At 51.6% G+C, this 60,948-nt stretch overlaps 2 long non-coding RNA genes across 2 annotated transcripts; both read right to left on the bottom strand.

Annotated features, from left to right (window-relative positions):
* Positions 1-23,093: 23,093 nt before the first annotated feature.
* On the bottom strand, positions 23,094-36,234 carry LOC141576290 (uncharacterized). Its single transcript, XR_012504609.1, has 2 exons — positions 35,947-36,234; positions 23,094-24,467 (listed from the first exon to the last, which is right to left on the bottom strand). It is a non-coding gene; the product is annotated as an uncharacterized LOC141576290 (long non-coding RNA).
* Positions 36,235-46,433: 10,199 nt separating this feature from the next.
* LOC141576307 (uncharacterized) lies at positions 46,434-60,673 on the bottom strand. Its single transcript, XR_012504646.1, has 2 exons — positions 59,279-60,673; positions 46,434-47,807 (listed from the first exon to the last, which is right to left on the bottom strand). It is a non-coding gene; the product is annotated as an uncharacterized LOC141576307 (long non-coding RNA).
* Positions 60,674-60,948: the final 275 nt, after the last annotated feature.

Genomic DNA, 60,948 nt, shown 5'->3' on the forward strand with positions numbered 1-60,948 from the left:
TATAAGTATGTTCACGTATGACTGAAGCACTGTGCTGCACACCAGAAATTGACACAACATTGTAAACTGACTATAACTCAATTAAAAAAAAGAAGAAAAAATAGGAGCCATCGTATGGGTATGCGCAATTCCTTTTTACTCTTACTTTTTCTCATCTAGAACTTTACCCTGCATTGCCTGTACACCTAGGATCTGCTCCGACCAGGAGTCCACATCGCTACCATCTTTGGTTTCTTCTCCTACCATCGTGGTCCGTATGGCTGTTAACCCCCAGGTTATACAGAACACCCAGGTCTCTCACAGGAGGAGGGTAAAATTACTATTGATAAGCATTTGTTTTGGTGTTTGACTGGGGTCAGCAGATCTGAGGGTTTGGGGCAGAGACAGCGGTACCCACTGGTCCCTGAATCTGGCGCCCACATTTCCCAGCATGCCTTGTGGGACACGTCCAGTGTCACCGTGCAAACGTGAGGGGCGTGCCGCCCACATCAGCGTCTGTGTCCTCCTGTGTTAACTGAGAAGGTCAGAGTTTACAGTGAAGGCATCGTCAGCTCAGACATCTGCATTCCCACCGGGAACACAGCGAGGACAGATCAGTCTTCGGGGGTGGGGGGCACAAAGTGTGTGAGATTCTAGGGTTGCAGTACAACCTAGGCTCCCCTGAGCAGTGTCTAAGTGAGGAAGACAGAGCTCTGGTTACTTTGTTTCACACGTAGACCCCTTGCAGAACAAGCAGATAGTGTCAGCCTTATGGAACGGGGTTGGGGGAGGGGAGAACCACGCCTGCGAGCTCAAATTTAGGTTCTCCCCAAATCAATCCTGCCGACGGGATGGTTCCTGACAGCCAGCCAGAGGGAGGAGCCCAGAGACCTGCCACCTGATTCTCCAAAGAAGATGAATTCCTTGTGGTGCTCTTTCTAAAGCAGAGTAAATCGGAGCGGATTTGAACATCAAGACGGTTGAGGCTCTTTGGGATTTTCCATCTGGGTGGCGCGTCCAGGAAAGAGGCAGTCTGTGGAGTTTGGAACGTTCCGGCCTGATTCTTCCTCTGTCCTAGGACTCGATAATTCATATCCAGCCACAGCGGATGTTTCCTGAATGGAAGCACGTTTGGGGTTATCACAGCAAAACAGGGCTCACGACACCTTGGGGTTTTCATACCGAGTTATCAAATATGGTTGGGAAGTAACCAAAAAAGGTCTCATAAAAGTAATTCTAGTTAAATCTGATTTTCAATAAAACGTGCCTGCTTTCCATGCTGGAAACACGTTCTTTTGTTTACCTCTGCTGACACTTTAAGATTTTATAAATTTCCTTTCTCTTACTCACACGTCCGTATTTATCTTGGGCAGTCCTTTTCTTGAAGTTCAAAACCAAAGTCGAAGAAAATTGGTTCCGGGAGAGGACACCTGGAGGACATGTCTGCATTCCGACATCCGCCTCTCTCACCCAAAGGAAGCAGCACGGCCAGCCTGATTTGTTACCACCTGCAAATCAGAAATTCCAATATTGCTAAGCAAACTGGAACAGATGAGCTTGGCTCCATAGGCCAAAACCATAAAAAGTCCAAGCATTTATTAAAGCTGAAAGACCCAGTCAGAATCTCCCAAGAGTGGCTCTTGTGTCAGTTAAAATGCAGAGTTCGAGATCTTTAAGCTCAAATTTTTGGTTCAAAAAAAAAAAAAAATACATGCACTTCATGTTCATAGCAGCATTATTAAAACCACCAAGACATGGAAGCAACTTAAATGTCCATCAGCAGAAGAATGAAGAAAGGAGATGTGGTGTATGTATACAATGGAATACTACTCAACCATGAAAAGGGATAAAAGAATGCCATTTGCAGCAACATGGATGGACCTGGAGGGGGCATTATGCTGAGTGATATAAATCAGACAGAGAAATACAAATACTGTGTGGTATCACTTATATGTGAAATCTAAAAAGATACAACAAACGAGTGAATATAACAAAACAGAAGCAGACTCACAGATGCAGAGAACAAGTTGGTGGGGACCAGTGGGGGCAGGGAAGGGGGGAAGGACAATGACGGTAGGGGAGTCAGAGGGACAAACTATGTACAGAATAAATAAGCTGGCAGGATACATTGTACAACACGGGGAACACAGCCAATATTTTATAATAACTATAAATGGAGTATAACCTTTAAGAAGAAATTGTGAATCACTATGCTGTACACCTGAAACTAATATGATGCTGTAAATCAACACTATCTCAATCAAAAAGTAAATAAATAAAACTTCTGAAAGAGTGACCTTTTCCTTTCCCAAACAGACAGCTGCTGATGGAACGTTCCGGGAGTTGTGCTCCGATATGCCAGGTGAACAGGGGAACCCCCGGCCGGCGTGATGACAAGTCAGAACCAAGATGAAGTTTCCAGCGTCAATTAGGTACCGGGCTTTTCTGCACGGGTTTAACTACCTGGAAAGATGCCTCATCTCCTTGTTTTCCTGTCGTGCCCAGATTCATGCGGGCCCTCAGTGGGGACCTTCTCATTCCCATGATATCATGAGGAAGGAGGTGTCTGCTTGGGGCGCTTCGGTTCCGTCCTGGGTGCCTGCAAACTCGGAGCCATTCGCAGCACAGCTCCGGGGAAAGGAACGCGGCGTCTGCCCCACCTCATTTGCAACCAAAACAAGGCCCCAAATTGCCTACTGGAAGTTCCCCGAGTGTCAGTTTGGTGCAGGCGTGTACTTGTTTGGAGAATTCTAAAGGAAATTAGTTGAAAGACGGAAAGAAAAGAAGAAAAAAAAAAAAAAAAAAAACCCTTAAGATCCCCCAGACGGCTCTCTGAAACACAGAATCTGATTTGCAAGGGTTGGGGATCTGCTCAGGGCAGCGAGGAGGCCGGATTCGATAGTGCTGAATATTATGTGGGCAAAAAAGAATATTTAAATTTACCAGATAGGAGCGCACGTGTGAAGGGTACTCCGGGGAATTAATGAAACCCAACCGACCAGGTCAAAAGAAAAAAAAAAAAAATCAACCACTTTCCTAGAGACTCTGTGTACTCCGAGGGAAGCAGGAATCTCGGGGGAGGGCAGAGCTCGGTGTTGGAGCACATGCTTAGCGTGCACCAGGTCCTGGGTTCGAGCCAGTACCTCGGTGACAGTAAATAAATAACCCTAATTACCACCACCTCCCACCCCACCAGCAAAAGCAAACAAACCAACAAACATTTAGGGAATTAGAAATCTCGTAAAAATACGGCTTGCATCATTCAGTAAGAAGAAATATTGCGTCACTTTGTTTCCATAATTCAGACAAATGGGGCTGCATTTGGGCACAGAAACCAGAAATTTCAGAACTCCTGCCCTAAAGCGAAAACTCCCAACTGACACAGTAAACAATCTTCTGGTTCCTGGGAGAAAAGAGGTGGGAAGGGGGAAGTTTGGGAGTTTTAGATTTGCTAATGTTAACTACTATATATAAAAACAGATTAAAAAAAAACTTCTTCTGTACAGCACAGAGAAGTATATTCAGTATCTTGTAATAACCTTTAATGAAAACGAATATGAAAATATGAAAATCAGTATCTGCACGTATGTGCGTGACTGGGGACAGTGTGCACCAGGAAGCGACACGTTGTAAGTGACGGTAGTTCAATAAAAACAACAAAAAACTGCCTACACACCTTGGTTACTCATTTCTAGAGTCTGCCTTGCCCAAACTGTCTATACACTCGGGTACACGGCTTGCCAAGTTTCTCGAAAACCATGCAGGGATCTGCGTTCGTGTCAGGAGACCACTATCCCCTTGAGCACGGCGCCCCCCGGCTCCCTCCCAGGATGTCGCAAAGTCTGTTTCTATTTGGGAGCCACGCTCACCGCCAAGGCAGCGCTAACCTGCAATGAAGCCGGAGTCCGGTCCCACGGCCCCGGCGGCGGCCCGGGGCGCTCCGTGCCCCCCACAGACGCTCCTGACCCAGCGCTGGGGCCCAGCGCGGTGCTGCGGGTCGGAGGACGCGGCCATGGCCGTGGGCGAGGGGAGGGGGAGGGCGGGGCGAGGAGGCGGGGGTGCTGACTGGCCGGGCCCGGCCCTGACCCCACGCCCGGCCCCGCCCTGCCCTGACCCTACGCCAGGCTCCACACGGCCCTGACCCCACGCCCCAGCACGCCCAGTCGTGACCCCACGCCTGACTCCTCTCAGCCGTGACCCGACCCCCGGGCCTGCCCAGCCCTAACCCCACGCCCCGCCCAACCCTGACCCCACGCCGGATCATGACCCAACAACCGGGCCCGCCCAGCCCTGACCCCACGCCCAGCCTCCCTTGAACCCACGCCCGCCCCGCCCAGCCGTCACCCTATATCATGCCCTGACCCCACGCACGGCCCTGACCCCACGCCCGACCCCGCCCATTCGTGACCCCACGCTTGGTCATGACCCCACGCCCGGCCCCGCCCAGCCCTGACCCCACGCCTGGTCATGACCCCACGTCCGGTCCCGCCCAGCCCTGACCCCACGCCCAGGAAGGACATGACCCCACGCCCGGCCCCGCCCAGCCTTGACCCCACGACCGGCTCTGAACCCGTACGCACGGCCCTGCCCAGCCGTGACCCCAAGCCAGGACCCACCCAGCCCTAACACCATGCCCTGCTCTGACCCCACGCCCGGTCCTCCCCAACCATGACACACGCCAGGTCCCACGCAGCCCTGACCACACGCCCGGCCCCGCCCAGCCGTGACCCCACGCCAGGTCCTGACCCCACGCCAGGCCCTGACCTCACGCCGGCCCCGCCCATCCGTGACCCCAAGACCGGCCCCGCCCATCTCTGACCTCACGCCCGGTCCTGACCCTACGCACGCACCTGCCCAGCCGTGACCCCACGCCAGGCCCTGACCCCAGGCCCCGCCCTGACCCCAGGCCCCGCCCTGACCACACGCCCGGCCCGATGGTGCGTCTCACAGGCACAGCTGGGCTCGGGCGGCCCGGAGCCACGCGGCCCCGGCCGGGGGCAGGGTCGCTAGAGGCCGGACACCTGTGTGGCGCGGACCCCGGGGGCCTCCCTGTGGGCGGCGGCGCACCCGGGCCTGCAGCCGGGCCCCACGGCCGCGCGTGCGCGCGCCTGTCGCCGGGCGTGAGGACGACAAAGCCGAGGCGCTGGGAGCAGGGTGGAGGGGATGTCGGGGGAACCCTGGGGAGGAGCAGGTGTGCTGGTGACGCGCGGAGGCTCAGGTGTGCTCAGCGGTGCGCCAGCCCCTTCCCTCCCAAGCCCCGTTTCTCCTCAAGCTGCTCTTTCCTAGGGATGTTAGTGTCTTACTGTGAAGACGCCAGGTTGCTCCTGGTAACACGTCCTGATGCACGAGTCTCTCTGTCCTCCTCTTTCCCCCTCTCTTGTCTCTCAATCAACAACCCCCACCCCAGACATACAGACAGACACACAGGGGTGCACCCAGACTGCTGTATCTTACTGATTCCTGTTTCTTTTCTTTTCTTTTCTTTTAACGCTAACATGCCTCACTCCTGGAGCCTCTCCATAAGCAGGCTCTCCGTGAATATTTGCTGAATGATCGCATCAATGTGTGATTGACACGGTCACCTCTGTAGCTCAGAAGACCTGGCTGACGATCCTTGTGCATTTCGGGCTGTCTCCCAAACACGAAGAGGAAGAAGAATGTGGATAAGCCAGTGCCCCCCCATCCCGGGGAGAAAATGGCCCGGAGGAGTCTTATTTCAGCATATAAATGGAATGGGACTCACGCAGGCGAGTGACCCCCCTGGACGCCAGCCCGAGGGGACATCCTGCCCTGCGTTCACGCCAGTGGGGTGGTCGAGGGTTGAGTTTGCACTCAGCTCCACGGGAGAGCGGGGCAGGAAAATAAGAGCGAAAAGAAACCTCTGGGTTCCGCCCTGCAGCGCGTGGTGTCAGAGCCGCGGCGGGCAGGGCGGGAACCGAGACTGGGCCTCCTGCTGCAGCAGACAGCAGCCTTGTCCCACCCGTGTTCATGGGCCCCCTCCATCCACGTGTCCAAATGCACACCCGCTGGCCTGAAAATGCGTGGGTTTTACCGCCCCCCTCCCTCCCCGGGGGAAGGACAGCTGTCAGGAGTCCCCTCCTGCCACCCCAGCCCTGTGACTTCCCGCCCGTCCATCCGCGGGCACCAGACCCTCGCCTCAGGCTTCGCTCCAGAGGGTCCTCGCCACACACAGGTGCCCAGACAGGGAGGCGTTCTCTCTCACCGCCGGGAGCAGAGGTCGGCCTGAGGAAGCCGCGTCCCCGGAGAAGCGGGTCCCCCCAGGCTCGAGGATGGTGGCGCACTCTGTCAGCGCGCAGTCTCGGAGCCGTAAAATCGCCACGCCGCCCACCCAGGTCGCACACACCTGTCCCAGGTGACAGACACAGAGCAGGTCGCCCTGCCCGTAAGGCTGATGACGGACATGGTCAGCGGTTGCCGGGAGGGAGGGACACGTGGAGCACAGAGGAATTTTCTTATTTTTAAAGGCTTAATATATATATATATTTGTAGATTAGCCAGTTTTCTTTCTTTTTTTCATTATTCAGTTAGGTAGAATTGTTACAATTTGCACATAATACAACATATTGCATGTAAATACGCACACACAATATACTGCAATACACATTTTTTTAGTTTACATGTAGGTACGGCTCATTATCTCTAAGAACATTGTAGAGTATTCGCTTTTTAAACGTACAGAGTTATCAAAGGAATCAAGCCAACCACAAAGTAAGAATCAACAGAACGCGGTAATCCAGTCAGAAAGGACAGTCACTTTCTTTTTTAAAGAGCAGTTTCAGGGTCACAGCCGAACTGAAGGGAGGGTACAGAGATGCCCCGCATATCCCCTGCCCCCCACTTGCACAGACTCAATATCCGCCCCCACTAGAGCTAATCGTTGTAATTGATGAACCTAAATTGACACATTGTAATCACCCAACGTCCACTTTACTCGAATTAGGGTTCCCTCCTGGATTTGCACAGTTCATGGGTTTGGATACACGTCACGTATCATTATCGCATCCTACAAAGAGGGCAGTGAAGCCGTTCCGTATGCCACGAACACGGTGGATACACGTCATCATCCACGAGTCCAAACCCGCGGCCCGCACAACACCAAGATGAGCCCCAAGGGAACAGTGGACATCCGTGAATACTAGTGTGTCGATTTTGTCTCAGCAGTGGTAACAAATGTACCCGATACAGTGCAGGTAACACGGGGAGCTGCAGTGAACTCTGCACTGCTCGGTTTTTCTGTAAACTTGAAACTGCCCAGTGTGTTCATGATATTAAAAAATAAAAAGCAAAACACAGTCATTGCTAGGCTCTGTGAGCTCCATGAAGGACAGGAACGGGGGGGCTTCGCTGGGACGGAGTCCCGGGCAGATGGACGTAAAGTCTCAAGGAGGAATCAGGCGTCCACAAGGGGCAGGAGGGCTGGGAGGGGAGTTCGAGGCCGGGACCCTGAACCCCGTGCAGACACGCAGACACGGGGGTTTCCGGGAGCCGGGCCCCAGGAGGCGCAGCTGTGAATCCCACCCTGTGAGCTGCCTCGCCCGTCACCTCTTGGCCCCCTTCCCTCACCCGTAAGGACGCAGGAGACAAACGGCAAACGGGCTGCCTCCCTGGGCAGAGAGCGCTGTGTTTGTACAGAAGGATTGTGAATTAGCCTCCAGCCTCAGCGGAGGTGACACTGAGGTCAAGCTCCCGTCCGGGGGGCCCTCTGGTCCCTAAACAACATGACTACACACGCTGAAGCCAGGTCACCGATCGATTTTCCCCACCACGAGCTTGCACCGACGGAATTTAACTAACTGAACGGCAAAACAAAAGAAAAAGCTCATCGCCAACCCAGGTCGCCCCGGAAATTACATGGATGTGAAGTGACACCTCCGTGACTTTTCAAATGAGACAAGGGGTGGCTTCTGGGTGGAGGAGACGGGGAACGCTTTGCCCCCAATATTGAACGTTCATAACCAGGAGTTAGATTTTAAATGAAACCACGGGAGAGCTCGGTGACTCAGGAGACGTGGGTTTCGAGGTCCTGGTGAAGATGTAATTACAGCCAGCGTCTCCAGATGCTGGGGACAAGTGACATCCATTAATTCATCTTTGTCGGCGTCGGGGTTCCTGGGGGTGGCCCCAATTTCTGGACGGAGGACGCGTAGAGGAGGAGAGGTCATGGAATCGCTATGATTTAAGGCCCCCGCCCTCCCCTCCAGGGCTCCGACAGTCACGTCCTCATCTCTGTGACCCCGCGGGGAGGAAGAAACGAAGGCTGCCCGCCCGCCAGGGATGTGGGAGCCCAAGGGATTGCCCGAGTTCCCCGCTGGGCCCTTTCCTCTGTGCCATGGTGACTTCTCAGAACCTGCCCGGATGGGTGGGCATTGGGGAAGGGACAGGACGGATTACAGGGGACAGCGGCCCCTGGCATTTTGGAGGTGGTCGCGGCTCAGGATGGGGTACCTCGAAGATAGGAAGGTGCGTGTGGGTGGGGATGCAGGCGGGGGGCGAGGGGCACGGCTCCAAGGAATCTGGGGCAGGGATTCAGGCCCAAAAGCCATCCAGCAGCCCATCCCCAGGAGCACGTGGCTGGGGAACACCCCGAGGTAGCCCCGGGGAGCACTGGGCCCCCTCAGAGAACGGGGGAGCCCTGGGGACACGGATAGACTCTGAAAAGGCAACAGCATGGAATAAGGCTGTGGCAAGTAAGTTACGGTGGCGCGGGAGGGTCAGGGATGGTTTGACCTTGACCTCAGGGTCCGCTGGCTTAGCCGGGCTGCACCGCCACGACCGGACGGAGCTGGGGCAACTGGTTGTTTGGGTCACTTTTACTTCTTTTTCCTCTTCCTTTTTTGAACATGTATTTTTTTTTCTTTTGCACAATTTGGTTGTTTTTGTTTGTTTGTTTTTGTTTTTTTACAGTGGGTACCAATCCATAAAAAGGTGTTTTGGCCCCGGATCAGTAAAACACAAGCTTCTTCAGGAGGGCTTGATGTTTCGAGGCTGCAGCTGACGATCTGAGCATTTCTCAAGGATTTAGTCAGTTTTTACTTTTGCTTGATCACGAGTCACGCTCATCCCAGCTGCAGGGACTCCGTGCACCAGAACGCACACAGCGATCCCCGCGTGCCGAGCCGGGGGAAACTTCACGGTCCATCTCCCGGCTGCCGCCGCCGTTCTGTTACCCGCGAAACGCAGACACGAGACTCATGTGTCTAGTTTGTCTGAGACCCCACATTCTGTTCTTCCTTCCCTCCCTCCTCTTCCCTGCCTCCTCTTCTCTCCTTTTTTTTTTCCCCTCCCTGATAAACGACACTGCATTTCTGTTAAGTCGCTGCTGGCCTGCACGTATCTTCTGTCATTTCTATAATTAGTGCTTGTGACCCATCCCTGCCGTATTCCTTTGTAGGAAACCCTGTTTCTCACAAGTGGGCTTTGGCGAATCTTCTCAGTGTTTCTAAACTAATGTATTTGTTTTCCCTTAAGCTCACTAAAGTTTGGTTTCTCACAGCACAGAGGGCCTGCATCAGTACTTGAACTCAGCAGTTCTGTTTCTCTCTTTTGTGCAGACCATTAAAAAAGTTTTTGTGTACATATAATGTATTTTTCTTGAAGTCTAGTCAGTTTACAAGGCTGTGTCAATTTCTGGTGTCCAGCATAATGCTTCCGTCATAAATGAACATCCAAATATTTCTTTTTACATTTTGTTATCATAAGTTATTACAATATATTGAATATAGTTCCCTGTGCTCTACAGTAGGACCTTGTTGTTTATCTGCTTTATATACAGTAGTGTGTATCTTCTAATCCCAAACTCCTAATTTATCCTTCCCTCCTCCCCCCTCCGGTAACTATGTTTTCTGTCTGTGAGTCTGTTTCTGTTTTGTAAATAAGTTCATTTCTATCGTATTTTACATTCCACATATAAGTGATATCATATGATATTTGTCTTTCTCTGTCTGACTTCACTTTGTGTGATAATCTCCAAGTCCATCCATGTGGCTGCAAATGGCAATATTTTATCATTTCTCATGGCTGAGTAGTATTCCGTTGTATGAATGTACCACTTCTGCTTTATCCAGTCATCTGCTGATACGCACTTAGATTGCTTCCATGCTTTGTCTACTGTACACAGTGCTGCTGTGAACATGGGGGTGAAGACCCCGCTCTCAGTTCTTCTGCATACACACCCGGAATTGGGACTGCTGGATCACGAGGTGATTCTATGTTTAATTTTTGACGCCTGTTTCCTGTAGCAGCTGCACCATTTACATTCCCACCAACAGGGCACAGGGGTGCTGGTTGCCCCACATCCTCGCTAACACTTGTTCTTCTCCACGTTTTAAAAATAGTAGCCAAAATTAAACTTACAAGCTTTTTCACAGCAAAGGGAACAGTAAGCAAAACAAAATGATAACTTATAGAATGGGAGAAAATATTTGCAAAAGATGCAACTGACAAGGGCTTCAGCTCCAGCATATATAAACAATTCTTACAGCTTAATAAGAAAAAAACAAACCCAATCCAAAAATGGGCAGAAGACCTAAACAAGCAATTTTCCAATGAAGATATACAAATGATCAATAAACACATGAAAAAAATGCTCAATATCACTAAATATCAGACAAATGCAAATCAAAGCTACCATAAGGTCTCATCTCATACCAGTCAGAATGGCCATCATTTCAAAGTCCACAAATGGCAAATGCTGCAGAGGCTGTGGAGACAAGGGGACCCTCCTACACTGCTGGCGGGAATGCAGTTTGGTGGAGCCACTGTGGTAAACACTATTGAGATTCCTCAAAAGCCTAGGAATAGACTTACCATATAGACTAGGAATAGACTTACCATATGACTGAGGAATCCTGCTCCTGGGCACATATCCAGAAGGAACCCTACTTCAAAATGACACCTGCACCCCAGTGTTCATAGCAGCACTATTTACAACAGCGAAGACATGGAAGCAGCCTAAATGTCCATCAACAGATGACTGGATGAAGACGATGTGGTATGTTTATACAATGGAATACTACTCAGCCATAAAAAATAAAATGCCATTTGCTGCAACACGGATGGAAGGGTAGAATGTCATTCTAAGTGAAGCAAGCCAGAAAGAGAAAGAAAATGACCATATGAGATCGCTCCCATGTGGAATCTAAAAAGAAAACATCCATAAATACGAAACAGAAACAGACTCATAGACATAGAAAACAAACTTGTGGTCGCCAAGGGGGCGGGGGCTGGGAAGGCACAGACTGGGATTCCAAAATGTAGAACAGATAAACAAGATTATACTGTATAGCACAGGGAAATATGTTCAAGATCTTGTATTAGGTCACAGTGAAAAACAATGTGAAATGGAATATAAGTATGTTCACGTATGACTGAAGCACTGTGCTGCACACCAGAAATTGACACAACATTGTAAACTGACTATAACTCAATTAAAAAAAAGAAGAAAAAATAGGAGCCATCGTATGGGTATGCGCAATTCCTTTTTACTCTTACTTTTTCTCATCTAGAACTTTACCCTGCATTGCCTGTACACCTAGGATCTGCTCCGACCAGGAGTCCACATCGCTACCATCTTTGGTTTCTTCTCCTACCATCGTGGTCCGTATGGCTGTTAACCCCCAGGTTATACAGAACACCCAGGTCTCTCACAGGAGGAGGGTAAAATTACTATTGATAAGCATTTGTTTTGGTGTTTGACTGGGGTCAGCAGATCTGAGGGTTTGGGGCAGAGACAGCGGTACCCACTGGTCCCTGAATCTGGCGCCCACATTTCCCAGCATGCCTTGTGGGACACGTCCAGTGTCACCGTGCAAACGTGAGGGGCGTGCCGCCCACATCAGCGTCTGTGTCCTCCTGTGTTAACTGAGAAGGTCAGAGTTTACAGTGAAGGCATCGTCAGCTCAGACATCTGCATTCCCACCGGGAACACAGCGAGGACAGATCAGTCTTCGGGGGTGGGGGGCACAAAGTGTGTGAGATTCTAGGGTTGCAGTACAACCTAGGCTCCCCTGAGCAGTGTCTAAGTGAGGAAGACAGAGCTCTGGTTACTTTGTTTCACACGTAGACCCCTTGCAGAACAAGCAGATAGTGTCAGCCTTATGGAACGGGGTTGGGGGAGGGGAGAACCACGCCTGCGAGCTCAAATTTAGGTTCTCCCCAAATCAATCCTGCCGACGGGATGGTTCCTGACAGCCAGCCAGAGGGAGGAGCCCAGAGACCTGCCACCTGATTCTCCAAAGAAGATGAATTCCTTGTGGTGCTCTTTCTAAAGCAGAGTAAATCGGAGCGGATTTGAACATCAAGACGGTTGAGGCTCTTTGGGATTTTCCATCTGGGTGGCGCGTCCAGGAAAGAGGCAGTCTGTGGAGTTTGGAACGTTCCGGCCTGATTCTTCCTCTGTCCTAGGACTCGATAATTCATATCCAGCCACAGCGGATGTTTCCTGAATGGAAGCACGTTTGGGGTTATCACAGCAAAACAGGGCTCACGACACCTTGGGGTTTTCATACCGAGTTATCAAATATGGTTGGGAAGTAACCAAAAAAGGTCTCATAAAAGTAATTCTAGTTAAATCTGATTTTCAATAAAACGTGCCTGCTTTCCATGCTGGAAACACGTTCTTTTGTTTACCTCTGCTGACACTTTAAGATTTTATAAATTTCCTTTCTCTTACTCACACGTCCGTATTTATCTTGGGCAGTCCTTTTCTTGAAGTTCAAAACCAAAGTCGAAGAAAATTGGTTCCGGGAGAGGACACCTGGAGGACATGTCTGCATTCCGACATCCGCCTCTCTCACCCAAAGGAAGCAGCACGGCCAGCCTGATTTGTTACCACCTGCAAATCAGAAATTCCAATATTGCTAAGCAAACTGGAACAGATGAGCTTGGCTCCATAGGCCAAAACCATAAAAAGTCCAAGCATTTATTAAAGCTGAAAGACCCAGTCAGAATCTCCCAAGAGTGGCTCTTGTGTCAGTTAAAATGCAGAGTTCGAGATCTTTAAGCTCAAATTTTTGGTTCAAAAAAAAAAAAAAATACATGCACTTCATGTTCATAGCAGCATTATTAAAACCACCAAGACATGGAAGCAACTTAAATGTCCATCAGCAGAAGAATGAAGAAAGGAGATGTGGTGTATGTATACAATGGAATACTACTCAACCATGAAAAGGGATAAAAGAATGCCATTTGCAGCAACATGGATGGACCTGGAGGGAGCATTATGCTGAGTGATATAAATCAGACAGAGAAATACAAATACTGTGTGGTATCACTTATATGTGAAATCTAAAAAGATACAACAAACGAGTGAATATAACAAAACAGAAGCAGACTCACAGATGCAGAGAACAAGTTGGTGGGGACCAGTGGGGGCAGGGAAGGGGGGAAGGACAATGACGGTAGGGGAGTCAGAGGGACAAACTATGTACAGAATAAATAAGCTGGCAGGATACATTGTACAACACGGGGAACACAGCCAATATTTTATAATAACTATAAATGGAGTATAACCTTTAAGAAGAAATTGTGAATCACTATGCTGTACACCTGAAACTAATATGATGCTGTAAATCAACACTATCTCAATCAAAAAGTAAATAAATAAAACTTCTGAAAGAGTGACCTTTTCCTTTCCCAAACAGACAGCTGCTGATGGAACGTTCCGGGAGTTGTGCTCCGATATGCCAGGTGAACAGGGGAACCCCCGGCCGGCGTGATGACAAGTCAGAACCAAGATGAAGTTTCCAGCGTCAATTAGGTACCGGGCTTTTCTGCACGGGTTTAACTACCTGGAAAGATGCCTCATCTCCTTGTTTTCCTGTCGTGCCCAGATTCATGCGGGCCCTCAGTGGGGACCTTCTCATTCCCATGATATCATGAGGAAGGAGGTGTCTGCTTGGGGCGCTTCGGTTCCGTCCTGGGTGCCTGCAAACTCGGAGCCATTCGCAGCACAGCTCCGGGGAAAGGAACGCGGCGTCTGCCCCACCTCATTTGCAACCAAAACAAGGCCCCAAATTGCCTACTGGAAGTTCCCCGAGTGTCAGTTTGGTGCAGGCGTGTACTTGTTTGGAGAATTCTAAAGGAAATTAGTTGAAAGACGGAAAGAAAAGAAGAAAAAAAAAAAAAAAAAAAACCCTTAAGATCCCCCAGACGGCTCTCTGAAACACAGAATCTGATTTGCAAGGGTTGGGGATCTGCTCAGGGCAGCGAGGAGGCCGGATTCGATAGTGCTGAATATTATGTGGGCAAAAAAGAATATTTAAATTTACCAGATAGGAGCGCACGTGTGAAGGGTACTCCGGGGAATTAATGAAACCCAACCGACCAGGTCAAAAGAAAAAAAAAAAAAATCAACCACTTTCCTAGAGACTCTGTGTACTCCGAGGGAAGCAGGAATCTCGGGGGAGGGCAGAGCTCGGTGTTGGAGCACATGCTTAGCGTGCACCAGGTCCTGGGTTCGAGCCAGTACCTCGGTGACAGTAAATAAATAACCCTAATTACCACCACCTCCCACCCCACCAGCAAAAGCAAACAAACCAACAAACATTTAGGGAATTAGAAATCTCGTAAAAATACGGCTTGCATCATTCAGTAAGAAGAAATATTGCGTTACTTTGTTTCCATCATTCAAATGGCTGCATTTGGGCACAGAAACCAGAAATTTCAGAACTCCTGCCCTAGAGCGAAAACTCCCAACTGACACAGTAAACAATCTAATGGTTCCTGGGAGAAAAGAGGTGGGAAGGGGGAAGTTTGGGAGTTTTAGATTTGCAAATGTTAGCTACTATATCTAAAAACAGATTAAAAAAATTTCTTCTGTACAGCGCAGGGAACTATATTCAATATCTTGTAATAACGTTTAATGAAAACGAATATGAAAATATGAAAATGCACGTATGTGCGTGACTGGGGACAGTGTGCACGAGAAAGTGACACGTTGTAACTGATGGTACTTCAATAAAAACAAACAAAAAACTGCCTACACACCTTGGTTAGTCATTTTCAGAGTCTCCCCTGCCCAAACTGTCTATACACTCGGGTACCTCGCTTGCCAAGTTTCTCGAAAACCGTGCAGGGATCTGCGTTCGTGTCAGGAGACCATTATCCCCTTGAGCACGACGCCCCCCGGCTCCCTCCCAGGATGTCGCAAAGTCTGATTCTATTTTGGAGCCACGCTCACCGCCAAGGCAGCGCTAACCTGCAATCAAGCCGGAGTCCGGTCCCACGGCCCCGGCGGCGGCCCGGGGCGCTCCGTGCCCCCCACGGACACTCCTGACCCAGCGCCGGGGCCCAGCGCGGTGCTGCGGGTCGGAGGACAAAGCCATGGCCGTGGCCAGGGGAGGGGGAGGGCGGGGCGAGGAGGCAGGGGTGCTGACTGGGCGGGCCCGGTCCTGACCCCTCGCCTGGTCCCGCCCGGTCGTGACCCCACGCCAGGCCCACCGTGACCCCACACCCGGCCCCGGCCCGCCCTGCCACACGTCAGGACCCGCCCAGCCGTGACCCCATGCCCGGCCCCGCCCACCGTTACCTTACGCCCAGCCCCTCCCAGCCCAGACCCCACACCGGGCCGTGACCCACGCCCTCCCGACCCTGACCCCACGCCTGGCTCCTCCCAGCCGTGACCCCACGCCTGGCCCTGACGTCAACCCGGCCCCGCTCAGCCCTGACCCCACCCCTGGCCATAACCCCACGCCCATTCCCGCCCAGCCGTGAACCCACGCCCTCCCGGCGCTGACCCCACGCCCGGACCTGTACAGACGTGACCCCACGCCAGGCCCTGACCCCACGCACGGCTCCTCCCAGCCGTGACCCGACGCCAGGCCGTAACCCCACGACCGGCCCCGCCATTCGTGACCCCACGCCAGGCCCTGACCCTAACACCCGCCCACGAGGATCCGTGACCCCACGCCCAGCCCTGACCCTACGCCAGGCTCGCATGGCCCTGACCTCACGCCGGCCCCGCCCAGACTTGACCCCACGCCAGGCACCGCCCATCCGTGACCCCACGTCCGGCCCCGCCCTGCCCTGATCTCACGCTCGCCCGGCCGTGACCCGACGCCCGACCCTGACCCCACGCCCGGCCCCGCCCATTCCTGACCCCACGCCCGACCCCGCCCTTCCGTGACCCCACGTCCGGCCGGCCCTGACCCCATGCCTGGCCCCGCCCATCTATGACCCCTCGCACGGCCCTGACCCCATGCCCGACCTGGCCGTGACCCCACTTCAGGCCCTGACCTCACGCCCGGCTCCGCCCAGCCGTGACCCCACGGACGGCCGTGGCCCCACGCTCGGCCCCGCCCAGCCGTGACCCCACACTTGCCAGGCCTCTGACCCCACGCCCGGTCCTGACCTCACCCTCGGTCCTGACCCCACGCCCGGCCCCGCCCATCCCTGACCTCACGCCCGGTCCTGACCCTACGCACGGACCTGCCCAGCCGTGACCCCACGCCAGGCCCTGACCCCAGGCCCCGCCCTGACCCCAGGCCCCGCCCTGACCACACGCCCGGCCCGATGGTGCGTCTCACAGGCACAGCTGGGCTCGGGCGGCCCGGAGCCACGCGGCCCCGGCCGGGGGCAGGGTCGCTAGAGGCCGGACACCTGTGTGGCGCGGACCCCGGGGGCCTCCCTGTGGGCGGCGGCGCACCCGGGCCTGCAGCCGGGCCCCACGGCCGCGCGTGCACGCGCCTGTCGCCGGGCGTGAGGACGACAAAGCCGAGGCGCTGGGAGCGAGGTGGAGGGGATGTCGGGGGAACCCTGGGGAGGAGCAGGTGTGCTGGTGACGCGCGGAGGCTCAGGTGTGCTCAGCGGTGCGCCAGCCCCTTCCCTCCCAAGCCCCGTTTCTCCTCCAGCTGCTCTTTCCTAGGGATGTTAGTGTCTTACTGTGAAGACGCCAGGTTGCTCCTGGTAACACGTCCTGATGCACGAGTCTCTCTGTCCTCCTCTTTCCCCCTCTCTTGTCTCTCAATCAACAACCCCCACCCCAGACATACAGACAGACACACAGGGGTGCACCCAGACTGCTGTATCTTACTGATTCCTGTTTCTTTTCTTTTCTTTTCTTTTCTTTTCACGCTAACATGCCTCACTCCTGGAGCCTCTCCATAAGCAGGCTCTCCGTGAATATTTGCTGAATGATCGCATCAATGTGTGATTGACACGGTCACCTCTGTAGCTCAGAAGACCTGGCTGACGATCCTTGTGCATTTCGGGCTGTCTCCCAAACACGAAGAGGAAGAAGAATGTGGATAAGCCAGTGCCCCCCCATCCCGGGGAGAAAATGGCCCGGAGGAGTCTTATTTCAGCATATAAATGGAATGGGACTCACGCAGGCGAGTGACCCCCCTGGACGCCAGCCCGAGGGGACATCCTGCCCTGCGTTCACGCCAGTGGGGTGGTCGAGGGTTGAGTTTGCACTCAGCTCCACGGGAGAGCGGGGCAGGAAAATAAGAGTGAAAAGAAACCTCTGGGTTCCGCCCTGCAGCGCGTGGTGTCAGAGCCGCGGCGGGCAGGGCGGGAACCGAGACTGGGCCTCCTGCTGCAGCAGACAGCAGCCTTGTCCCACCCGTGTTCATGGGCCCCCTCCATCCACGTGTCCAAATGCACACCCGCTGGCCTGAAAATGCGTGGGTTTTACCGCCCCCCTCCCTCCCCGGGGGAAGGACAGCTGTCAGGAGTCCCCTCCTGCCACCCCAGCCCTGTGACTTCCCGCCCGTCCATCCGCGGGCACCAGACCCTCGCCTCAGGCTTCGCTCCAGAGGGTCCTCGCCACACACAGGTGCCCAGACAGGGAGGCGTTCTCTCTCACCGCCGGGGGCAGAGGTCGGCCTGAGGAAGCCGCGTCCCCGGAGAAGCGGGTCCCCCCAGGCTCGAGGATGGTGGCGCACTCTGTCAGCGCGCAGTCTCGGAGCCGTAAAATCGCCACGCCGCCCACCCAGGTCGCACACACCTGTCCCAGGTGACAGACACAGAGCAGGTCGCCCTGCCCGTAAGGCTGATGACGCACATGGTCAGCGGTTGCCGGGAGGGAGGGACACGTGGAGCACAGAGGAATTTTCTTATTTTTAAAGGCTTAATATATATATATATATATATATATATATATATATATATATATATATATTTGTAGATTAGCCAGTTTTCTTTCTTTTTTTCATTATTCAGTTAGGTAGAATTGTTACAATTTGCACATAATACAACATATTGCATGTAAATACGCACACACAATATACTGCAATACACATTTTTTTAGTTTACATGTAGGTACGGCTCATTATCTCTAAGAACATTGTAGAGTATTCGCTTTTTAAACGTACAGAGTTATCAAAGGAATCAAGCCAACCACAAAGTAAGAATCAACAGAACGCGGTAATCCAGTCAGAAAGGACAGTCACTTTCTTTTTTAAAGAGCAGTTTCAGGGTCACAGCCGAACTGAAGGGAGGGTACAGAGATGCCCCGCATATCCCCTGCCCCCCACTTGCACAGACTCAATATCCGCCCCCACTAGAGCTAATCGTTGTAATTGATGAACCTAAATTGACACATTGTAATCACCCAACGTCCACTTTACTCGAATTAGGGTTCCCTCCTGGATTTGCACAGTTCATGGGTTTGGATACACGTCACGTATCATTATCGCATCCTACAAAGAGGGCAGTGAAGCCGTTCCGTATGCCACGAACACGGTGGATACACGTCATCATCCACGAGTCCAAACCCGCGGCCCGCACAACACCAAGATGAGCCCCAAGGGAACAGTGGACATCCGTGAATACTAGTGTGTCGATTTTGTCTCAGCAGTGGTAACAAATGTACCCGATACAGTGCAGGTAACACGGGGAGCTGCAGTGAACTCTGCACTGCTCGGTTTTTCTGTAAACTTGAAACTGCCCAGTGTGTTCATGATATTAAAAAATAAAAAGCAAAACACAGTCATTGCTAGGCTCTGTGAGCTCCATGAAGGACAGGAACGGGGGGGCTTCGCTGGGACGGAGTCCCGGGCAGATGGACGTAAAGTCTCAAGGAGGAATCAGGCGTCCACAAGGGGCAGGAGGGCTGGGAGGGGAGTTCGAGGCCGGGACCCTGAACCCCGTGCAGACACGCAGACACGGGGGTTTCCGGGAGCCGGGCCCCAGGAGGCGCAGCTGTGAATCCCACCCTGTGAGCTGCCTCGCCCGTCACCTCTTGGCCCCCTTCCCTCACCCGTAAGGACGCAGGAGACAAACGGCAAACGGGCTGCCTCCCTGGGCAGAGAGCGCTGTGTTTGTACAGAAGGATTGTGAATTAGCCTCCAGCCTCAGCGGAGGTGACACTGAGGTCAAGCTCCCGTCCGGGGGGCCCTCTGGTCCCTAAACAACATGACTACACACGCTGAAGCCAGGTCACCGATCGATTTTCCCCACCACGAGCTTGCACCGACGGAATTTAACTAACTGAACGGCAAAACAAAAGAAAAAGCTCATCGCCAACCCAGGTCGCCCCGGAAATTACATGGATGTGAAGTGACACCTCCGTGACTTTTCAAATGAGACAAGGGGTGGCTTCTGGGTGGAGGAGACGGGGAACGCTTTGCCCCCAATATTGAACGTTCATAACCAGGAGTTAGATTTTAAATGAAACCACGGGAGAGCTCGGTGACTCAGGAGACGTGGGTTTCGAGGTCCTGGTGAAGATGTAATTACAGCCAGCGTCTCCAGATGCTGGGGACAAGTGACATCCATTAATTCATCTTTGTCGGCGTCGGGGTTCCTGGGGGTGGCCCCAATTTCTGGACGGAGGACGCGTAGAGGAGGAGAGGTCATGGAATCGCTATGATTTAAGGCCCCCGCCCTCCCCTCCAGGGCTCCGACAGTCACGTCCTCATCTCTGTGACCCCGCGGGGAGGAAGAAACGAAGGCTGCCCGCCCGCCAGGGATGTGGGAGCCCAAGGGATTGCCCGAGTTCCCCGCTGGGCCCTTTCCTCTGTGCCATGGTGACTTCTCAGAACCTGCCCGGATGGGTGGGCATTGGGGAAGGGACAGGACGGATTACAGGGGACAGCGGCCCCTGGCATTTTGGAGGTGGTCGCGGCTCAGGATGGGGTACCTCGAAGATAGGAAGGTGCGTGTGGGTGGGGATGCAGGCGGGGGGCGAGGGGCACGGCTCCAAGGAATCTGGGGCAGGGATTCAGGCCCAAAAGCCATCCAGCAGCCCATCCCCAGGAGCACGTGGCTGGGGAACACCCCGAGGTAGCCCCGGGGAGCACTGGGCCCCCTCAGAGAACGGGGGAGCCCTGGGGACACGGATAGACTCTGAAAAGGCAACAGCATGGAATAAGGCTGTGGCAAGTAAGTTACGGTGGCGCGGGAGGGTCAGGGATGGTTTGACCTTGACCTCAGGGTCCGCTGGCTTAGCCGGGCTGCACCGCCACGACCGGACGGAGCTGGGGCAACTGGTTGTTTGGGTCACTTTTACTTCTTTTTCCTCTTCCTTTTTTGAACATGTATTTTTTTTTCTTTTGCACAATTTGGTTGTTTTTGTTTGTTTGTTTTTGTTTTTTTACAGTGGGTACCAATCCATAAAAAGGTGTTTTGGCCCCGGATCAGTAAAACACAAGCTTCTTCAGGAGGGCTTGATGTTTCGAGGCTGCAGCTGACGATCTGAGCATTTCTCAAGGATTTAGTCAGTTTTTACTTTTGCTTGATCACGAGTCACGCTCATCCCAGCTGCAGGGACTCCGTGCACCAGAACGCACACAGCGATCCCCGCGTGCCGAGCCGGGGGAAACTTCACGGTCCATCTCCCGGCTGCCGCCGCCGTTCTGTTACCCGCGAAACGCAGACACGAGACTCATGTGTCTAGTTTGTCTGAGACCCCACATTCTGTTCTTCCTTCCCTCCCTCCTCTTCCCTGCCTCCTCTTCTCTCCTTTTTTTTTTCCCCTCCCTGATAAACGACACTGCATTTCTGTTAAGTCGCTGCTGGCCTGCACGTATCTTCTGTCATTTCTATAATTAGTGCTTGTGACCCATCCCTGCCGTATTCCTTTGTAGGAAACCCTGTTTCTCACAAGTGGGCTTTGGCGAATCTTCTCAGTGTTTCTAAACTAATGTATTTGTTTTCCCTTAAGCTCACTAAAGTTTGGTTTCTCACAGCACAGAGGGCCTGCATCAGTACTTGAACTCAGCAGTTCTGTTTCTCTCTTTTGTGCAGACCATTAAAAAAGTTTTTGTGTACATATAATGTATTTTTCTTGAAGTCTAGTCAGTTTACAAGGCTGTGTCAATTTCTGGTGTCCAGCATAATGCTTCCGTCATAAATGAACATCCAAATATTTCTTTTTACATTTTGTTATCATAAGTTATTACAATATATTGAATATAGTTCCCTGTGCTCTACAGTAGGACCTTGTTGTTTATCTGCTTTATATACAGTAGTGTGTATCTTCTAATCCCAAACTCCTAATTTATCCTTCCCTCCTCCCCCCTCCGGTAACTATGTTTTCTGTCTGTGAGTCTGTTTCTGTTTTGTAAATAAGTTCATTTCTATCGTATTTTACATTCCACATATAAGTGATATCATATGATATTTGTCTTTCTCTGTCTGACTTCACTTTGTGTGATAATCTCCAAGTCCATCCATGTGGCTGCAAATGGCAATATTTTATCATTTCTCATGGCTGAGTAGTATTCCGTTGTATGAATGTACCACTTCTGCTTTATCCAGTCATCTGCTGATACGCACTTAGATTGCTTCCATGCTTTGTCTACTGTACACAGTGCTGCTGTGAACATGGGGGTGAAGACCCTGCTCTCAGTTCTTCTGCATACACACCCGGAATTGGGACTGCTGGATCACGAGGTGATTCTATGTTTAATTTTTGACGCCTGTTTCCTGTAGCAGCTGCACCATTTACATTCCCACCAACAGGGCACAGGGGTGCTGGTTGCCCCACATCCTCGCTAACACTTGTTCTTCTCCACGTTTTAAAAATAGTAGCCAAAATTAAACTTACAAGCTTTTTCACAGCAAAGGGAACAGTAAGCAAAACAAAATGATAACTTATAGAATGGGAGAAAATATTTGCAAAAGATGCAACTGACAAGGGCTTCAGCTCCAGCATATATAAACAATTCTTACAGCTTAATAAGAAAAAAACAAACCCAATCCAAAAATGGGCAGAAGACCTAAACAAGCAATTTTCCAATGAAGATATACAAATGATCAATAAACACATGAAAAAAATGCTCAATATCACTAAATATCAGACAAATGCAAATCAAAGCTACCATAAGGTCTCATCTCATACCAGTCAGAATGGCCATCATTTCAAAGTCCACAAATGGCAAATGCTGCAGAGGCTGTGGAGACAAGGGGACCCTCCTACACTGCTGGCGGGAATGCAGTTTGGTGGAGCCACTGTGGTAAACACTATTGAGATTCCTCAAAAGCCTAGGAATAGACTTACCATATAGACTAGGAATAGACTTACCATATGACTGAGGAATCCTGCTCCTGGGCACATATCCAGAAGGAACCCTACTTCAAAATGACACCTGCACCCCAGTGTTCATAGCAGCACTATTTACAACAGCGAAGACATGGAAGCAGCCTAAATGTCCATCAACAGATGACTGGATGAAGACGATGTGGTATGTTTATACAATGGAATACTACTCAGCCATAAAAAATAAAATGCCATTTGCTGCAACACGGATGGAAGGGTAGAATGTCATTCTAAGTGAAGCAAGCCAGAAAGAGAAAGAAAATGACCATATGAGATCGCTCCCATGTGGAATCTAAAAAGAAAACATCCATAAATACGAAACAGAAACAGACTCATAGACATAGAAAACAAACTTGTGGTCGCCAAGGGGGCGGGGGCTGGGAAGGCACAGACTGGGATTCCAAAATGTAGAACAGATAAACAAGATTATACTGTATAGCACAGGGAAATATGTTCAAGATCTTGTATTAGGTCACAGTGAAAAACAATGTGAAATGGAATATAAGTATGTTCACGTATGACTGAAGCACTGTGCTGCACACCAGAAATTGACACAACATTGTAAACTGACTATAACTCAATTAAAAAAAAGAAGAAAAAATAGGAGCCATCGTATGGGTATGCGCAATTCCTTTTTACTCTTACTTTTTCTCATCTAGAACTTTACCCTGCATTGCCTGTACACCTAGGATCTGCTCCGACCAGGAGTCCACATCGCTACCATCTTTGGTTTCTTCTCCTACCATCGTGGTCCGTATGGCTGTTAACCCCCAGGTTATACAGAACACCCAGGTCTCTCACAGGAGGAGGGTAAAATTACTATTGATAAGCATTTGTTTTGGTGTTTGACTGGGGTCAGCAGATCTGAGGGTTTGGGGCAGAGACAGCGGTACCCACTGGTCCCTGAATCTGGCGCCCACATTTCCCAGCATGCCTTGTGGGACACGTCCAGTGTCACCGTGCAAACGTGAGGGGCGTGCCGCCCACATCAGCGTCTGTGTCCTCCTGTGTTAACTGAGAAGGTCAGAGTTTACAGTGAAGGCATCGTCAGCTCAGACATCTGCATTCCCACCGGGAACACAGCGAGGACAGATCAGTCTTCGGGGGTGGGGGGCACAAAGTGTGTGAGATTCTAGGGTTGCAGTACAACCTAGGCTCCCCTGAGCAGTGTCTAAGTGAGGAAGACAGAGCTCTGGTTACTTTGTTTCACACGTAGACCCCTTGCAGAACAAGCAGATAGTGTCAGCCTTATGGAACGGGGTTGGGGGAGGGGAGAACCACGCCTGCGAGCTCAAATTTAGGTTCTCCCCAAATCAATCCTGCCGACGGGATGGTTCCTGACAGCCAGCCAGAGGGAGGAGCCCAGAGACCTGCCACCTGATTCTCCAAAGAAGATGAATTCCTTGTGGTGCTCTTTCTAAAGCAGAGTAAATCGGAGCGGATTTGAACATCAAGACGGTTGAGGCTCTTTGGGATTTTCCATCTGGGTGGCGCGTCCAGGAAAGAGGCAGTCTGTGGAGTTTGGAACGTTCCGGCCTGATTCTTCCTCTGTCCTAGGACTCGATAATTCATATCCAGCCACAGCGGATGTTTCCTGAATGGAAGCACGTTTGGGGTTATCACAGCAAAACAGGGCTCACGACACCTTGGGGTTTTCATACCGAGTTATCAAATATGGTTGGGAAGTAACCAAAAAAGGTCTCATAAAAGTAATTCTAGTTAAATCTGATTTTCAATAAAACGTGCCTGCTTTCCATGCTGGAAACACGTTCTTTTGTTTACCTCTGCTGACACTTTAAGATTTTATAAATTTCCTTTCTCTTACTCACACGTCCGTATTTATCTTGGGCAGTCCTTTTCTTGAAGTTCAAAACCAAAGTCGAAGAAAATTGGTTCCGGGAGAGGACACCTGGAGGACATGTCTGCATTCCGACATCCGCCTCTCTCACCCAAAGGAAGCAGCACGGCCAGCCTGATTTGTTACCACCTGCAAATCAGAAATTCCAATATTGCTAAGCAAACTGGAACAGATGAGCTTGGCTCCATAGGCCAAAACCATAAAAAGTCCAAGCATTTATTAAAGCTGAAAGACCCAGTCAGAATCTCCCAAGAGTGGCTCTTGTGTCAGTTAAAATGCAGAGTTCGAGATCTTTAAGCTCAAATTTTTGGTTCAAAAAAAAAAAAAAATACATGCACTTCATGTTCATAGCAGCATTATTAAAACCACCAAGACATGGAAGCAACTTAAATGTCCATCAGCAGAAGAATGAAGAAAGGAGATGTGGTGTATGTATACAATGGAATACTACTCAACCATGAAAAGGGATAAAAGAATGCCATTTGCAGCAACATGGATGGACCTGGAGGGAGCATTATGCTGAGTGATATAAATCAGACAGAGAAATACAAATACTGTGTGGTATCACTTATATGTGAAATCTAAAAAGATACAACAAACGAGTGAATATAACAAAACAGAAGCAGACTCACAGATGCAGAGAACAAGTTGGTGGGGACCAGTGGGGGCAGGGAAGGGGGGAAGGACAATGACGGTAGGGGAGTCAGAGGGACAAACTATGTACAGAATAAATAAGCTGGCAGGATACATTGTACAACACGGGGAACACAGCCAATATTTTATAATAACTATAAATGGAGTATAACCTTTAAGAAGAAATTGTGAATCACTATGCTGTACACCTGAAACTAATATGATGCTGTAAATCAACACTATCTCAATCAAAAAGTAAATAAATAAAACTTCTGAAAGAGTGACCTTTTCCTTTCCCAAACAGACAGCTGCTGATGGAACGTTCCGGGAGTTGTGCTCCGATATGCCAGGTGAACAGGGGAACCCCCGGCCGGCGTGATGACAAGTCAGAACCAAGATGAAGTTTCCAGCGTCAATTAGGTACCGGGCTTTTCTGCACGGGTTTAACTACCTGGAAAGATGCCTCATCTCCTTGTTTTCCTGTCGTGCCCAGATTCATGCGGGCCCTCAGTGGGGACCTTCTCATTCCCATGATATCATGAGGAAGGAGGTGTCTGCTTGGGGCGCTTCGGTTCCGTCCTGGGTGCCTGCAAACTCGGAGCCATTCGCAGCACAGCTCCGGGGAAAGGAACGCGGCGTCTGCCCCACCTCATTTGCAACCAAAACAAGGCCCCAAATTGCCTACTGGAAGTTCCCCGAGTGTCAGTTTGGTGCAGGCGTGTACTTGTTTGGAGAATTCTAAAGGAAATTAGTTGAAAGACGGAAAGAAAAGAAGAAAAAAAAAAAAAAAAAAAACCCTTAAGATCCCCCAGACGGCTCTCTGAAACACAGAATCTGATTTGCAAGGGTTGGGGATCTGCTCAGGGCAGCGAGGAGGCCGGATTCGATAGTGCTGAATATTATGTGGGCAAAAAAGAATATTTAAATTTACCAGATAGGAGCGCACGTGTGAAGGGTACTCCGGGGAATTAATGAAACCCAACCGACCAGGTCAAAAGAAAAAAAAAAAAAATCAACCACTTTCCTAGAGACTCTGTGTACTCCGAGGGAAGCAGGAATCTCGGGGGAGGGCAGAGCTCGGTGTTGGAGCACATGCTTAGCGTGCACCAGGTCCTGGGTTCGAGCCAGTACCTCGGTGACAGTAAATAAATAACCCTAATTACCACCACCTCCCACCCCACCAGCAAAAGCAAACAAACCAACAAACATTTAGGGAATTAGAAATCTCGTAAAAATACGGCTTGCATCATTCAGTAAGAAGAAATATTGCGTTACTTTGTTTCCATCATTCAAATGGCTGCATTTGGGCACAGAAACCAGAAATTTCAGAACTCCTGCCCTAGAGCGAAAACTCCCAACTGACACAGTAAACAATCTAATGGTTCCTGGGAGAAAAGAGGTGGGAAGGGGGAAGTTTGGGAGTTTTAGATTTGCAAATGTTAGCTACTATATCTAAAAACAGATTAAAAAAATTTCTTCTGTACAGCGCAGGGAACTATATTCAATATCTTGTAATAACGTTTAATGAAAACGAATATGAAAATATGAAAATGCACGTATGTGCGTGACTGGGGACAGTGTGCACGAGAAAGTGACACGTTGTAACTGATGGTACTTCAATAAAAACAAACAAAAAACTGCCTACACACCTTGGTTAGTCATTTTCAGAGTCTCCCCTGCCCAAACTGTCTATACACTCGGGTACCTCGCTTGCCAAGTTTCTCGAAAACCGTGCAGGGATCTGCGTTCGTGTCAGGAGACCATTATCCCCTTGAGCACGACGCCCCCCGGCTCCCTCCCAGGATGTCGCAAAGTCTGATTCTATTTTGGAGCCACGCTCACCGCCAAGGCAGCGCTAACCTGCAATCAAGCCGGAGTCCGGTCCCACGGCCCCGGCGGCGGCCCGGGGCGCTCCGTGCCCCCCACGGACACTCCTGACCCAGCGCCGGGGCCCAGCGCGGTGCTGCGGGTCGGAGGACAAAGCCATGGCCGTGGCCAGGGGAGGGGGAGGGCGGGGCGAGGAGGCAGGGGTGCTGACTGGGCGGGCCCGGTCCTGACCCCTCGCCTGGTCCCGCCCGGTCGTGACCCCACGCCAGGCCCACCGTGACCCCACACCCGGCCCCGGCCCGCCCTGCCACACGTCAGGACCCGCCCAGCCGTGACCCCATGCCCGGCCCCGCCCACCGTTACCTTACGCCCAGCCCCTCCCAGCCCAGACCCCACACCGGGCCGTGACCCACGCCCTCCCGACCCTGACCCCACGCCTGGCTCCTCCCAGCCGTGACCCCACGCCTGGCCCTGACGTCAACCCGGCCCCGCTCAGCCCTGACCCCACCCCTGGCCATAACCCCACGCCCATTCCCGCCCAGCCGTGAACCCACGCCCTCCCGGCGCTGACCCCACGCCCGGACCTGTACAGACGTGACCCCACGCCAGGCCCTGACCCCACGCACGGCTCCTCCCAGCCGTGACCCGACGCCAGGCCGTAACCCCACGACCGGCCCCGCCATTCGTGACCCCACGCCAGGCCCTGACCCTAACACCCGCCCACGAGGATCCGTGACCCCACGCCCAGCCCTGACCCTACGCCAGGCTCGCATGGCCCTGACCTCACGCCGGCCCCGCCCAGACTTGACCCCACGCCAGGCACCGCCCATCCGTGACCCCACGTCCGGCCCCGCCCTGCCCTGATCTCACGCTCGCCCGGCCGTGACCCGACGCCCGACCCTGACCCCACGCCCGGCCCCGCCCATTCCTGACCCCACGCCCGACCCCGCCCTTCCGTGACCCCACGTCCGGCCGGCCCTGACCCCATGCCTGGCCCCGCCCATCTATGACCCCTCGCACGGCCCTGACCCCATGCCCGACCTGGCCGTGACCCCACTTCAGGCCCTGACCTCACGCCCGGCTCCGCCCAGCCGTGACCCCACGGACGGCCGTGGCCCCACGCTCGGCCCCGCCCAGCCGTGACCCCACACTTGCCAGGCCTCTGACCCCACGCCCGGTCCTGACCTCACCCTCGGTCCTGACCCCACGCCCGGCCCCGCCCATCCCTGACCCCACGCCCGGCCCCGCCCATCTCTGACCTCACGCCCGGTCCTGACCCTACGCACGGACCTGCCCAGCCGTGACCCCACGCCAGGCCCTGACCCCAGGCCCCGCCCTGACCCCAGGCCCCGCCCTGACCACACGCCCGGCCCGATGGTGCGTCTCACAGGCACAGCTGGGCTCGGGCGGCCCGGAGCCACGCGGCCCCGGCCGGGGGCAGGGTCGCTAGAGGCCGGACACCTGTGTGGCGCGGACCCCGGGGGCCTCCCTGTGGGCGGCGGCGCACCCGGGCCTGCAGCCGGGCCCCACGGCCGCGCGTGCACGCGCCTGTCGCCGGGCGTGAGGACGACAAAGCCGAGGCGCTGGGAGCGAGGTGGAGGGGATGTCGGGGGAACCCTGGGGAGGAGCAGGTGTGCTGGTGACGCGCGGAGGCTCAGGTGTGCTCAGCGGTGCGCCAGCCCCTTCCCTCCCAAGCCCCGTTTCTCCTCCAGCTGCTCTTTCCTAGGGATGTTAGTGTCTTACTGTGAAGACGCCAGGTTGCTCCTGGTAACACGTCCTGATGCACGAGTCTCTCTGTCCTCCTCTTTCCCCCTCTCTTGTCTCTCAATCAACAACCCCCACCCCAGACATACAGACAGACACACAGGGGTGCACCCAGACTGCTGTATCTTACTGATTCCTGTTTCTTTTCTTTTCTTTTCTTTTCTTTTCACGCTAACATGCCTCACTCCTGGAGCCTCTCCATAAGCAGGCTCTCCGTGAATATTTGCTGAATGATCGCATCAATGTGTGATTGACACGGTCACCTCTGTAGCTCAGAAGACCTGGCTGACGATCCTTGTGCATTTCGGGCTGTCTCCCAAACACGAAGAGGAAGAAGAATGTGGATAAGCCAGTGCCCCCCCATCCCGGGGAGAAAATGGCCCGGAGGAGTCTTATTTCAGCATATAAATGGAATGGGACTCACGCAGGCGAGTGACCCCCCTGGACGCCAGCCCGAGGGGACATCCTGCCCTGCGTTCACGCCAGTGGGGTGGTCGAGGGTTGAGTTTGCACTCAGCTCCACGGGAGAGCGGGGCAGGAAAATAAGAGTGAAAAGAAACCTCTGGGTTCCGCCCTGCAGCGCGTGGTGTCAGAGCCGCGGCGGGCAGGGCGGGAACCGAGACTGGGCCTCCTGCTGCAGCAGACAGCAGCCTTGTCCCACCCGTGTTCATGGGCCCCCTCCATCCACGTGTCCAAATGCACACCCGCTGGCCTGAAAATGCGTGGGTTTTACCGCCCCCCTCCCTCCCCGGGGGAAGGACAGCTGTCAGGAGTCCCCTCCTGCCACCCCAGCCCTGTGACTTCCCGCCCGTCCATCCGCGGGCACCAGACCCTCGCCTCAGGCTTCGCTCCAGAGGGTCCTCGCCACACACAGGTGCCCAGACAGGGAGGCGTTCTCTCTCACCGCCGGGGGCAGAGGTCGGCCTGAGGAAGCCGCGTCCCCGGAGAAGCGGGTCCCCCCAGGCTCGAGGATGGTGGCGCACTCTGTCAGCGCGCAGTCTCGGAGCCGTAAAATCGCCACGCCGCCCACCCAGGTCGCACACACCTGTCCCAGGTGACAGACACAGAGCAGGTCGCCCTGCCCGTAAGGCTGATGACGCACATGGTCAGCGGTTGCCGGGAGGGAGGGACACGTGGAGCACAGAGGAATTTTCTTATTTTTAAAGGCTTAATATATATATATATATATATATATATATATATATATATATATATATATATATTTGTAGATTAGCCAGTTTTCTTTCTTTTTTTCATTATTCAGTTAGGTAGAATTGTTACAATTTGCACATAATACAACATATTGCATGTAAATACGCACACACAATATACTGCAATACACATTTTTTTAGTTTACATGTAGGTACGGCTCATTATCTCTAAGAACATTGTAGAGTATTCGCTTTTTAAACGTACAGAGTTATCAAAGGAATCAAGCCAACCACAAAGTAAGAATCAACAGAACGCGGTAATCCAGTCAGAAAGGACAGTCACTTTTTTTTTAAAGAGCAGTTTCAGGGTCACAGCCGAACTGAAGGGAGGGTACAGAGATGCCCCGCATATCCCCTGCCCCCCACTTGCACAGACTCAATATCCGCCCCCACTAGAGCTAATCGTTGTAATTGATGAACCTAAATTGACACATTGTAATCACCCAACGTCCACTTTACTCGAATTAGGGTTCCCTCCTGGATTTGCACAGTTCATGGGTTTGGATACACGTCACATATCATTATCGCATCCTACAAAGAGGGCAGTGAAGCCGTTCCGTATGCCACGAACACGGTGGATACACGTCATCATCCACGAGTCCAAACCCGCGGCCCGCACAACACCAAGATGAGCCCCAAGGGAACAGTGGACATCCGTGAATACTAGTGTGTCGATTTTGTCTCAGCAGTGGTAACAAATGTACCCGATACAGTGCAGGTAACACGGGGAGCTGCAGTGAACTCTGCACTGCTCGGTTTTTCTGTAAACTTGAAACTGCCCAGTGTGTTCATGATATTAAAAAATAAAAAGCAAAACACAGTCATTGCTAGGCTCTGTGAGCTCCATGAAGGACAGGAACGGGGGGGCTTCGCTGGGACGGAGTCCCGGGCAGATGGACGTAAAGTCTCAAGGAGGAATCAGGCGTCCACAAGGGGCAGGAGGGCTGGGAGGGGAGTTCGAGGCCGGGACCCTGAACCCCGTGCAGACACGCAGACACGGGGGTTTCCGGGAGCCGGGCCCCAGGAGGCGCAGCTGTGAATCCCACCCTGTGAGCTGCCTCGCCCGTCACCTCTTGGCCCCCTTCCCTCACCCGTAAGGACGCAGGAGACAAACGGCAAACGGGCTGCCTCCCTGGGCAGAGAGCGCTGTGTTTGTACAGAAGGATTGTGAATTAGCCTCCAGCCTCAGCGGAGGTGACACTGAGGTCAAGCTCCCGTCCGGGGGGCCCTCTGGTCCCTAAACAACATGACTACACACGCTGAAGCCAGGTCACCGATCGATTTTCCCCACCACGAGCTTGCACCGACGGAATTTAACTAACTGAACGGCAAAACAAAAGAAAAAGCTCATCGCCAACCCAGGTCGCCCCGGAAATTACATGGATGTGAAGTGACACCTCCGTGACTTTTCAAATGAGACAAGGGGTGGCTTCTGGGTGGAGGAGACGGGGAACGCTTTGCCCCCAATATTGAACGTTCATAACCAGGAGTTAGATTTTAAATGAAACCACGGGAGAGCTCGGTGACTCAGGAGACGTGGGTTTCGAGGTCCTGGTGAAGATGTAATTACAGCCAGCGTCTCCAGATGCTGGGGACAAGTGACATCCATTAATTCATCTTTGTCGGCGTCGGGGTTCCTGGGGGTGGCCCCAATTTCTGGACGGAGGACGCGTAGAGGAGGAGAGGTCATGGAATCGCTATGATTTAAGGCCCCCGCCCTCCCCTCCAGGGCTCCGACAGTCACGTCCTCATCTCTGTGACCCCGCGGGGAGGAAGAAACGAAGGCTGCCCGCCCGCCAGGGATGTGGGAGCCCAAGGGATTGCCCGAGTTCCCCGCTGGGCCCTTTCCTCTGTGCCATGGTGACTTCTCAGAACCTGCCCGGATGGGTGGGCATTGGGGAAGGGACAGGACGGATTACAGGGGACAGCGGCCCCTGGCATTTTGGAGGTGGTCGCGGCTCAGGATGGGGTACCTCGAAGATAGGAAGGTGCGTGTGGGTGGGGATGCAGGCGGGGGGCGAGGGGCACGGCTCCAAGGAATCTGGGGCAGGGATTCAGGCCCAAAAGCCATCCAGCAGCCCATCCCCAGGAGCACGTGGCTGGGGAACACCCCGAGGTAGCCCCGGGGAGCACTGGGCCCCCTCAGAGAACGGGGGAGCCCTGGGGACACGGATAGACTCTGAAAAGGCAACAGCATGGAATAAGGCTGTGGCAAGTAAGTTACGGTGGCGCGGGAGGGTCAGGGATGGTTTGACCTTGACCTCAGGGTCCGCTGGCTTAGCCGGGCTGCACCGCCACGACCGGACGGAGCTGGGGCAACTGGTTGTTTGGGTCACTTTTACTTCTTTTTCCTCTTCCTTTTTTGAACATGTATTTTTTTTTCTTTTGCACAATTTGGTTGTTTTTGTTTGTTTGTTTTTGTTTTTTTACAGTGGGTACCAATCCATAAAAAGGTGTTTTGGCCCCGGATCAGTAAAACACAAGCTTCTTCAGGAGGGCTTGATGTTTCGAGGCTGCAGCTGACGATCTGAGCATTTCTCAAGGATTTAGTCAGTTTTTACTTTTGCTTGATCACGAGTCACGCTCATCCCAGCTGCAGGGACTCCGTGCACCAGAACGCACACAGCGATCCCCGCGTGCCGAGCCGGGGGAAACTTCACGGTCCATCTCCCGGCTGCCGCCGCCGTTCTGTTACCCGCGAAACGCAGACACGAGACTCATGTGTCTAGTTTGTCTGAGACCCCACATTCTGTTCTTCCTTCCCTCCCTCCTCTTCCCTGCCTCCTCTTCTCTCCTTTTTTTTTTCCCCTCCCTGATAAACGACACTGCATTTTTGTTAAGTCGCTGCTGGCCTGCACGTATCTTCTGTCATTTCTATAATTAGTGCTTGTGACCCATCCCTGCCGTATTCCTTTGTAGGAAACCCTGTTTCTCACAAGTGGGCTTTGGCGAATCTTCTCAGTGTTTCTAAACTAATGTATTTGTTTTCCCTTAAGCTCACTAAAGTTTGGTTTCTCACAGCACAGAGGGCCTGCATCAGTACTTGAACTCAGCAGTTCTGTTTCTCTCTTTTGTGCAGACCATTAAAAAAGTTTTTGTGTACATATAATGTATTTTTCTTGAAGTCTAGTCAGTTTACAAGGCTGTGTCAATTTCTGGTGTCCAGCATAATGCTTCCGTCATAAATGAACATCCAAATATTTCTTTTTACATTTTGTTATCATAAGTTATTACAATATATTGAATATAGTTCCCTGTGCTCTACAGTAGGACCTTGTTGTTTATCTGCTTTATATACAGTAGTGTGTATCTTCTAATCCCAAACTCCTAATTTATCCTTCCCTCCTCCCCCCTCCGGTAACTATGTTTTCTGTCTGTGAGTCTGTTTCTGTTTTGTAAATAAGTTCATTTCTATCGTATTTTACATTCCACATATAAGTGATATCATATGATATTTGTCTTTCTCTGTCTGACTTCACTTTGTGTGATAATCTCCAAGTCCATCCATGTGGCTGCAAATGGCAATATTTTATCATTTCTCATGGCTGAGTAGTATTCCGTTGTATGAATGTACCACTTCTGCTTTATCCAGTCATCTGCTGATACGCACTTAGATTGCTTCCATGCTTTGTCTACTGTACACAGTGCTGCTGTGAACATGGGGGTGAAGACCCTGCTCTCAGTTCTTCTGCATACACACCCGGAATTGGGACTGCTGGATCACGAGGTGATTCTATGTTTAATTTTTGACGCCTGTTTCCTGTAGCAGCTGCACCATTTACATTCCCACCAACAGGGCACAGGGGTGCTGGTTGCCCCACATCCTCGCTGACACTTGTTCTTCTCCACGTTTTAAAAATAGTAGCCAAAATTAAACTTACAAGCTTTTTCACAGCAAAGGGAACAATAAGCAAAACAAAATGATAACTTATAGAATGGGAGAAAATATTTGCAAAAGATGCAACTGACAAGGGCTTCAGCTCCAGCATATATAAACAATTCTTACAGCTTAATAAGAAAAAAACAAACCCAATCCAAAAATGGGCAGGAGACCTAAACAAGCAATTCTCTAAGGAAGACATACAAATGTTCAATAAACACATGAAAAAAGGCTCAATATCACTAAATATCAGACAAATGCAAATCAAAGCTACAATGAGGTATCACCTCACACCAGTCAGAATGCCCGTCGTTCAAAAGTCCACAAACAACAAATGCTGGAGAGGCTGTGGAGAGAAGGGGTCCCTCCTACACTGCTAGTGGGAATGCAGTTTGGTGAAGCCTCTGTGGAAAACACTATGGAGATCCCTCAAATAGTAGGAATACACTTATTATGTGATCCAGGAATCCTGCTCCTGGGCACATATCCAGAAGGAACCCTACTTCAAAATGACACCAGCACCCCAGTGTTCATGGCAGCACTGTTTACAAGAGCCAAGACATGGAAGCAGCCTAAATGTCCATCAAGAGATGACTGGATGAAGAAGAGGTGGTACGTTTATACAATGGAATATTACTCTGCCATAAAAAAGAATAAAATAATGCCATTTGCAGCAACATGGATGGACCTGGAGAATGTCATTCTATGTGAAGCAAGCCAGAAAGAGAAAGAAAATGACCATATGAGATCGCTCCCATGTGGAACCTAAAAAGAAAAAATCCATAAATACGAAACAGAAACAGACTCATGGACATAGAAAACAAACTTGTGCTTGCCAAGGGGGCGGGGGGTCGGAAGGGACAGACTGGGATTTCAAAATGTAGAATAAATAAACAACATTGTACTGTATAGCACAGGGAAATATGCTCAAGATCTTGTATTAGATCACAGTGGAAAAGAATATGAAAATGAATATATTTATGTTCGTGTATGACTGAAGCACTGTGCTGTGCAGTAGAAATTGACACAACATTGTAAATGGACTATAACTCAATTAAAAAAAAAAAAAGAAAAAATAGGAGCTATTGGATGGGTATGCCCAGTTCCTTCTTACTCTTACTTTTTCTTGTCTAGAAGTTTTCCCTGCATTCCCAAACACCTAGAATCTGCTCGGACCAGGAGCCCACATCGCTACCATCTTTGCTTTCTTCTCCTACCTTCGTGGTCCATATGGGTATTAACCCCCGGTTTATACAGAATACCCAGGTCTCTCCCAGGAGGAGGGTAAAATTACTATTGATACGCATTTGTTTTGGTGTTTGACTGGGGTCAGCAGATCTGAGAGTTTGGGGCAGAGACAGTGGTACCCACTGGTCCCTGCATCTCACACCCACGTTTCCCAGCATGCCTTGTGGGACAGGTCCAGTGTCACCGTGCAAACGTGAGGGGTGGGCAGCCCATATCAGTGACTGTGTCCTCCTGTGATAACTGAGGTCAGAGTTTACAGTGAAGGCATTGTCAGCTCAGACATCTACATTCCCACCGGAAACACGGTGAGGACAGATCAGTCTTCGGGGGTGGGGGGCACAAAGTGTCTGAGATTCTGGCGTTGCAGTACAACCTAGGCTCCCCTGAGCAGTGTAGGTGAGGAAGACAGAGCTCTGGTTACCTTGTTTCACGCGTCGACCCCTTGCAGAACAAGCAGATAGTCTCAGCCTCATGGAACCCGGGGATGGGAGAACCATGCCTGCGAGCTCAAATTTAGGTTCTCCCCAAATGAATCCTGCCGACCGGATGGTCCCTTACAGCCAGCCAGAGGGAGGAGCCCAGAGACCTGCCACCTGATTCTGCAAAGAAGATGAATTCTTTGTCGTGCTCTTTCTAAAGCAGAGTAAATCGGAGCGGATTTGAAAATCAAGACGGTTGAGGCTCTTTGGGATTTTCCATCTGGGTGGCACATGCAGGAAAGAGGCAGTCTGTGGAGTTTTGGAACGTTCCGGCCTGATTCTTCCTCTGTCCTAGGACTCGATAATTCATATCCAGCCACAGCGGATGTTTCCTGAATGGAGCACGTTTGAGTTTATCAAAGGAAAACAGGATTCACGACACCTTGGGGTTTTCATACTGAGTTATCAAATATGGTTGGGAAGTAACCAAAAAAGGTCTCATAAAAGTAATTCTAGTTAAATCCAATTTCTAATAAAACACGCCTGCTTTCCATGCTAGAAACACGTTCTTTTGTTTACCTCTGCTGACACGTTAAAACTTTATAAATTTCCTTTCTCTTACTCACACGTCCGTATCTATCCTGGGCTGTCCTTTTCTTGAAGTTCAAAACCAAAGTCGAAGAAAGTTGGTTCCGGGAGAGGACACCTGGAGGACATGTCTGCATTCCGACATCCGCCTCTCTCACCCAAAGGAAGCAGCACGGCCAGCCTGATTTGTTACCACCTGCAAATCAGAAATTCCAATATTGCTAAGCAAACTGGAACAGATGAGCTTGGCTCCATAGGCCAAAACCATAAAAAGTCCAAGCATTTATTAAAGCTGAAAGACCTAGTCAGAATCTCCCAAGAGTGGCTCTTGTGTCAGTTAAAATGCAGAGTTCGAGATCTTTAAGCTCAAATTTTTGGTTCAAAAAAAAAAAAATACATGCACTTCATGTTCATAGCAGCATTATTAAAACCACCAAGACATGGAAGCAACTTAAATGTCCTTCAGCAGAAGAATGAAGAAAGGAGATGTGGTGTATTTATACAATGGAATACTACTCAACCATGAAAAAGAATAAAAGAATGCCATTTGCAGCAACATGGATGGACCTGGAGGGAGCATTATGCTGAGTGATATAAATCAGACAGAGAAATACAAATACTGTGTGGTATCACTTATACGTGAAATCTAAACAGATACAACAAACGAGTGAATATAACAAAACAGAAGCAGACTCACAGATGCAGAGAACAAGTTGGTGGGGACCAGTGGGGGCAGGGAAGGGGGGAAGGACAATGACGGTAGGGGAGTCAGAGGGACAAACTATGTACAGAATAAATAAGCTGGCAGGATACATTGTACAACACGGGGAACACAGCCAATATTTTATAATAACTATAAATGGAGTATAACCTTTAAGAAGAAATTGTGAATCACTATGCTGTACACATGAAACTAATATGATGCTGTAAATCAACACTATCTCAATCAAAAAGTAAATAAAACTTCTGAAAGAGTGACCTTTTCCTTTCCCAAACCGACAGCTGCTGATGGAACGTTCCGGGAGTTGCGCCCCGATATGCCAGGTGAACAGGGGAACCCCTGGCCGGCGTGATGACAAGTCAGAACCAAGATGAAGTTTCCAGCGTCAATTAGGTACCGGGGTTTTCTACACGGGTTTAACTACCTGGAAAGATGCCTCATCTCCTTGTTTTCCTGTCGTGCCCAGATTCATGCGGGCCCTCAGTGGGGACCTTCTCATTCCCATGATATCATGAGGAAGGAGGTGTCTGCTTGGGGCGCTTCGGTTCCGTCCTGGGTGCCTGCAAACTCGGAGCCATTCGCAGCACAGCTCCGGGGAAAGGAACGCGGCGTCTGCCCCACCTCATTTGCAACCAAAACAAGGCCCCAAATTGCCTACTGGAAGTTCCCCGAGTGTCAGTTTGGTGCAGGCGTGTACTTGTTTGGAAAATTCTAAAGGAAATTAGTTGAAAGACGGGAAAAAAAGAAAAAGAAAAAAAACCCTTAAGATCCCCCAGACGGCTCTCTGAAACACAGAATCTGATTTGCAAGGGTTGGGGATCTGCTCAGGGCAGCGAGGAGGCCGGATTCGATAGTGCTGAATATTATGTGGGCAAAAAAGAATATTTAAATTTACCAGATAGGAGCGCACGTGTGAAGGGTACTCCGGGGAATTAATGAAACCCAACCGACCAGGTCAAAAGAAAAAAAAAAAATCAACCACTTTCCTAGAGACTCTGTGTACTCCGAGGGAAGCAGGAATCTCGGGGGAGGGCAGAGCTCGGTGTTGGAGCACATGCTTAGCGTGCACCAGGTCCTGGGTTCGAGCCAGTACCTCGGTGACAGTAAATAAATAACCCTAATTACCACCACCTCCCACCCCACCAGCAAAAGCAAACAAACCAACAAACATTTAGGGAATTAGAAATCTCGTAAAAATACGGCTTGCATCATTCAGTAAGAAGAAATATTGCGTCACTTTGTTTCCATAATTCAGACAAATGGGGCTGCATTTGGGCACAGAAACCAGAAATTTCAGAACTCCTGCCCTAAAGCGAAAACTCCCAACTGACACAGTAAACAATCTTCTGGTTCCTGGGAGAAAAGAGGTGGGAAGGGGGAAGTTTGGGAGTTTTAGATTTGCTAATGTTAACTACTATATATAAAAACAGATTAAAAAAAAACTTCTTCTGTACAGCACAGAGAAGTATATTCAGTATCTTGTAATAACCTTTAATGAAAACGAATATGAAAATATGAAAATCAGTATCTGCACGTATGTGCGTGACTGGGGACAGTGTGCACCAGGAAGCGACACGTTGTAAGTGACGGTAGTTCAATAAAAACAACAAAAAACTGCCTACACACCTTGGTTACTCATTTCTAGAGTCTGCCTTGCCCAAACTGTCTATACACTCGGGTACACGGCTTGCCAAGTTTCTCGAAAACCATGCAGGGATCTGCGTTCGTGTCAGGAGACCACTATCCCCTTGAGCACGGCGCCCCCCGGCTCCCTCCCAGGATGTCGCAAAGTCTGTTTCTATTTGGGAGCCACGCTCACCGCCAAGGCAGCGCTAACCTGCAATGAAGCCGGAGTCCGGTCCCACGGCCCCGGCGGCGGCCCGGGGCGCTCCGTGCCCCCCACAGACGCTCCTGACCCAGCGCCGGGGCCCAGCGCGGTGCTGCGGGTCGGAGGACGCGGCCATGGCCGAGGGCGAGGGGAGGGGGAGGGCGGGGCGAGGAGGCGGGGGTGCTGACTGGCCGGGCCCGGCCCTGACCCCACGCCCGGCCCCGCCCTGCCCTGACCCTACGCCAGGCTCCACACGGCCCTGACCCCACGCCCCAGCACGCCCAGTCGTGACCCCACGCCTGACTCCTCTCAGCCGTGACCCGACCCCCGGGCCTGCCCAGCCCTAACCCCACGCCCCGCCCAACCCTGACCCCACGCCGGATCATGACCCAACAACCGGGCCCGCCCAGCCCTGACCCCACGCCCAGCCTCCCTTGAACCCACGCCCGCCCCGCCCAGCCGTCACCCTATATCATGCCCTGACCCCACGCACGGCCCTGACCCCACGCCCGGCCCCGCCCAGCCCTGACCCCACGCCTGGTCATGACCCCACGTCCGGCCCCGCCCAGCCCTGACCCCACGCCCAGGAAGGACATGACCCCACGCCCGGCCCCGCCCAGCCTTGACCCCACGACCGGCTCTGAACCCGTACGCACGGCCCTGCCCAGCCGTGACCCCAAGCCAGGACCCACCCAGCCCTAACACCATGCCCTGCTCTGACCCCACGCCCGGTCCTCCCCAACCATGACACACGCCAGGTCCCACGCAGCCCTGACCACACGCCCGGCCCCGCCCAGCCGTGACCCCACGCCAGGTCCTGACCCCACGCCAGGCCCTGACCTCACGCCGGCCCCGCCCATCCGTGACCCCAAGACCGGCCCCGCCCATCCGTGACCGCATGCCCGACCCTGACCCCACGCCCGGACCTGTACAGACGTGACCCCACGCCAGGCCCTGACCCCACGCACGGCCCTGACCCCACGCCTGGCCACACCCAGCTGTGACCCCACGCTCTCCCAACCCTGACCCCACTACTGGCACCTCCCAGCCGTGACCCCACGCAGGCCCTGACCCCACGCACGGCCCTGACCTCACGCCGGCCCTGCCCAGCCTTGACCCCACGCCAGGCACCGCCCATCCGTGACCCCACGCCCAGCCCCGCCCATCTATGACCCCTCGCACGGCCCTGACCCCATGCCCGACCTGGCCGTGACCCCACTTCAGGCCCTGACCTCACGCCCGGCCCCGCCCAGCCTTGACCCCACGCCAGGGACCGCCCATCCGTGACCCCACGCCCGGCCCCGCCCATCTCTGACCTCACGCCCGGTCCTGACCCTACGCACGGACCTGCCCAGCCGTGACCCCACGCCAGGCCCTGACCCCAGGCCCCGCCCTGACCCCAGGCCCCGCCCTGACCACACGCCCGGCCCGATGGTGCGTCTCACAGGCACAGCTGGGCTCGGGCGGCCCGGAGCCACGCGGCCCCGGCCGGGGGCAGGGTCGCTAGAGGCCGGACACCTGTGTGGCGCGGACCCCGGGGGCCTCCCTGTGGGCGGCGGCGCACCCGGGCCTGCAGCCGGGCCCCACGGCCGCGCGTGCGCGCGCCTGTCGCCGGGCGTGAGGACGACAAAGCCGAGGCGCTGGGAGCGAGGTGGAGGGGATGTCGGGGGAACCCTGGGGAGGAGCAGGTGTGCTGGTGACGCGCGGAGGCTCAGGTGTGCTCAGCGGTGCGCCAGCCCCTTCCCTCCCAAGCCCCGTTTCTCCTCCAGCTGCTCTTTCCTAGGGATGTTAGTGTCTTACTGTGAAGACGCCAGGTTGCTCCTGGTAACACGTCCTGATGCACGAGTCTCTCTGTCCTCCTCTTTCCCCCTCTCTTGTCTCTCAATCAACAACCACCACCCCAGACATACAGACAGACACACAGGGGTGCACCCAGACTGCTGTATCTTACTGATTCCTGTTTCTTTCTTTCTTTTTTTTTTTTTCATGCTGACATCCCTCACTCCTGGAGCCTCTCCATAAGCAGGCTCTCCGTGAATATTTGCTGAATGATCGCATCAATGTGTGATTGACACGGTCACCTCTGTAGCTCAGAAGACCTGGCTGACGATCCTTGTGCATTTCGGGCTGTCTCCCAAACACGAAGAGGAAGAAGAATGTGGATAAGCCAGTGCCCCCCCATCCCGGGGAGAAAATGGCCCGGAGGAGTCTTATTTCAGCATATAAATGGAATGGGACTCACGCAGGCGAGTGACCCCCCTGGACGCCAGCCCGAGGGGACATCCTGCCCTGCGTTCACGCCAGTGGGGTGGTCGAGGGTTGAGTTTGCACTCAGCTCCACGGGAGAGCGGGGCAGGAAAGTAAGAGTGAAAAGAAACCTCTGGGTTCTGCCCTGCAGGGCGTGGTGTCAGAGCCAGGGCGGGCAGGGCGGGAACCGAGACTGGGCCTCCTGATGTAGCAGACAGCAGCCTTGTCCCACCCGTGTTCATGGGCCCCCTCCATCCACGTGTCCAAATGCACACCCGCTGGCCTGAAAATGCATGGATTTTACCGCCCCCCTCCCTCCCCGAGGGAAGGACAGCGCTCAGGAGCCCCCTCCTGCCACCCCAGCCCTGTGACTTCCCGCCCGTCCATCCGCGGGCACCAGACCCTCGCCTCAGGCTTCGCTCCAGAGGGTCCTCGCCACACACAGGTGCCCAGACAGCGAGGCGTTCTCTCTCACCGCCAGGAGCAGAGGTCGGCCTGAGGAAGCCGCGTCCCCGGAGAAGCGGGTCCCCCCAGGCTCGAGGATGGTGGCGCACTCTGTCAGCGCGCAGTCTCGGAGCCGTAAAAACGCCACGCCGCCCACCCAGGTCCCACACACCTGTCCCAGGTGACAGACACAGAGCAGGTCGCCCTGCCCGTAAGGCTGATGACGGACATGGTCAGCGGTTGCCGGGAGGGAGGGACACGTGGAGCACAGAGGAATTTTCTTATTTTTAAAGGCTTAATATATATATATATTTGTAGATTAGCCAGTTTTCTTTCTTTTTTTCATTATTCAGTTAGGTAGAATTGTTACAATTTGCACATAATACAACATATTGCATGTAAATACGCACACACAATATACTGCAATACACATTTTTTTAGTTTACATGTAGGTACGGCTCATTATCTCTAAGAACATTGTAGAGTATTCGCTTTTTAAACGTACAGAGTTATCAAAGGAATCAAGCCAACCACAAAGTAAGAATCAACAGAACGCGGTAATCCAGTCAGAAAGGACAGTCACTTTCTTTTTTAAAGAGCAGTTTCAGGGTCACAGCCGAACTGAAGGGAGGGTACAGAGATGCCCCGCATATCCCCTGCCCCCCACTTGCACAGACTCAATATCCGCCCCCACTAGAGCTAATCGTTGTAATTGATGAACCTAAATTGACACATTGTAATCACCCAACGTCCACTTTACTCGAATTAGGGTTCCCTCCTGGATTTGCACAGTTCATGGGTTTGGATACACGTCACGTATCATTATCGCATCCTACAAAGAGGGCAGTGAAGCCGTTCCGTATGCCACGAACACGGTGGATACACGTCATCATCCACGAGTCCAAACCCGCGGCCCGCACAACACCAAGATGAGCCCCAAGGGAACAGTGGACATCCGTGAATACTAGTGTGTCGATTTTGTCTCAGCAGTGGTAACAAATGTACCCGATACAGTGCAGGTAACACGGGGAGCTGCAGTGAACTCTGCACTGCTCGGTTTTTCTGTAAACTTGAAACTGCCCAGTGTGTTCATGATATTAAAAAATAAAAAGCAAAACACAGTCATTGCTAGGCTCTGTGAGCTCCATGAAGGACAGGAACGGGGGGGCTTCGCTGGGACGGAGTCCCGGGCAGATGGACGTAAAGTCTCAAGGAGGAATCAGGCGTCCACAAGGGGCAGGAGGGCTGGGAGGGGAGTTCGAGGCCGGGACCCTGAACCCCGTGCAGACACGCAGACACGGGGGTTTCCGGGAGCCGGGCCCCAGGAGGCGCAGCTGTGAATCCCACCCTGTGAGCTGCCTCGCCCGTCACCTCTTGGCCCCCTTCCCTCACCCGTAAGGACGCAGGAGACAAACGGCAAACGGGCTGCCTCCCTGGGCAGAGAGCGCTGTGTTTGTACAGAAGGATTGTGAATTAGCCTCCAGCCTCAGCGGAGGTGACACTGAGGTCAAGCTCCCGTCCGGGGGGCCCTCTGGTCCCTAAACAACATGACTACACACGCTGAAGCCAGGTCACCGATCGATTTTCCCCACCACGAGCTTGCACCGACGGAATTTAACTAACTGAACGGCAAAACAAAAGAAAAAGCTCATCGCCAACCCAGGTCGCCCCGGAAATTACATGGATGTGAAGTGACACCTCCGTGACTTTTCAAATGAGACAAGGGGTGGCTTCTGGGTGGAGGAGACGGGGAACGCTTTGCCCCCAATATTGAACGTTCATAACCAGGAGTTAGATTTTAAATGAAACCACGGGAGAGCTCGGTGACTCAGGAGACGTGGGTTTCGAGGTCCTGGTGAAGATGTAATTACAGCCAGCGTCTCCAGATGCTGGGGACAAGTGACATCCATTAATTCATCTTTGTCGGCGTCGGGGTTCCTGGGGGTGGCCCCAATTTCTGGACGGAGGACGCGTAGAGGAGGAGAGGTCATGGAATCGCTATGATTTAAGGCCCCCGCCCTCCCCTCCAGGGCTCCGACAGTCACGTCCTCATCTCTGTGACCCCGCGGGGAGGAAGAAACGAAGGCTGCCCGCCCGCCAGGGATGTGGGAGCCCAAGGGATTGCCCGAGTTCCCCGCTGGGCCCTTTCCTCTGTGCCATGGTGACTTCTCAGAACCTGCCCGGATGGGTGGGCATTGGGGAAGGGACAGGACGGATTACAGGGGACAGCGGCCCCTGGCATTTTGGAGGTGGTCGCGGCTCAGGATGGGGTACCTCGAAGATAGGAAGGTGCGTGTGGGTGGGGATGCAGGCGGGGGGCGAGGGGCACGGCTCCAAGGAATCTGGGGCAGGGATTCAGGCCCAAAAGCCATCCAGCAGCCCATCCCCAGGAGCACGTGGCTGGGGAACACCCCGAGGTAGCCCCGGGGAGCACTGGGCCCCCTCAGAGAACGGGGGAGCCCTGGGGACACGGATAGACTCTGAAAAGGCAACAGCATGGAATAAGGCTGTGGCAAGTAAGTTACGGTGGCGCGGGAGGGTCAGGGATGGTTTGACCTTGACCTCAGGGTCCGCTGGCTTAGCCGGGCTGCACCGCCACGACCGGACGGAGCTGGGGCAACTGGTTGTTTGGGTCACTTTTACTTCTTTTTCCTCTTCCTTTTTTGAACATGTATTTTTTTTTCTTTTGCACAATTTGGTTGTTTTTGTTTGTTTGTTTTTGTTTTTTTACAGTGGGTACCAATCCATAAAAAGGTGTTTTGGCCCCGGATCAGTAAAACACAAGCTTCTTCAGGAGGGCTTGATGTTTCGAGGCTGCAGCTGACGATCTGAGCATTTCTCAAGGATTTAGTCAGTTTTTACTTTTGCTTGATCACGAGTCACGCTCATCCCAGCTGCAGGGACTCCGTGCACCAGAACGCACACAGCGATCCCCGCGTGCCGAGCCGGGGGAAACTTCACGGTCCATCTCCCGGCTGCCGCCGCCGTTCTGTTACCCGCGAAACGCAGACACGAGACTCATGTGTCTAGTTTGTCTGAGACCCCACATTCTGTTCTTCCTTCCCTCCCTCCTCTTCCCTGCCTCCTCTTCTCTCCTTTTTTTTTTCCCCTCCCTGATAAACGACACTGCATTTCTGTTAAGTCGCTGCTGGCCTGCACGTATCTTCTGTCATTTCTATAATTAGTGCTTGTGACCCATCCCTGCCGTATTCCTTTGTAGGAAACCCTGTTTCTCACAAGTGGGCTTTGGCGAATCTTCTCAGTGTTTCTAAACTAATGTATTTGTTTTCCCTTAAGCTCACTAAAGTTTGGTTTCTCACAGCACAGAGGGCCTGCATCAGTACTTGAACTCAGCAGTTCTGTTTCTCTCTTTTGTGCAGACCATTAAAAAAGTTTTTGTGTACATATAATGTATTTTTCTTGAAGTCTAGTCAGTTTACAAGGCTGTGTCAATTTCTGGTGTCCAGCATAATGCTTCCGTCATAAATGAACATCCAAATATTTCTTTTTACATTTTGTTATCATAAGTTATTACAATATATTGAATATAGTTCCCTGTGCTCTACAGTAGGACCTTGTTGTTTATCTGCTTTATATACAGTAGTGTGTATCTTCTAATCCCAAACTCCTAATTTATCCTTCCCTCCTCCCCCCTCTGGTAACTGTTTTCTGTCTGTGAGTCTGTTTCTGTTTTGTAAATAAGTTCATTTCTATCGTATTTTACATTCCACATATAAGTGATATCATATGATATTTGTCTTTCTCTGTCTGACTTCACTTTGTGTGATAATCTCCAAGTCCATCCATGTGGCTGCAAATGGCAATATTTTATCATTTCTCATGGCTGAGTAGTATTCCGTTGTATGAATGTACCACTTCTGCTTTATCCAGTCATCTGCTGATACGCACTTAGATTGCTTCCATGCTTTGTCTACTGTACACAGTGCTGCTGTGAACATGGGGGTGAAGACCCCGCTCTCAGTTCTTCTGCATACACACCCGGAATTGGGACTGCTGGATCACGAGGTGATTCTATGTTTAATTTTTGACGCCTGTTTCCTGTAGCAGCTGCACCATTTACATTCCCACCAACAGGGCACAGGGGTGCTGGTTGCCCCACATCCTCGCTAACACTTGTTCTTCTCCACGTTTTAAAAATAGTAGCCAAAATTAAACTTACAAGCTTTTTCACAGCAAAGGGAACAGTAAGCAAAACAAAATGATAACTTATAGAATGGGAGAAAATATTTGCAAAAGATGCAACTGACAAGGGCTTCAGCTCCAGCATATATAAACAATTCTTACAGCTTAATAAGAAAAAAACAAACCCAATCCAAAAATGGGCAGAAGACCTAAACAAGCAATTTTCCAATGAAGATATACAAATGATCAATAAACACATGAAAAAAATGCTCAATATCACTAAATATCAGACAAATGCAAATCAAAGCTACCATAAGGTCTCATCTCATACCAGTCAGAATGGCCATCATTTCAAAGTCCACAAATGGCAAATGCTGCAGAGGCTGTGGAGACAAGGGGACCCTCCTACACTGCTGGCGGGAATGCAGTTTGGTGGAGCCACTGTGGTAAACACTATTGAGATTCCTCAAAAGCCTAGGAATAGACTTACCATATAGACTAGGAATAGACTTACCATATGACTGAGGAATCCTGCTCCTGGGCACATATCCAGAAGGAACCCTACTTCAAAATGACACCTGCACCCCAGTGTTCATAGCAGCACTATTTACAACAGCGAAGACATGGAAGCAGCCTAAATGTCCATCAACAGATGACTGGATGAAGACGATGTGGTATGTTTATACAATGGAATACTACTCAGCCATAAAAAATAAAATGCCATTTGCTGCAACACGGATGGAAGGGTAGAATGTCATTCTAAGTGAAGCAAGCCAGAAAGAGAAAGAAAATGACCATATGAGATCGCTCCCATGTGGAATCTAAAAAGAAAACATCCATAAATACGAAACAGAAACAGACTCATAGACATAGAAAACAAACTTGTGGTCGCCAAGGGGGCGGGGGCTGGGAAGGCACAGACTGGGATTCCAAAATGTAGAACAGATAAACAAGATTATACTGTATAGCACAGGGAAATATGTTCAAGATCTTGTATTAGGTCACAGTGAAAAACAATGTGAAATGGAATATAAGTATGTTCACGTATGACTGAAGCACTGTGCTGCACACCAGAAATTGACACAACATTGTAAACTGACTATAACTCAATTAAAAAAAAGAAGAAAAAATAGGAGCCATCGTATGGGTATGCGCAATTCCTTTTTACTCTTACTTTTTCTCATCTAGAACTTTACCCTGCATTGCCTGTACACCTAGGATCTGCTCCGACCAGGAGTCCACATCGCTACCATCTTTGGTTTCTTCTCCTACCATCGTGGTCCGTATGGCTGTTAACCCCCAGGTTATACAGAACACCCAGGTCTCTCACAGGAGGAGGGTAAAATTACTATTGATAAGCATTTGTTTTGGTGTTTGACTGGGGTCAGCAGATCTGAGGGTTTGGGGCAGAGACAGCGGTACCCACTGGTCCCTGAATCTGGCGCCCACATTTCCCAGCATGCCTTGTGGGACACGTCCAGTGTCACCGTGCAAACGTGAGGGGCGTGCCGCCCACATCAGCGTCTGTGTCCTCCTGTGTTAACTGAGAAGGTCAGAGTTTACAGTGAAGGCATCGTCAGCTCAGACATCTGCATTCCCACCGGGAACACAGCGAGGACAGATCAGTCTTCGGGGGTGGGGGGCACAAAGTGTGTGAGATTCTAGGGTTGCAGTACAACCTAGGCTCCCCTGAGCAGTGTCTAAGTGAGGAAGACAGAGCTCTGGTTACTTTGTTTCACACGTAGACCCCTTGCAGAACAAGCAGATAGTGTCAGCCTTATGGAACGGGGTTGGGGGAGGGGAGAACCACGCCTGCGAGCTCAAATTTAGGTTCTCCCCAAATCAATCCTGCCGACGGGATGGTTCCTGACAGCCAGCCAGAGGGAGGAGCCCAGAGACCTGCCACCTGATTCTCCAAAGAAGATGAATTCCTTGTGGTGCTCTTTCTAAAGCAGAGTAAATCGGAGCGGATTTGAACATCAAGACGGTTGAGGCTCTTTGGGATTTTCCATCTGGGTGGCGCGTCCAGGAAAGAGGCAGTCTGTGGAGTTTGGAACGTTCCGGCCTGATTCTTCCTCTGTCCTAGGACTCGATAATTCATATCCAGCCACAGCGGATGTTTCCTGAATGGAAGCACGTTTGGGGTTATCACAGCAAAACAGGGCTCACGACACCTTGGGGTTTTCATACCGAGTTATCAAATATGGTTGGGAAGTAACCAAAAAAGGTCTCATAAAAGTAATTCTAGTTAAATCTGATTTTCAATAAAACGTGCCTGCTTTCCATGCTGGAAACACGTTCTTTTGTTTACCTCTGCTGACACTTTAAGATTTTATAAATTTCCTTTCTCTTACTCACACGTCCGTATTTATCTTGGGCAGTCCTTTTCTTGAAGTTCAAAACCAAAGTCGAAGAAAATTGGTTCCGGGAGAGGACACCTGGAGGACATGTCTGCATTCCGACATCCGCCTCTCTCACCCAAAGGAAGCAGCACGGCCAGCCTGATTTGTTACCACCTGCAAATCAGAAATTCCAATATTGCTAAGCAAACTGGAACAGATGAGCTTGGCTCCATAGGCCAAAACCATAAAAAGTCCAAGCATTTATTAAAGCTGAAAGACCTAGTCAGAATCTCCCAAGAGTGGCTCTTGTGTCAGTTAAAATGCAGAGTTCGAGATCTTTAAGCTCAAATTTTTGGTTCAAAAAAAAAAAAAAATACATGCACTTCATGTTCATAGCAGCATTATTAAAACCACCAAGACATGGAAGCAACTTAAATGTCCATCAGCAGAAGAATGAAGAAAGGAGATGTGGTGTATGTATACAATGGAATACTACTCAACCATGAAAAGGGATAAAAGAATGCCATTTGCAGCAACATGGATGGACCTGGAGGGAGCATTATGCTGAGTGATATAAATCAGACAGAGAAATACAAATACTGTGTGGTATCACTTATATGTGAAATCTAAAAAGATACAACAAACGAGTGAATATAACAAAACAGAAGCAGACTCACAGATGCAGAGAACAAGTTGGTGGGGACCAGTGGGGGCAGGGAAGGGGGGAAGGACAATGACGGTAGGGGAGTCAGAGGGACAAACTATGTACAGAATAAATAAGCTGGCAGGATACATTGTACAACACGGGGAACACAGCCAATATTTTATAATAACTATAAATGGAGTATAACCTTTAAGAAGAAATTGTGAATCACTATGCTGTACACCTGAAACTAATATGATGCTGTAAATCAACACTATCTCAATCAAAAAGTAAATAAATAAAACTTCTGAAAGAGTGACCTTTTCCTTTCCCAAACAGACAGCTGCTGATGGAACGTTCCGGGAGTTGTGCTCCGATATGCCAGGTGAACAGGGGAACCCCCGGCCGGCGTGATGACAAGTCAGAACCAAGATGAAGTTTCCAGCGTCAATTAGGTACCGGGCTTTTCTGCACGGGTTTAACTACCTGGAAAGATGCCTCATCTCCTTGTTTTCCTGTCGTGCCCAGATTCATGCGGGCCCTCAGTGGGGACCTTCTCATTCCCATGATATCATGAGGAAGGAGGTGTCTGCTTGGGGCGCTTCGGTTCCGTCCTGGGTGCCTGCAAACTCGGAGCCATTCGCAGCACAGCTCCGGGGAAAGGAACGCGGCGTCTGCCCCACCTCATTTGCAACCAAAACAAGGCCCCAAATTGCCTACTGGAAGTTCCCCGAGTGTCAGTTTGGTGCAGGCGTGTACTTGTTTGGAGAATTCTAAAGGAAATTAGTTGAAAGACGGAAAGAAAAGAAGGAAAAAAAAAAAAAAAAACCCCTTAAGATCCCCCAGACGGCTCTCTGAAACACAGAATCTGATTTGCAAGGGTTGGGGATCTGCTCAGGGCAGCGAGGAGGCCGGATTCGATAGTGCTGAATATTATGTGGGCAAAAAAGAATATTTAAATTTACCAGATAGGAGCGCACGTGTGAAGGGTACTCCGGGGAATTAATGAAACCCAACCGACCAGGTCAAAAGAAAAAAAAAAAAATCAACCACTTTCCTAGAGACTCTGTGTACTCCGAGGGAAGCAGGAATCTCGGGGGAGGGCAGAGCTCGGTGTTGGAGCACATGCTTAGCGTGCACCAGGTCCTGGGTTCGAGCCAGTACCTCGGTGACAGTAAATAAATAACCCTAATTACCACCACCTCCCACCCCACCAGCAAAAGCAAACAAACCAACAAACATTTAGGGAATTAGAAATCTCGTAAAAATACGGCTTGCATCATTCAGTAAGAAGAAATATTGCGTTACTTTGTTTCCATCATTCAAATGGCTGCATTTGGGCACAGAAACCAGAAATTTCAGAACTCCTGCCCTAGAGCGAAAACTCCCAACTGACACAGTAAACAATCTAATGGTTCCTGGGAGAAAAGAGGTGGGAAGGGGGAAGTTTGGGAGTTTTAGATTTGCAAATGTTAGCTACTATATCTAAAAACAGATTAAAAAAATTTCTTCTGTACAGCGCAGGGAACTATATTCAATATCTTGTAATAACGTTTAATGAAAACGAATATGAAAATATGAAAATGCACGTATGTGCGTGACTGGGGACAGTGTGCACGAGAAAGTGACACGTTGTAACTGATGGTACTTCAATAAAAACAAACAAAAAACTGCCTACACACCTTGGTTAGTCATTTTCAGAGTCTCCCCTGCCCAAACTGTCTATACACTCGGGTACCTCGCTTGCCAAGTTTCTCGAAAACCGTGCAGGGATCTGCGTTCGTGTCAGGAGACCATTATCCCCTTGAGCACGACGCCCCCCGGCTCCCTCCCAGGATGTCGCAAAGTCTGATTCTATTTTGGAGCCACGCTCACCGCCAAGGCAGCGCTAACCTGCAATCAAGCCGGAGTCCGGTCCCACGGCCCCGGCGGCGGCCCGGGGCGCTCCGTGCCCCCCACGGACACTCCTGACCCAGCGCCGGGGCCCAGCGCGGTGCTGCGGGTCGGAGGACAAAGCCATGGCCGTGGCCAGGGGAGGGGGAGGGCGGGGCGAGGAGGCAGGGGTGCTGACTGGGCGGGCCCGGTCCTGACCCCTCGCCTGGTCCCGCCCGGTCGTGACCCCACGCCAGGCCCACCGTGACCCCACACCCGGCCCCGGCCCGCCCTGCCACACGTCAGGACCCGCCCAGCCGTGACCCCATGCCCGGCCCCGCCCACCGTTACCTTACGCCCAGCCCCTCCCAGCCCAGACCCCACACCGGGCCGTGACCCACGCCCTCCCGACCCTGACCCCACGCCTGGCTCCTCCCAGCCGTGACCCCACGCCTGGCCCTGACGTCAACCCGGCCCCGCTCAGCCCTGACCCCACCCCTGGCCATAACCCCACGCCCATTCCCGCCCAGCCGTGAACCCACGCCCTCCCGGCGCTGACCCCACGCCCGGACCTGTACAGACGTGACCCCACGCCAGGCCCTGACCCCACGCACGGCTCCTCCCAGCCGTGACCCGACGCCAGGCCGTAACCCCACGACCGGCCCCGCCATTCGTGACCCCACGCCAGGCCCTGACCCTAACACCCGCCCACGAGGATCCGTGACCCCACGCCCAGCCCTGACCCTACGCCAGGCTCGCATGGCCCTGACCTCACGCCGGCCCCGCCCAGACTTGACCCCACGCCAGGCACCGCCCATCCGTGACCCCACGTCCGGCCCCGCCCTGCCCTGATCTCACGCTCGCCCGGCCGTGACCCGACGCCCGACCCTGACCCCACGCCCGGCCCCGCCCATTCCTGACCCCACGCCCGACCCCGCCCTTCCGTGACCCCACGTCCGGCCGGCCCTGACCCCATGCCTGGCCCCGCCCATCTATGACCCCTCGCACGGCCCTGACCCCATGCCCGACCTGGCCGTGACCCCACTTCAGGCCCTGACCTCACGCCCGGCTCCGCCCAGCCGTGACCCCACGGACGGCCGTGGCCCCACGCTCGGCCCCGCCCAGCCGTGACCCCACACTTGCCAGGCCTCTGACCCCACGCCCGGTCCTGACCTCACCCTCGGTCCTGACCCCACGCCCGGCCCCGCCCATCCCTGACCCCACGCCCGGCCCCGCCCATCTCTGACCTCACGCCCGGTCCTGACCCTACGCACGGACCTGCCCAGCCGTGACCCCACGCCAGGCCCTGACCCCAGGCCCCGCCCTGACCCCAGGCCCCGCCCTGACCACACGCCCGGCCCGATGGTGCGTCTCACAGGCACAGCTGGGCTCGGGCGGCCCGGAGCCACGCGGCCCCGGCCGGGGGCAGGGTCGCTAGAGGCCGGACACCTGTGTGGCGCGGACCCCGGGGGCCTCCCTGTGGGCGGCGGCGCACCCGGGCCTGCAGCCGGGCCCCACGGCCGCGCGTGCACGCGCCTGTCGCCGGGCGTGAGGACGACAAAGCCGAGGCGCTGGGAGCGAGGTGGAGGGGATGTCGGGGGAACCCTGGGGAGGAGCAGGTGTGCTGGTGACGCGCGGAGGCTCAGGTGTGCTCAGCGGTGCGCCAGCCCCTTCCCTCCCAAGCCCCGTTTCTCCTCCAGCTGCTCTTTCCTAGGGATGTTAGTGTCTTACTGTGAAGACGCCAGGTTGCTCCTGGTAACACGTCCTGATGCACGAGTCTCTCTGTCCTCCTCTTTCCCCCTCTCTTGTCTCTCAATCAACAACCCCCACCCCAGACATACAGACAGACACACAGGGGTGCACCCAGACTGCTGTATCTTACTGATTCCTGTTTCTTTTCTTTTCTTTTCTTTTCACGCTAACATGCCTCACTCCTGGAGCCTCTCCATAAGCAGGCTCTCCGTGAATATTTGCTGAATGATCGCATCAATGTGTGATTGACACGGTCACCTCTGTAGCTCAGAAGACCTGGCTGACGATCCTTGTGCATTTCGGGCTGTCTCCCAAACACGAAGAGGAAGAAGAATGTGGATAAGCCAGTGCCCCCCCATCCCGGGGAGAAAATGGCCCGGAGGAGTCTTATTTCAGCATATAAATGGAATGGGACTCACGCAGGCGAGTGACCCCCCTGGACGCCAGCCCGAGGGGACATCCTGCCCTGCGTTCACGCCAGTGGGGTGGTCGAGGGTTGAGTTTGCACTCAGCTCCACGGGAGAGCGGGGCAGGAAAATAAGAGTGAAAAGAAACCTCTGGGTTCCGCCCTGCAGGGCGTGGTGTCAGAGCCGCGGCGGGCAGGGCGGGAACCGAGACTGGGCCTCCTGCTGCAGCAGACAGCAGCCTTGTCCCACCCGTGTTCATGGGCCCCCTCCATCCACGTGTCCAAATGCACACCCGCTGGCCTGAAAATGCGTGGGTTTTACCGCCCCCCTCCCTCCCCGGGGGAAGGACAGCTGACAGGAGTCCCCTCCTGCCACCCCAGCCCTGTGACTTCCCGCCCGTCCATCCGCGGGCACCAGACCCTCGCCTCAGGCTTCTCTCCAGAGGGTCCTCGCCACACACAGGTGCCCAGACAGGGAGGCGTTCTCTCTCACCGCCGGGGGCAGAGGTCGGCCTGAGGAAGCCGCGTCCCCGGAGAAGCGGGTCCCCCCAGGCTCGAGGATGGTGGCGCACTCTGTCAGCGCGCAGTCTCGGAGCCGTAAAATCGCCACGCCGCCCACCCAGGTCGCACACACCTGTCCCAGGTGACAGACACAGAGCAGGTCGCCCTGCCCGTAAGGCTGATGACGCACATGGTCAGCGGTTGCCGGGAGGGAGGGACACGTGGAGCACAGAGGAATTTTCTTATTTTTAAAGGCTTAATATATATATATATATATATATATATATATATATATATATATATATATATTTGTAGATTAGCCAGTTTTCTTTCTTTTTTTCATTATTCAGTTAGGTAGAATTGTTACAATTTGCACATAATACAACATATTGCATGTAAATACGCACACACAATATACTGCAATACACATTTTTTTAGTTTACATGTAGGTACGGCTCATTATCTCTAAGAACATTGTAGAGTATTCGCTTTTTAAACGTACAGAGTTATCAAAGGAATCAAGCCAACCACAAAGTAAGAATCAACAGAACGCGGTAATCCAGTCAGAAAGGACAGTCACTTTCTTTTTTAAAGAGCAGTTTCAGGGTCACAGCCGAACTGAAGGGAGGGTACAGAGATGCCCCGCATATCCCCTGCCCCCCACTTGCACAGACTCAATATCCGCCCCCACTAGAGCTAATCGTTGTAATTGATGAACCTAAATTGACACATTGTAATCACCCAACGTCCACTTTACTCGAATTAGGGTTCCCTCCTGGATTTGCACAGTTCATGGGTTTGGATACACGTCACGTATCATTATCGCATCCTACAAAGAGGGCAGTGAAGCCGTTCCGTATGCCACGAACACGGTGGATACACGTCATCATCCACGAGTCCAAACCCGCGGCCCGCACAACACCAAGATGAGCCCCAAGGGAACAGTGGACATCCGTGAATACTAGTGTGTCGATTTTGTCTCAGCAGTGGTAACAAATGTACCCGATACAGTGCAGGTAACACGGGGAGCTGCAGTGAACTCTGCACTGCTCGGTTTTTCTGTAAACTTGAAACTGCCCAGTGTGTTCATGATATTAAAAAATAAAAAGCAAAACACAGTCATTGCTAGGCTCTGTGAGCTCCATGAAGGACAGGAACGGGGGGGCTTCGCTGGGACGGAGTCCCGGGCAGATGGACGTAAAGTCTCAAGGAGGAATCAGGCGTCCACAAGGGGCAGGAGGGCTGGGAGGGGAGTTCGAGGCCGGGACCCTGAACCCCGTGCAGACACGCAGACACGGGGGTTTCCGGGAGCCGGGCCCCAGGAGGCGCAGCTGTGAATCCCACCCTGTGAGCTGCCTCGCCCGTCACCTCTTGGCCCCCTTCCCTCACCCGTAAGGACGCAGGAGACAAACGGCAAACGGGCTGCCTCCCTGGGCAGAGAGCGCTGTGTTTGTACAGAAGGATTGTGAATTAGCCTCCAGCCTCAGCGGAGGTGACACTGAGGTCAAGCTCCCGTCCGGGGGGCCCTCTGGTCCCTAAACAACATGACTACACACGCTGAAGCCAGGTCACCGATCGATTTTCCCCACCACGAGCTTGCACCGACGGAATTTAACTAACTGAACGGCAAAACAAAAGAAAAAGCTCATCGCCAACCCAGGTCGCCCCGGAAATTACATGGATGTGAAGTGACACCTCCGTGACTTTTCAAATGAGACAAGGGGTGGCTTCTGGGTGGAGGAGACGGGGAACGCTTTGCCCCCAATATTGAACGTTCATAACCAGGAGTTAGATTTTAAATGAAACCACGGGAGAGCTCGGTGACTCAGGAGACGTGGGTTTCGAGGTCCTGGTGAAGATGTAATTACAGCCAGCGTCTCCAGATGCTGGGGACAAGTGACATCCATTAATTCATCTTTGTCGGCGTCGGGGTTCCTGGGGGTGGCCCCAATTTCTGGACGGAGGACGCGTAGAGGAGGAGAGGTCATGGAATCGCTATGATTTAAGGCCCCCGCCCTCCCCTCCAGGGCTCCGACAGTCACGTCCTCATCTCTGTGACCCCGCGGGGAGGAAGAAACGAAGGCTGCCCGCCCGCCAGGGATGTGGGAGCCCAAGGGATTGCCCGAGTTCCCCGCTGGGCCCTTTCCTCTGTGCCATGGTGACTTCTCAGAACCTGCCCGGATGGGTGGGCATTGGGGAAGGGACAGGACGGATTACAGGGGACAGCGGCCCCTGGCATTTTGGAGGTGGTCGCGGCTCAGGATGGGGTACCTCGAAGATAGGAAGGTGCGTGTGGGTGGGGATGCAGGCGGGGGGCGAGGGGCACGGCTCCAAGGAATCTGGGGCAGGGATTCAGGCCCAAAAGCCATCCAGCAGCCCATCCCCAGGAGCACGTGGCTGGGGAACACCCCGAGGTAGCCCCGGGGAGCACTGGGCCCCCTCAGAGAACGGGGGAGCCCTGGGGACACGGATAGACTCTGAAAAGGCAACAGCATGGAATAAGGCTGTGGCAAGTAAGTTACGGTGGCGCGGGAGGGTCAGGGATGGTTTGACCTTGACCTCAGGGTCCGCTGGCTTAGCCGGGCTGCACCGCCACGACCGGACGGAGCTGGGGCAACTGGTTGTTTGGGTCACTTTTACTTCTTTTTCCTCTTCCTTTTTTGAACATGTATTTTTTTTTCTTTTGCACAATTTGGTTGTTTTTGTTTGTTTGTTTTTGTTTTTTTACAGTGGGTACCAATCCATAAAAAGGTGTTTTGGCCCCGGATCAGTAAAACACAAGCTTCTTCAGGAGGGCTTGATGTTTCGAGGCTGCAGCTGACGATCTGAGCATTTCTCAAGGATTTAGTCAGTTTTTACTTTTGCTTGATCACGAGTCACGCTCATCCCAGCTGCAGGGACTCCGTGCACCAGAACGCACACAGCGATCCCCGCGTGCCGAGCCGGGGGAAACTTCACGGTCCATCTCCCGGCTGCCGCCGCCGTTCTGTTACCCGCGAAACGCAGACACGAGACTCATGTGTCTAGTTTGTCTGAGACCCCACATTCTGTTCTTCCTTCCCTCCCTCCTCTTCCCTGCCTCCTCTTCTCTCCTTTTTTTTTTCCCCTCCCTGATAAACGACACTGCATTTTTGTTAAGTCGCTGCTGGCCTGCACGTATCTTCTGTCATTTCTATAATTAGTGCTTGTGACCCATCCCTGCCGTATTCCTTTGTAGGAAACCCTGTTTCTCACAAGTGGGCTTTGGCGAATCTTCTCAGTGTTTCTAAACTAATGTATTTGTTTTCCCTTAAGCTCACTAAAGTTTGGTTTCTCACAGCACAGAGGGCCTGCATCAGTACTTGAACTCAGCAGTTCTGTTTCTCTCTTTTGTGCAGACCATTAAAAAAGTTTTTGTGTACATATAATGTATTTTTCTTGAAGTCTAGTCAGTTTACAAGGCTGTGTCAATTTCTGGTGTCCAGCATAATGCTTCCGTCATAAATGAACATCCAAATATTTCTTTTTACATTTTGTTATCATAAGTTATTACAATATATTGAATATAGTTCCCTGTGCTCTACAGTAGGACCTTGTTGTTTATCTGCTTTATATACAGTAGTGTGTATCTTCTAATCCCAAACTCCTAATTTATCCTTCCCTCCTCCCCCCTCCGGTAACTATGTTTTCTGTCTGTGAGTCTGTTTCTGTTTTGTAAATAAGTTCATTTCTATCGTATTTTACATTCCACATATAAGTGATATCATATGATATTTGTCTTTCTCTGTCTGACTTCACTTTGTGTGATAATCTCCAAGTCCATCCATGTGGCTGCAAATGGCAATATTTTATCATTTCTCATGGCTGAGTAGTATTCCGTTGTATGAATGTACCACTTCTGCTTTATCCAGTCATCTGCTGATACGCACTTAGATTGCTTCCATGCTTTGTCTACTGTACACAGTGCTGCTGTGAACATGGGGGTGAAGACCCTGCTCTCAGTTCTTCTGCATACACACCCGGAATTGGGACTGCTGGATCACGAGGTGATTCTATGTTTAATTTTTGACGCCTGTTTCCTGTAGCAGCTGCACCATTTACATTCCCACCAACAGGGCACAGGGGTGCTGGTTGCCCCACATCCTCGCTGACACTTGTTCTTCTCCACGTTTTAAAAATAGTAGCCAAAATTAAACTTACAAGCTTTTTCACAGCAAAGGGAACAATAAGCAAAACAAAATGATAACTTATAGAATGGGAGAAAATATTTGCAAAAGATGCAACTGACAAGGGCTTCAGCTCCAGCATATATAAACAATTCTTACAGCTTAATAAGAAAAAAACAAACCCAATCCAAAAATGGGCAGGAGACCTAAACAAGCAATTCTCTAAGGAAGACATACAAATGTTCAATAAACACATGAAAAAAGGCTCAATATCACTAAATATCAGACAAATGCAAATCAAAGCTACAATGAGGTATCACCTCACACCAGTCAGAATGCCCGTCGTTCAAAAGTCCACAAACAACAAATGCTGGAGAGGCTGTGGAGAGAAGGGGTCCCTCCTACACTGCTAGTGGGAATGCAGTTTGGTGAAGCCTCTGTGGAAAACACTATGGAGATCCCTCAAATAGTAGGAATACACTTATTATGTGATCCAGGAATCCTGCTCCTGGGCACATATCCAGAAGGAACCCTACTTCAAAATGACACCAGCACCCCAGTGTTCATGGCAGCACTGTTTACAAGAGCCAAGACATGGAAGCAGCCTAAATGTCCATCAAGAGATGACTGGATGAAGAAGAGGTGGTACGTTTATACAATGGAATATTACTCTGCCATAAAAAAGAATAAAATAATGCCATTTGCAGCAACATGGATGGACCTGGAGAATGTCATTCTATGTGAAGCAAGCCAGAAAGAGAAAGAAAATGACCATATGAGATCGCTCCCATGTGGAACCTAAAAAGAAAAAATCCATAAATACGAAACAGAAACAGACTCATGGACATAGAAAACAAACTTGTGCTTGCCAAGGGGGCGGGGGGTCGGAAGGGACAGACTGGGATTTCAAAATGTAGAATAAATAAACAACATTGTACTGTATAGCACAGGGAAATATGCTCAAGATCTTGTATTAGATCACAGTGGAAAAGAATATGAAAATGAATATATTTATGTTCGTGTATGACTGAAGCACTGTGCTGTGCAGTAGAAATTGACACAACATTGTAAATGGACTATAACTCAATTAAAAAAAAAAAAAGAAAAAATAGGAGCTATTGGATGGGTATGCCCAGTTCCTTCTTACTCTTACTTTTTCTTGTCTAGAAGTTTTCCCTGCATTCCCAAACACCTAGAATCTGCTCGGACCAGGAGCCCACATCGCTACCATCTTTGCTTTCTTCTCCTACCTTCGTGGTCCATATGGGTATTAACCCCCGGTTTATACAGAATACCCAGGTCTCTCCCAGGAGGAGGGTAAAATTACTATTGATACGCATTTGTTTTGGTGTTTGACTGGGGTCAGCAGATCTGAGAGTTTGGGGCAGAGACAGTGGTACCCACTGGTCCCTGCATCTCACACCCACGTTTCCCAGCATGCCTTGTGGGACAGGTCCAGTGTCACCGTGCAAACGTGAGGGGTGGGCAGCCCATATCAGTGACTGTGTCCTCCTGTGATAACTGAGGTCAGAGTTTACAGTGAAGGCATTGTCAGCTCAGACATCTACATTCCCACCGGAAACACGGTGAGGACAGATCAGTCTTCGGGGGTGGGGGGCACAAAGTGTCTGAGATTCTGGCGTTGCAGTACAACCTAGGCTCCCCTGAGCAGTGTAGGTGAGGAAGACAGAGCTCTGGTTACCTTGTTTCACGCGTCGACCCCTTGCAGAACAAGCAGATAGTCTCAGCCTCATGGAACCCGGGGATGGGAGAACCATGCCTGCGAGCTCAAATTTAGGTTCTCCCCAAATGAATCCTGCCGACCGGATGGTCCCTTACAGCCAGCCAGAGGGAGGAGCCCAGAGACCTGCCACCTGATTCTGCAAAGAAGATGAATTCTTTGTCGTGCTCTTTCTAAAGCAGAGTAAATCGGAGCGGATTTGAATATCAAGACGGTTGAGGCTCTTTGGGATTTTCCATCTGGGTGGCACATGCAGGAAAGAGGCAGTCTGTGGAGTTTTGGAACGTTCCGGCCTGATTCTTCCTCTGTCCTAGGACTCGATAATTCATATCCAGCCACAGCGGATGTTTCCTGAATGGAGCACGTTTGAGTTTATCAAAGGAAAACAGGATTCACGACACCTTGGGGTTTTCATACTGAGTTATCAAATATGGTTGGGAAGTAACCAAAAAAGGTCTCATAAAAGTAATTCTAGTTAAATCCAATTTCTAATAAAACACGCCTGCTTTCCATGCTAGAAACACGTTCTTTTGTTTACCTCTGCTGACACGTTAAAACTTTATAAATTTCCTTTCTCTTACTCACACGTCCGTATCTATCCTGGGCTGTCCTTTTCTTGAAGTTCAAAACCAAAGTCGAAGAAAGTTGGTTCCGGGAGAGGACACCTGGAGGACATGTCTGCATTCCGACATCCGCCTCTCTCACCCAAAGGAAGCAGCACGGCCAGCCTGATTTGTTACCACCTGCAAATCAGAAATTCCAATATTGCTAAGCAAACTGGAACAGATGAGCTTGGCTCCATAGGCCAAAACCATAAAAAGTCCAAGCATTTATTAAAGCTGAAAGACCTAGTCAGAATCTCCCAAGAGTGGCTCTTGTGTCAGTTAAAATGCAGAGTTCGAGATCTTTAAGCTCAAATTTTTGGTTCAAAAAAAAAAAAAATACATGCACTTCATGTTCATAGCAGCATTATTAAAACCACCAAGACATGGAAGCAACTTAAATGTCCTTCAGCAGAAGAATGAAGAAAGGAGATGTGGTGTATTTATACAATGGAATACTACTCAACCATGAAAAAGAATAAAAGAATGCCATTTGCAGCAACATGGATGGACCTGGAGGGAGCATTATGCTGAGTGATATAAATCAGACAGAGAAATACAAATACTGTGTGGTATCACTTATACGTGAAATCTAAACAGATACAACAAACGAGTGAATATAACAAAACAGAAGCAGACTCACAGATGCAGAGAACAAGTTGGTGGGGACCAGTGGGGGCAGGGAAGGGGGGAAGGACAATGACGGTAGGGGAGTCAGAGGGACAAACTATGTACAGAATAAATAAGCTGGCAGGATACATTGTACAACACGGGGAACACAGCCAATATTTTATAATAACTATAAATGGAGTATAACCTTTAAGAAGAAATTGTGAATCACTATGCTGTACACATGAAACTAATATGATGCTGTAAATCAACACTATCTCAATCAAAAAGTAAATAAAACTTCTGAAAGAGTGACCTTTTCCTTTCCCAAACCGACAGCTGCTGATGGAACGTTCCGGGAGTTGCGCCCCGATATGCCAGGTGAACAGGGGAACCCCTGGCCGGCGTGATGACAAGTCAGAACCAAGATGAAGTTTCCAGCGTCAATTAGGTACCGGGGTTTTCTACACGGGTTTAACTACCTGGAAAGATGCCTCATCTCCTTGTTTTCCTGTCGTGCCCAGATTCATGCGGGCCCTCAGTGGGGACCTTCTCATTCCCATGATATCATGAGGAAGGAGGTGTCTGCTTGGGGCGCTTCGGTTCCGTCCTGGGTGCCTGCAAACTCGGAGCCATTCGCAGCACAGCTCCGGGGAAAGGAACGCGGCGTCTGCCCCACCTCATTTGCAACCAAAACAAGGCCCCAAATTGCCTACTGGAAGTTCCCCGAGTGTCAGTTTGGTGCAGGCGTGTACTTGTTTGGAAAATTCTAAAGGAAATTAGTTGAAAGACGGGAAAAAAAGAAAAAGAAAAAAAACCCTTAAGATCCCCCAGACGGCTCTCTGAAACACAGAATCTGATTTGCAAGGGTTGGGGATCTGCTCAGGGCAGCGAGGAGGCCGGATTCGATAGTGCTGAATATTATGTGGGCAAAAAAGAATATTTAAATTTACCAGATAGGAGCGCACGTGTGAAGGGTACTCCGGGGAATTAATGAAACCCAACCGACCAGGTCAAAAGAAAAAAAAAAAATCAACCACTTTC

The sequence above is a fragment of the Camelus bactrianus genome, chromosome X (genome assembly GCF_048773025.1).
Source record: "Camelus bactrianus isolate YW-2024 breed Bactrian camel chromosome X, ASM4877302v1, whole genome shotgun sequence".
NCBI classification, from domain to species: Eukaryota; Metazoa; Chordata; class Mammalia; order Artiodactyla; family Camelidae; genus Camelus; species Camelus bactrianus.